Source organism: Eurosta solidaginis, chromosome 2, assembly GCF_040869045.1.
Source record: "Eurosta solidaginis isolate ZX-2024a chromosome 2, ASM4086904v1, whole genome shotgun sequence".
Lineage (NCBI taxonomy): Eukaryota > Metazoa > Arthropoda > Insecta > Diptera > Tephritidae > Eurosta > Eurosta solidaginis.
Genome location: NC_090320.1, coordinates 197,044,868 through 197,116,956, shown reverse-complemented (window position 1 = coordinate 197,116,956; position 72,089 = coordinate 197,044,868). Strand labels below are relative to the sequence as shown.

The 72,089-nt window shown below is 37.1% G+C and overlaps 2 protein-coding genes across 5 annotated transcripts in view; one reads left to right on the top strand and one right to left on the bottom strand.

Annotated features, from left to right (window-relative positions):
- Window positions 1-12,213, top strand: part of ppk17 (pickpocket 17) — an 18,433-nt gene extending 6,220 nt beyond the window's left edge. For all 3 annotated transcript variants that reach the window (XM_067766803.1, XM_067766802.1, XM_067766801.1), the window contains 7 exons: window positions 2,395-2,554; window positions 3,159-3,347; window positions 5,122-5,270; window positions 10,806-10,936; window positions 11,010-11,160; window positions 11,279-11,392; window positions 11,474-12,213. In XM_067766803.1, coding sequence (XP_067622904.1) covers window positions 2,395-2,554; window positions 3,159-3,347; window positions 5,122-5,270; window positions 10,806-10,936; window positions 11,010-11,160; window positions 11,279-11,392; window positions 11,474-11,626 — 1,047 coding nt within the window. In that variant the 3' untranslated portion in view covers window positions 11,627-12,213. The remainder of the gene's footprint in view (window positions 1-2,394; window positions 2,555-3,158; window positions 3,348-5,121; window positions 5,271-10,805; window positions 10,937-11,009; window positions 11,161-11,278; window positions 11,393-11,473) is intronic.
- Window positions 12,214-23,737: 11,524 nt separating this feature from the next.
- yellow-b (L-dopachrome tautomerase yellow-b) lies at window positions 23,738-70,876 on the bottom strand. 2 transcript variants are annotated; one of them, XM_067766799.1, is made up of 3 exons: window positions 70,673-70,876; window positions 53,452-53,986; window positions 23,738-25,005 (listed from the first exon to the last, which is right to left on the bottom strand). In XM_067766799.1, the coding sequence occupies exons 2-3, from the start codon at window positions 53,735-53,737 to the stop codon at window positions 23,894-23,896; spliced, it is 1,398 nt and encodes a 465-aa protein (XP_067622900.1). In that variant the 5' UTR covers window positions 53,738-53,986; window positions 70,673-70,876; the 3' UTR covers window positions 23,738-23,893. The 2 variants fall into 2 exon arrangements, with proteins under 2 accessions (XP_067622900.1, XP_067622901.1); XM_067766800.1 differs by lacking the exon at window positions 70,673-70,876 and adding an exon at window positions 69,929-69,952.
- Between the last annotated feature and the right edge of the window lie 1,213 nt (window positions 70,877-72,089).

Below are 72,089 nucleotides of genomic sequence, written 5' to 3'. Positions count from 1 at the left end.
CCGCCAATCCGTAGCAAGAAAATGCACTGGCGTAATGGATTATACAATAGTATGATAAAAAAATGGGGAAGAGAGTTCTCAAATACAAACCAGTGTCTGCTTAGATCAGGGATCGCCAATAGCTTCTTATGGAAGTGTGACCACACCTACTTTGAAATCCAAAAAGAAAAAAATGGCGACGGAGCTACTAAAAATTACACTGTAAAAACTTCCAAAATTCATAAAATACGAATTTTTTCAATATCTGCATCCTTGCGCCACCTAGTGTCGCTTTTTTCATAGGTCGCTTTCTATTTATGTATGTATTTATGTGTTGCCAATATGAATCAAATCGGACCACAAATACCATTTTTTGAAATATTTCGATCCATGCGCCGCCTTTTTTCTTATTATTGCATTCTCATCCAGTTCTGAACCATATTCCAAGTTTCGGGAAGTTACTTAAATTTCGATTACAAAATTCTTTTCGCTACACTGAGTCAAGCTAAATAAAACCGTTTAAAGAACACGACTATTATTTATTATATTCTATTAGATAAATGAGTGATGTTCTTAAATTATTTTCTTACTTCAAACTTTTCACTTATATGTATATTCCATATTCAATTATTAAGTTCAAGTGAGACGAAATAAATTTTTGTCAGTGTATGTCTATTCTTCATTTTGTTTTCTAAAAAAATAGCGACAACAAATCAGCGAGCAGAAATGGCGCTGGCACCAGTTAGGTTAGGTTAGGTTGAACTGGCCGGTCCATGAGGATCTCACATAGACTGAATGAGTCCTTAGTGTTACCAGAAGTTTGTTTTGACGATCAAACTTAAAACCCCTATCAAAAACCAGGACGTATGTTACAAAATAACTCTGCCCTCTTGGCAAACACTAGAAGCTTCCTAGGACTTAAGCCACTTGCTGCTTCTAGATCTGATAGCTGTATCACTCTTAATAGCTAGAGTCCTAGCCTGGCCTAAGCCTTAAATTGAGCAAAATTGGTCCTGCAATAGTCTCGAAATGATTCCAAAAATATTCCAGAAGTGATCCTAAATTGCCTCAAAATTGCAACGAAAGTACATATAGACGTACAATTTTATCTCTGTAGTTACTTAAAAATATACCAAGCAGTTATGTTGGTACGGAATCATAAATGAATGCAAAAAGAAGACAGTTGGATTAAAGTTGCATGTCGGCAAAGCGGGACGAGAGTGTTTGTAAAAAAATCGACAATGGCACGAATTCGGGTTCAAGACCCACTCCCGTGACAAAATGCCTTGAAGAAATTTCCAAGGTGTAATTGAAACAGCTGTCCCCTTTTCCGTTATGATGTAGTGTTCTTTTTTGACAAACGAAATTTTTCTTGAGCATTTCTCGAGCTTTTATTTTTATGTTGAGTTGTCGCTTTGTTTCGATGTAGATACAAGCTTTAGAAATTACACAAATAAAATAACAAGTTACATTCACTCTAAGTTTTTCTTGCTTCCAAGACTACGAAATGGCGTTGAGCAACATCCTCACGATTAACAAGGGCCTCGAAGCCAAGCTCCAGGCGACTCCTTACCGTGCGATTTCTTTAACCTGATGGTGGATATGTATCAACCATTGGGACATTTTCGGTAAAGAAAACTAACTGAACAGCAAAAATATAGATGCGTGGTAAATGAAGCAGTCCAAAATCGTGAAGTTAATTTACTTTGACAAACCGCCATATTCTCATAGAAAACCGGTTTTCTCAAAAATTTAGCTACGTGGTAAACGAATAAAGGGGACCAAATTTACAATATATTATAGGGAGTTTCAATTGCTGGCATATGCTGATTATTGAAATATGGAAACATGAACAATGTAAAGAGAAGATAGGGAACGCGAGAGAAAAGTGCTCCAGAAAACGTAAGATCCTTCCCGTGATGCCAACGACGTGTATCAAAGGAAGGTTATTGATGAGTCGTTTTGTTTTGTTGATTCTCCGACAGGGTGGATAATTGATGTATATTGGAACGATTTTCCGTCATCGCTTGTTAGATTTGTTCAAGAGATAAACCGGTCTTGCGCCATCATTAGTGTCAAATTTTTTTTCGGGACTGTTCCGCCATCATCAGTGCCAATGCCGAAACCGGTTTGTCTTCAAACCAAATTTTAAACGTGATTGCGGAAAATCGTTCCAATATACATCATTTAATGATGAGCCTCATGCAGATAAAACAAAATACAGCGACTAAAGGCTCCAAATCTTTCGCGGCTGAAGCTTAACTGCTACGTTTGGTTCGCAAAGTACCTTCATACGAAGTACCGAGTTTTGCAAAAGATATTATCTCCACATGAGTACTTTCACTTCAAATTCAATATTCATAATTATTAAAACCATTTTGATTAATTTCTACATTATTCTTATTTCATGTACAGAACCTCTCTAACGGTGCGTGTCCACATCCGAAGTATGTTACATGCTGGAACAAATATCCTTTTGGTGAATTGGAGCTAGAGGAGTTTTTTACGAACTCAACTTTCGAATTCAGTGAAACATTTCTTGGTGAACAATATGGGCTTAATGGATTAATGAAAAGTAAGTTTATTAACAAGAACTGAGTGGATGAAGGAAAACTGTCGCACAAAGAAAATTTCTATACTTACTTGACGGCCACCGTGGTGTGATGGTAGCGTGCTCCGCCTACCACACCGTATTCCCTGGGTTCACACCCCGGGCAAAGCAACATTAAAGATTTTAGAAATAAGGTTTTTAATTAGAAGAAAATTTTTCTAAGCGGGGACGCCCCTCAGCAGTGTTTGGCAAGCGCTCCGGGTGTATTTCTGCCATGAAAAGCTCTCAGTGAAAACTCGTCTGCCTTGCAGATGCCGTTCGGAGTCCGCATAAAACATGTAGCTCCCGTCCGGCCAATTTGTAGGGAAAATCAAGAGGATCACGACGCAAATTGGAAGAGAAGCTCGGCCTTAGTTCTCTTCGGAGGTTATGGCGCCTTACATTTATTTTATTTTTATTTTATACTTAAAGAAGGCTTATAATGGAAGGACAAATCAAATATTTATTCATGTAAAAAACATGGAACATCTGAAAATGTGACACAATTCCTTCATTCATGCCTATCTTCAAATGTTCCCCTGTATTTATATGAGAGCTACTGATCTTTTCACTACAAAAACAAATTAAGATTTAGAAGTGAAAAGCAGTTTACATTTCTACATGGGACGTTGTTATACACTAAGGCCTCTAATGGAGTTGAAACGCACCACACGTTCAACGGGTTATTCGATTATGCTAACGCATCACATTAAATCAAAACTGGAAAATAGTCCAGGATGGCTTATCTATATACACGATTTTCGGCACGATTTTACAGGTAAGCTAACATTTATATATTCGCGATAGCTGATGCCAATTGATAGAATGAAGGGAGATCAAGTCCTCCTCCCTTTCTTTCTTTTAACTCAGTAAAGGTCGCCCTTGTTCTATGCTGCCTAATTTGACTTGATAGGAATGCTTTCTTGGCCGAAGATTTTTGTTAATTAAACGTAACCTAGCCATCCCATCATAAAGGGCATATCCCAACCGCTCAATAGATACAGGCATATTGTATATATGTTGCTTATACTCAGCAGGTACATACAAATATGTATGTTCTACAAGAAAGTAGGAAACATTTTTTGTTGCGTTTGATTTGCCAGCGTTGCGTAATAACTTCTCAACATTTCATTCGTTCCTGTTGCCTAAACCTTTCCAAGCAAGGTATTGCTCTGTCATAAAAAGCGGCACTGATGTAATAACTGCAGCTCGAGCATACCTTCAACCTCCTTCAGTACACGCCGCTGTCATCGCAGGAAGGACCACAAATTTTCCGGAGAGCTTTCCTCTAGACTACCCTAAAGACCATCTCTTCTTCTTGACCCCCCCCCCCCCCCCTTCCTTGGGCGTGGTTTCTATACATCGAAAGGGACCTACACATTCCAATTGCGTACTCAGTCCAAAATAACACTTGGTGGCAAGTAGTATCGTGGTGCCAAGATGCGAATATGCCGATTATTCCTTTTTCCGATTAGTTCTTGTTCTTGCCCTCCTTCAATAAAACAACTGTTTTTCACCTCTTTATTTAGTAATAGTTGTGCGGCATGCCTTTCTTGTGGATTAAGCAGAACATACTTACATACATAAGAATCAGAGGAATTCGCCTTGGTCTTGAAATTTGTCTCATGGAGTTTTTGGGCAGACAGCATATGAGGCTCCTCGCACTCACGCCATTTTGCGTCACATTAATTTCTTCTAAGTAGGTGACTCAGCGGCACCTTTTAAGCAGCACGGCCCTGAACGCAGTGTACTTTTCTTGATCTTTCTTTGGTGTTTGCATATCTTGGCTGCTACAAGGTAATGGTCGGGGTCGATAATGCACCTCGTAGATTGTGCAGATCCACGGCGCATGTGGTAGATCTGTTCGTATTACGACGTAATCAATTTAGAGACATCCAAGCAGCTTGATTTACCTTTTTGTGATGAAACCTGGTTCTACAGCTAAGCAATCAACCTTAACCCATTAAGGATGTGAAATCGTGGATACAGGTTTTAAATTCGTAAAGCATGAAATAAACACCACGTCGATGGCACCATCTCGCCTTGATTGAAATCCAATTTGCATTGCCCTCCTTATGGCCAATGTTGTATACGTTGCCCATGGTCCTTCAGTCTTGTCTCGAAATCAATCAACCGGGCATAGCGACCTTCCTCTGAAAGAGTCCGGATCTCATCCAAGGCGTGCTTTACATTGTGTAATTGGTAGGGGTTTTTGCGTGACGAGAACAAGCTCAGCCTTGTTACGGTAGCCTCTTAGGCTAGTCATTACTTAACATCGTTATATTCTAAGCCTCTTGGTTATATTCTAAGCCTCTTAACCCATAAAAGTCAAGAACGGATGCAAATGTGAGAATACTCACTGTTTTTTCTAGATTGTAGAATGGCAAGCTTAGTTTAGCTCTTACTACTACTTCTTTTTCAGCGCATTTAGTTTTAATTACTAGTAGAGTTTTCGTAGATCCTTCTGTATGTAATAATTGCTATATACATACAAATTTCACATTTTACCCTCATTACTTTCATCATTATTTCTATCATACTTAATTCTTTAGAGCTCAGTGTTAAAGGCGCTGCCCGGATTGAGTATGTTTTCGCTGAAATTGAACAAGAAGTTGAAATAAAGCTACAGAGTCAACATTTTAAAACGGTTAAAACCAAGGACCATTCCTGCTCTTCAAAACCTGGTTACAGTGATACGAAGGTATGCCTATTTATTTAAATTCACCCATGCTCTTCCAATAAATAATAAAATAAATAAATGCAAGGCGCGATAACCTCCGAAGAGATTTTAGGCCGAGCTTCTCTTCCAATTTTTCCTACAAATTAGGTCCTATGTTTTATGGAGTGTTTCCCAAAATCCTATAAAAAACAAGTAAGGACGGGACTGTCTTCGGCTATTCCGAAAACTTCATACCTTTCATGAATGGGGCTGAACAATAATCTTATCCCGTTCGTAATCTCCGAATAATCGGATGTATAAGATAAGAAATATCTAGTGAACATATCTACATGCCTAAACGATTTTTAAGATAAATATAAAATAACAAATAGGTAGGTACTTTGTGTGAGGATGCAAAATTTCAGGTTTTTTGTGGTCTGCATGTAAAAACTATGACTACTAATCACGTATTTCAAAAATATATGAAGTAAACGTAACTATTTGATAAAATTTGATGAATTTTGAAGTTTCTATCCGTAAAAAGGGGCAAAAATTACAGTTTATATGAAGTATATAATATATATACCACCGATCTCTATGATTTTTTCAGACAACAATATCTGCTATATACGTAAGCATTCGTTGAAATTTGAAGCTTCTAGCTGTTAAAACGGGGCAGAAATTGCGCAAAGTTTCTTATCTGAACAATCGGTTGTATGAGATATATACTATGTATACCACCGATGTCAATGATTTTTTCAGACATCAATATATGCTATACACGTAAGCATTTGGTGAAGCGTCTAGCTGTTAAAATGGGGCCGAAATCGCAAAAAAAAAATATATATACTATATATACCATCATATATATATTATATATATTACCGATCTCTATGATTTTTTGACACAACAATATATACTATATACGAAAGCAATCGGTGAAATTTGAAACTTATAGCTGTTAAAATGGGGCTAAAATTGCGAAAATATATATATATACTATATATATATACTATGTATACCACCATATATATACTATATATACCACCGATCTGTATGATTTTTTCAGACAAAAATATATGCTATATACGTAAGCATTCGTAGAAATTTGAAGCCTCTAGCTCTTAAAATAGGGCAGTACCTACGAAAAGTTTCTTATCTGAACAATCGGTTGTGGGGCATATATACTATATATACGACCGATCTCATCAATTTTTTCAGACAACAATATGTGCAATATACGAAAGTATATGGTGAAGTTTGAAGCTTCAATCTGTTAAATTGAGTAAGATATTACAAAAATTCTCTTTTTCTGAAAAATCGGTTGTATGGATGATATATGCTATAGTGGTCCGATCCGGCCGGTTCCGACAAATGTCTAATCGGACACCCAAATACACCCGCTCACCAAATTTTATCAAGATATCTCAAAAATTGAGGGACTAGTTTGCATACAAACAGACAGACGGACAGACGGACATGGCTAAATCAACTCAGCTCTTCAACCTGATTATTTCGGTATACTTAATGGGGGTCTATCTATTTTCCTTTAAGGACTTACAATTTTGGGTTTCGTGACAAAATTAATATACCATTTCATTTTCATGAAGGGTATAAAAATAGGTAGGTACTTTGTGTGAGGATGCAAAGCTTCACGTGTTTTGTGGTCTGCATGTAAAAACTATGACTACGAATCACGTATTTCAAAAATATATGAAGTAAACGTAACTATTTGATGAAATTTGATGAATTTTGAAGCTTCTATCCGTAAAAAAGGGGCAAAAATTACAGTTTATATGAAGTATATAATATATATACCACCGATCTCTATGATTTTTTCAGACAACAATATGTGCTATATACGTAAGCATTCGTTGAAATTTGAAGCTTCTAGCTGTTAAAACGGGGCAGAAATTGCGCAAAGTTTCTTATCTGAACAATCGGTTGTATGAGATATATACTATGTATACCACCGATGTCAATGCTTTTTTCAGACATCAATATATGCTATACACGTAAGCAATCGCTGAAATTTGAAGCTTATAGCTGTTAAAATGGGGTAGAAATTGCGCAAAGTTTCTTATCTGAACAATCGGTTGTATGAGATATATACTATATATACAAACGATCTCTATGATTTTTTCAGACAACAATATATGCCAAATACGTAAGCGTTCGGTGAAATTTGAAGCTTCTAGCTGTTAAAATGGGGCTAAAATTGCGAAAATATATATATATATATACTATATATACCACCATATATATACTATATATACCACCGATCTGTATGATTTTTTCAGACAAAAATATATGCTATATACGTAAGCATTCGTTGAAATTTGAAGCCTCTAGCTCTTAAAATAGGGTAGTACCTACGAAAAGTTTCTTATCTGAACAATCGGTTGTGGGGGATATATACTATATATACGACCGATCTCATCAATTTTTCCAGGCAACAATATGTGCAATATACGAAAGTATATGGTGAAGTTTGAAGCTTCAATCTGTTAAATTGAGTAAGATATTACAAAAATCCTCTTTTTCTGAAAAATCGGTTGTATGGATGATATATGCTATAGTGGTCCGATCCGGCCGGTTCCGACAAATGTCTAATCGGACACCCAAATACACCTGCTCACCAAATTTTATCAAGATATCTCAAAAATTGAGGGACTAGTTTGCATACAAACAGACAGACGGACAGACGGACATGGCTAAATCAACTCAGCTCTTCAACCTGATTATTTCGGTATACTTAATGGGGGTCTATCTATTTTCCTTTAAGGACTTACAATTTTGGGTTTCGTGACAAAATTAATATACCATTTCATTTTCATGAAGGGTATAAAAATAGGTAGGTACTTTGTGTGAGGATGCAAAGCTTCACGTGTTTTGTGGTCTGCATGTAAAAACTATGACTACGAATCACGTATTTCAAAAATATATGAAGTAAACGTAACTATTTGATGAAATTTGATGAATTTTGAAGCTTCTACCCGTAAAAATGGGGCAAAAATTACAGTCTATATGAAGTATATAATATATATACCACCGATCTCTATGATTTTTTCAGACAACAATATATGCTATATACGTAAGCATTTGGTGAAATTTGAAGCTTCTAGCTGTTAAAACGGGGCAGAAATTGCGCAAAGTTTCTTATCTGAACAATCGGTTGTATGAGATATATACTATGTATACCACCGATCTCAATGATTTTTTCAGACATCAATATATGCTATACACGTAAGCATTTGGTGAAATTTGAAGCTTCTAGCTGTTAAAAAGGGACCGAAATCGCAAAAAAAAAATATATATACTATATATACCATCATATATATATTATATATATCACCGATCTCTATGCTTTTTTGACACAACAATATATGCTATATACGTAAGCAATCGGTGAAATTTGAAGCTTATAGCTGTTAAAATGGGGTAGAAATTGCGCAAAGTTTCTTATCTGAACAATCGGTTGAATGAGATATATACTATATATACAACCGATCTCTATGATTTTTTCAGACAACAATATATGCCATATACGTAAGCGTTCGGTGAAATTTGAAGCTTCTAGCTGTTAAAATGGGGCTAAAATTGCGAAAATATATATATATATATACTATATATATGTATATACTATATATACCACCATATATATACTATATATAACACCTACCTGTATGATTTTTTCAGACAACAATATATGCTATATACGTAAGCATTCGTTGAAATTTGAAGCCTCTAGCTCTTAAAGTAGGGCAGTAATTACGAAAAGTTTCTTATCTGAACAATCGGTTGTGGGGGATATATACTATATATACGACCGATCTCATCAATTTTTTCAGGCAACAATATGTGCAATATACGAAAGTATATGGTGAAGTTTGAAGCTTCAATCTGTTAAATTGAGTAAGATATTACAAAAATCCTCTTTTTCTGAAAAATCGGTTGTATGGAGGATATATGCCAGAGTGGTCCGATCCGGCCGGTTCCGACAAATGTCTAATCGGACACCCAAATACACCCGCTCACCAAATTTTATCAAGATATCTCAAAAATTGAGGGACTAGTTTGCATACAAACAGACAGACGGACAGACGGACAGACGGACATGGCTAAATCAACTCAGCTCTTCAACCTGATTATTTCGGTATACTTAATGGTGGGTCTATCTATTTTCCTTTAAGAACTTACAATTTTGGGTTTCGTGACGAAATTAATATACCATTTCATTTTCATGAAAGGTATAATAAATGTAAGAATTAAGCCATAGCCCTTCAAGCAAATTTTATTTTTCAAAACCAAACAATAACGTTCCAATCATTTTTAACCGCCTTAACAGTTTTAACATAAAATATGTGCCATGAAATACCATCATGAAAGAGCGATCTAATTCCAAGTGGTTTCTATGGAATTGGATTTGGGAAATCTTAACAAATTGTAGTAGTGAGCAACTTAATCCTAGATAGACGCCCTTTCTGCCTGCTCTTGGTGGCGGCTGAAAATTGCCTTTATTTTGAATATCGGGGCTTAAAAATTGTAGCCTCGTCAGCCTAGGTCCAGACATTAACGTAGAAATTGAAGTCAGAGGGAAGTTATTGGGCACCCTGTCCAGGAATGTCGGTGTATGGTGCCTAGATGGTTGAAGCTAGACTGACATAACTTCTCGGCCAGTGGTTTTGTCCTTCTCCTCTGTCTATACATTCAGGTAATGGCGACCCGTACATGGCGCCGAACATTCTCTTAGCATTTTAGACTCTCATGTATGATAAGAAATACTTATCGCCACTATGAGCATAAGGGCAAAATTCTTACGTATCTCATTTATATGCGGACAAAACGAAGTACCTGGTGTCGTCAACCAAAAACGCAGCATATGATGTCTAGGTTTTCCTAATTCATATATCGATATAAGAATTAGCTTCATCTTATGTTATAAAATGTACTCACTACAGCTCGGACTAATATGTTAATTGATTAAACGAATAAAAGATTATGACAGTAGTCGAGTTTTATTATTCGGTTAGCAATATTCGAGTAGTCGACAACTTTTGACTAATCAGTTAACTGTTCAAATTTCGGGTCGCTATTCCATACACTGCAACAGTAATTTGGGGCGCATAATTATTTCACCGATATTACATTGATTTTTGTGGTCATTCGAGCTTATCGTGGCCAACAGATTACTCAAAGAAATATTTGATTGGAAGGCTCTGATAAACCTGCTAAACTATTGTATAGAAAAAATAATAGGAGCCTAGAAATTCTACAAAGAGTTTCTGTAATGTGGCACAGGGATATTGCAAGATACAGGGAAACGAGATATCTGATTACCTACTTGGAATGCAATACCTCATATCGCAACCAAACCGAAGTGCGAAAGAAATGGTGTAGTACCTTCTTTCCAGTTTTCCATCATATTGCCAAAATAAAACGGAATTCCACGAGAATTCTCTCAGAACTCAAAGATGCAAGGCTGGGGGTATTCTCTATTTTTTAACTATGTATTTTTAACTATTTTTTTACTTATGTATTTTTTAAGTAAAAGCTACGTATTAAAATATTTTTTAGTGCGCTGAATTAAGTGTCTTTGAGGATTTAGCAGCAGAGGCCAATTGCACAGGCCCTTGGATGTATGGCATACCTCAAAAATCATGTAATAGCAGCAAAGCAATGCAAAAATTAGTAAAAAAATATGGAAGGTAGGTAAACTTACCAACGACGGGCTTCTATATCCGATTGTTTAATTCCTCGAATTTTTACTTACGCCATCAGTTACTACAACAGCGATGATGACATTGAATGCAATTGCCCACTTCCCTGCGAGTCTCGCATTTACTCCACTTATATACAAAGTAGAAGAAATCTGAACCCTCAACAGCAGTTTACACAAATATGGATTTATTATTCGACAAAATTGGTTACGGTAATTTAATTGTTTTAAGGAATAGGATGAACAAATTTTCAAAAACGAAATTTGCTAGTCACAATGTTATCGCTAACAGCTGCAATAAGCTCGTTAACGGAACTTTTTTTTCCTGTAGGTGATTGAGGAGAGTTATAGTTATGATTCTACACAGTTCATTGCTGATGTTGGTGGCTCCGTTGGTTTTCTATTGGGTTTGTCAGTGTTGGGTTTCATTGGCTTATTGGAGCATGTAAGCTTGTATAGTTATATACTTAACGTATTATTTAATTTGAATGCAAATAAAATTACTTTACTCTTTACTTTTTTCTAGCTGGCTTTATTTTTTTGCGGTGGTATTATCAAGAAACAACTACAACGTGAAAAATACTTACAGGAGAAAACCAAACGAGAGTCCCAAACTAGTAATGCTACAAATTCGACAGTTGATATATCAACTGTAGCTAAAATGAAAGAAATATATTAAGTTAAAATATAATGAGAACAAGCAAAATATCAAACACTTGAAAATGTTTAGTGACAAAAACAAGATGAGATAACGCGATAAATTAAGCTCTTTAATATTAGGGGGACTCATGAAAGCATAAAAACTTATAAGGTGTAAAATTATATCCATTTACACACGCTGTTATATGAACGCACCTAGTAATACTATTGATAAACTTGATTGTTTATCAGATGTATTATTGCCAAACAAAAATTTTTAAATTGTTATACAAATTAAAAAATGCCAAGATTAAGTGAAAAATCAAAACTAAAACGTCTTTACTAAGATATTCTTGTAAATGACTTGCTAATGTTGGAGATTTCTGATGAAAATGCCTGCTGTAATGTCTGCAAGGTTGCATTCCTTTGAGTTTACCGCGTTTACACAATGAAATGTGCGCGTAAATTTATACAAATTGTGTAAATGATTTTTCATACAAAATTTGACAGTTCGTTTACGCACTAGATAAATTTATACGTTTACACACTTTATAAGGCATTTATACGGTTACATGAGTCCCCCTATTATATTAAAAAATTTGTTCAAAATATAAAACGCTTTTGGCAACCAAGCTCAGGGTAAACAAGTATTCTCATTTTAAAGTTTACCCTCTCTATTACAGAGTTGTACGTGTAAAGTGAACGTTTGGGTACATGTGTATACTATATGTTTTTAATACATATCTCGTTAATTAAATACATATTGTGACCAATATTAGCAACACTAAGGGATACTATCATCTCTAAGCCGATACTAAGCAGTCACTTTTATCTACATAAATCAATCATTATGTCTACACATATGTACATACATCAGTGGAGAAATACGCCTAAAAGTATGGAATCATCAGCAAAGTAGTTCTCATACATACACATGCATATATCTGAGATGCTCACAAAAGTATCCAATCATCGATGGAGGTGTCACTCACATATACTCACATATGCATATGAGAAGCTATAGACGTGCATCTGTAGTTTAAAGCTAGTGAGTTTATAGCTGGTAAACAAGTAGTAAATTTTGGAAAAAGAAACGCCTAGAAGTATGCGAGCGACACAGCGGAGAGTATAAAAGGGGCAAAAGCTGAGTAAGCAGAATCAGTTTGATTTAAGCACGCTATTAGTTGTGAAGTTAAGCGTTATTGTGAAGTACTTTCAAGTAGTCTAATGAAGACCATTTTTGCATAATTGAATTGAAGTTATTTATTCAACAGTTTAGCGATTCGAACGTTAGGAGAAAATTTGGAATAAGCGGAATTTCCCTAAATTCGTTACAATATAAATACTATTGATTTAAAAACATAAATAACACTGATATAGTACTGAACAGCGGAATCATTTCTAATAACGCACTGCTAAAAATTCAATGCTATTAAGTTCTGTTGAAAAGTCCCGAAATTATTCCATACAAATTGGATTAAAAACATATGGTACACACATGTACCAAAACGTGTAAAGTAGATAGAGGCATCAGCCTTTACACTAGTATGGAGTATGAATTAATAATATGGTTTTAATAAGAGTTCCTGCCACATAGTCAAAACACACGGATCTAATTGCATGAACAGTGGCCCAACTATCAGATCTACGTTCCCTGACCTGAACACTTCGTAGCTTGTAATCGGGTGTACAATCACAAAGTCTTATCTTGGTTAGCTATGGAGTCTAAGATAAGATGTCACATTTATTATAGATTCGATGCCAATATGCCAACTATTTAGCATAGCCTAACGCAGTTTCAAAACATTTCAAAAGTACTAACCGCAGGTATCTGCTTATCTTCATTTACCCAGCAAAGTTTCATCAATTACACACGGCACAATTTAGGGTGTGCATCACAAGGTGAACTTTGACCTTGAGCAGAAAAATGTTGGAAATAATTATGCTCAGGTGAGAATAAGTAAGGAGGCAATTTACCATTTTGGGCGGACCATGGGAAAAGTTTATTGTCAAATTTCCAACGAAGAAAACCGCATTGTTGCGAAGATAATGCTTTTGCTAAATGCCAACTTCAGCGGAGAAGACAGAATGTTTATTGTCAACTTCCCCCAAAACGAACTCTTCGCATTAAGGAAAAAGCCAACATGCGATATGAAGCCACAGCTCCGCGATTTATCCGAATCTTCAAGGCAGGGGGACCTAAATACAAGCATCACTCGATACATTGTAGCAGGTCACAACTGCCTTGTCCTCCTCCCCGCGCTACAGTTTCCATTGACCGTCAATCGTCATATAACAAGAAATATTGAAGAGCATTTCTCAAATATTATAATCATAATTTTTTATAGAAAGTGACGATAATACAAACCAATAATTAGGTATTTAAGTAGGTAGGTAGTTACGCATGAGGCCCAGCTTTTCAGTGATAGTTAAAACTAAACTTAGCTTTACTCTACCAGTTGGGCTGTTTAACTAATTTAAACAGTTAAATTTTCTGAATGCAGACATGTTCGCAGAGTTAAACTCCTATTTCCGGGTGGAGTTAAGCGATTTTATTTTAATTCTGTTTATTTCATTAGCGTTCCACTGTAGTGTTTTGTAGGCTGGATTGGGGTGCATTTATTCGGGTTTTCTTATGTCAGAAATTCAGCGCATCTACTACAATTGCCGCAAAGCTCGAGCATTGGGCTCAGCGTTATATGAAATTGTCGATTTTTATCGAAAAGTTAATGATTTGTTATCAAAATGCAATAGTATATTTTCTAAAAGCTATCGATTATTAATAGAAAAGTTATAGAAATATTGTGAAAAAGTTATCGATTTATTACCGAAAATGTATTGATTTTTTATCGACTGTTTCTCGGCGTGTGAATAGTTAAACAGTTATCCATTTGGTAACAATTTCCTACCGCAGTATTAACGATTTGTTAACGGTCAAGACGATGGCACTTCTGTAACCTGTCAATAACAAGGGGATAAAATACCATTAAGAAACCGATGCTTAGTTATAAAAAGCCAATAGCTTGACGATAATAAATAGTTATCGATAATAAGTTGATAATAAAGCAATACTTTGTCGGTTTTTGCCAATAACAAGCCGACGTAGCTCTTCTCAAAAAGCCCAAGTGTGTAAAAAGGGCAGGATTTAATTATAATTTTTCAACTTGGTTGCAAACAAAGGAATAATTTGTCCAAATGAAATGCATTCCTTAAAAATGTACTTTACAAGAAACGGTTTTTTGAGGTTCTTGCAATTCTGACTTCTAATTTTATATAAAACCAAATTTTGGCTGGCATAAAACATATAAATAGAGAATATAAATTTTGCTCCTGCCTTGCGAAAGCGGTATTGGTATTAAGTATGAATACCGAGTATCTTTTCTTCGATGTCATTGGGCGCTCTCGACTGCACTATGCTCACATCTTCAATCTGTTGTTATTATCGGAATACCAGAAAATTCGGCGAGTGATGAAAGGTCTCAGACGGGGACAGATTTCTGCAGAAAATATAATAGCGATCTAGTAACCGATGTACAGAGTGTGCTTAAGTTAGGCAGGGAACATTACTAGATACCGACGGAGATGACGAACTCGATCCCTGTAGAGAAATTAACTAACTTATGACGATGCGAGTTGTCGATTGTACTATTCACTAACTTAGTTTTAACGACTCGAAATAGTTAACATTTAAATTTCGTTTTAATAGTAGAAAGGTGGCAGCAGAGCTTAACGAAACCTAAAATATGCGAAAAGCACAAAAGGAATGCCAAGAATAAATAAAGAAAAAAAGAAAAAATTTCTTTCGCAGCTTGCCTCTCTATTTGAGTCATTGGAACTTTTAGTTTGGCGAAAAACAAAGAGTTGTTGCTAACATTTGTTACGCGTTGTATACTACGGCTTTCAGGCGACTGGCACATTGATATGCCCCATTGCTCTCCAACGTGCTGTTGATAACAACCAGTTGCGAAGAAGCGTAAAACAGTTAGAACCTGAAATTTTTATAATAATGTTCAATTGAAAATTATATGAAATTCCATGATTTACCTGTTTCTCTGTTGATATTGCAGTTATTCTTGTACCCCTTAATTGATCATCAAGTTGGGAAATAATATCATGAGCCAAGTCTGGGGTTAGTCGGTACAGCTTTCGAAACTCCGTTGAATTCCAGTGGAATGGGTTATCTACTTCTCTAAGGATATGTCTGTCCACTGGCGATGGACTAAGTAATTCTTCATCTTGTGATAAAACGTACGACAAGTACTCAAATGTCATTTGATTTATAAATAAAGCAGCTTTTCCCGTTTGAAAGTATTTAATAAAAGTTCCGATTTTCTTTTTTAACTAAAATTGCCAGAAATATTAATTCCGTGATTTTTAACGCAGCCAATTTACTTGCCGTTTATTTAACGACACAGCTGATCGTCGATAAACAAATATCGATATAAAATAGTTACTGAATAACGAAATCGTTATAGTTCACGATTCGCAAATAAAGCGATGGCAAATGTGGTTAAAAAGTTAGTGAATTCCACTACTAGTGACAGAATATGCACCCCGTTACACGACTAAAACGACGTGAGAATGTTAGTACCCCTACTAAAAAATAGCAAAGCGCTGTGAAACTATATGAAACCTGCCCAAATGAGTTGGCACAGAATTGATTAAAAGCATACATCAGCTCCTATCCATAAAGGACAAGCCCATGCCTCCAGATTACAGTTAAAGTGAGCTCCGCACTCCACAAAAAGACGATCCCGCAAGCCTAGCAAATTAACGCCGAGAGAAGATGGAATGGCCTTGGAGTATTCGATAAAAAAATTATACGGAAGATTTGTGGTCTTGTCTGTTATGCCAACAGTGTGTATCGAAGGAGAAGATGAACTGTACGAGCTTGACGCAGGCGTGAACATATTAGTGCAACGAATAAAACCGCAAAGACGCTGGCTAGGTCATGTTATGCGAATAAATTATGTATTGTGGCGAATATTAGCAGTTTCGATAAGACATTATGCTGCTAATAAATAAATGCACAACAACATCATGGCTAGGAGCAAAGAAGAAAGAAAATACAGACATATACATACATATGCATAGAAGGCAACAGTGAGAGCGCATAAGAGCTGACTCTAGAAAGACCAGGTGGCTTAGCGAATAGTCAATATGGATTTCGCAAATCAAGATCCACCGTAGATGCAATACAAACAGTCGTCAATAGAGAAGCTATCTCTGGAGGCCAAAATAAAAGGAGGTTCTGTGCACTGATTATGTTGGACATCAAGAATGCTTTTAACACTGCGAATTGGATGCAGATAATGGCAGCGCTGCAAAGCTTCGGCACTCCAGCTTACCTACGCAGAATAATAGGTAGCTATCTTAAAGACAGAGTACTTCTTTTTGACATGGATCAAGGAGCAAAAGAGTACAAAATCACAGGAGGCGTCCCACAGGGATCTGTTCTCGGTCCAGCGCTTTGGAATGTAATGTATGACGGGGTGCTAAAGATTGATTTACCAGAAAACACGCAAATTGTGGGATATGCTGATGATATTGCAGTGGTAGTAGTGGCCAAGAAACTGGACCTGCTTCAAGCATTATGTAATGACGCCGTAGCAAGACTGGAGTTGGCTAGCCAAAAGACGGAAGTGGTATTAGTAAGCTCCAAACGGTCGGCGAACGAGTTAGTCTTAACTGTCGGGGATCACCAAATCACCTCAAAGGATTCCTTAAAATACTTAGGAGTGCACATTGACTCTAAGTTAACTTTCAAAGAGCACTTCAGAGCGGTGGGGGAGAAAATTACCAAAGTTAATGGATCACTTATGCGAATAATGCCTAACATTGGTGGTCCGAGCGAAGCTACACGTCAGCTATTGTCCACAGTAACCAGCTCAATAATACTATACGCAGCACCAGTGTGGTATGGATCTAAACAGACCCATCAAAAATATATATTAGCAGCGTACCGACTTGCTTCTTTAAGGATAGCAAGTGCTTATCGGACGGTGTCCGACGACGCGACCCTGGTTCTAACCCGGAAAATCCCAGTGGACTTACTGGCAAGCGAAATGGCCGATCTGTATAACACTAATATCGAGCGACCATCTGAAGAAGACAAGAAAAGAGCAAGGACACAAACAATAGCTAAGTGGCAAGAACGGTGGGAGGCCTCGAGTAAAGGGCGTTGGACTTTGACACTAGTTTGGAACGTAGCTCAATGGAATGAGCGGAAGCACGGCGAACTGAACTACCATCTCACGCAGATAATGAGTGGACATGGCGGTTTCAAAGAGTATTTATGGAAGCGTAGGATAGAGGAAGATCCGCATTGCCCAATGTGTACCACGGAGTTAGAAAACGCAGAACACGCCATGTTCCACTGCCCCCGTTTCCACGAAGAAAGACTCGCCTTGCATGGAGTATTTGGGGAGGAACCTACCACGAGAAATTTAGTATCACATATGTGCAACAGGAAAGAGTGCTGGACTGCAGTGAGCAAAATGGCATTTATAGTAATGACACGCCTGATGGATGCTGAGAGGGAGCGCAGAGAAATACGCATGCGAAGCAGTGGCGATTAAATGAACACTCAGAGCAAATATCGGGAACCTGGACGCAGGGACAACAGTAGGCTCTTAAAAAATGAGAAATATGGAACGCCACCCTGAAGTAATGCGAAAGTGGTGCCGGGGTGGGCGACGGTTCCAGAACGGGGCTGTTTTTTAGTCTACGGACACACGGTTGCAGCGACGGCAGCAATTATGGTGCATTAGGCATTTTTCAGCCTCCCCGCAAAAAAAAAAAAAAAAAAAAAAAAGAGCGCATAAGAGCTCAGACGTTATTACCAATATCCTTGCAAAACATGCGACTAGTCTAGGATGAATCCGGGAAGAGTCCCAAAAGAGTATGCGAATATAGCCAGTTCTGAGCTCTTTATATGGGTTAGAGTGGTCCCATGGAGAGACCAATTGTACCTGTTTATGCCTAAACGGGTAGTGTCGGACTGGTCATCTTTATACCCTTATGGGTACTGTCGGACAAATCCTTTTTGTAATGTTCGACATTTCCTCTTTGTACCCCTTTGGGTAATGTACTATTTTTTTTCAATTGGCTACATAAATTTCAAACTGACTGATGCCAAATATACCCAAAAGGACTAGGGAGGATCAATAATACCACAATGTGGAGAAAAGAGATCTTGCACGGACATGTAAATAACAGCTAAAAGCGCAGAAGTTATTACTCACACATATATATGAAGGAAACCGTGAATATGAGTGCAGAAATGAGAAGTATAAACGTAACTATTCGAGAAGTCTGTTCGTGAAACATCTAGACCCTAGAATTAATAGGAGAACGAGGCAACAGAGAGTATAAAAGCAGCGCAAGCTGAGAAAGAATCAATCAGTTTGGTTTTAACACGCTATAAGTGAAGTATTCTAATTGTGAAATACTACTGCCAAAGTGTTGTCAATAAAAAAAATTTTACTATACCGAAGTTATTTATTCGACAGTTCAGCGATTCGAACTATAACAGAAGCTGCAGAGTAATCCACAATCCTTAGAAATCGTTACAGTTTATTGGAACAGTTATTCGTCAAATTTGGTTTGGAGACAATCGGGCTTCGGCGTTGCGCCATCTGTAATGTAATTTTCTCGTTCGTTTTAATATACATCAACTATCCACCCTTTCGGAAAATCAACAAAATAATTAATATGGAAACAACTAAAAACGCTTGAAAGCGGACAGTGGGGGAGACTTCTCTGAATTGGAAGTGTTAAGTAGATGAAGTCTTGGTCTCCTTTGGTGCTCCCAAAGAGGGTTAACTGTGACTTATTACGTAACAGCCAATATCACCAAACAGTTAAATGCCAATTAATGATAATGATGTGCCTAGCTTATAATTTCAATATCTCATCTTCTCATGCATCATCTAATCCTTATTAAGGAATGGCACTCTACACGAAAATTACTTTTAATCATAGCTTTCTTCTTCTTCTTCTTGTAGCGATAAGAAGACTCCCCAAAAGTTGTGTGGAGTTTTAACGATGTGGAAAATAGCACCATACCTTTTTTTGGTGTTAATAACATGAAGGCAACTCCAAGACACATACCAACTCAATGATTTAGAGCAGTGATGCCAAGCGAATTTTCGATGCTACTCAGTTGTTGTTGTTGTTGTAGCAATGCTCGCCCCACCTAATAGCCGCGACCGATCACAAATTGTCATCAATATCCTCTAACGGGAGTCCAAGGAAACTTGCCGTTTCAACAGGGGTGGACCATAAGGAAAGGGGTGTTAGAGGCGTTGGTTCCACATTACAATTAAAGAGATGGTTGGTGTCATGTGGGGACACATTGCAAGCGGGGCATACATTTTGTATGTCGGGGTTGATTCTGGATAGGTAAGAGTTTAACCTGTTACAGTATCCAGAACGAAGTTGAGCAAGAGTGACACGCGTTTCCCTGGGGAGTATGCGTTCCTCTTCTGCGAGTTCTGGATATTTTTCTTCAAGTACTGGATTCACCGGGCAATTCCCGACATAAAGGTCCGACGCCTGTCTATGGAGTTCACCAAGGACCTGCTTGTGTTTTTTCGCTTCATACGGCTGGGTTCTCAGGTGCCGTATTTCCTCAAAATGCTTACGGAGATGACTCCTTAGGCCCCTAGGCGGTGCTGGTTCGTCAATCAGATGTCTGTTGGGATGCCCAGGTTTCTGGGTATTCAACAGAAACTGTTTGGTCAGCATCTCATTTCTCTCCCTGATGGGGAGTATTCTCGCCTCATTATGCAGATGGTGTTCTGGGGACATAAGAAGACAGCCCGTGGCGATTCTGAGAGCAGTATTTTGGCAGGCCTGTAGTTTCTTCCAGTGGGTGGTTTTTAGGCTTGGCGACCATATGGGTGACGCGTAGCACGTAATCGGCTGGCTAATTGCTTTGTATGTGGTCAAGAGCGTTTCTTTATCTTTTCCCCAGGTACTGCCAGCAAGGGATTTGAGGATTTTATTACGGCTCTGAATTCTTGGAACAATTGCGGTTGCGTGCGCACCAAAATGTAGATTCTGATCAAACGTCACACCCAAGATTTTGGGGTGTAGGACAATCGGTAGCGTAGTGCCATCGACGTGGATGTTCAATATGGTCGACATTTGGGGCGTCCATGTTGTAAATAAGGTCGCGGAAGATTTAGTCGGTGACAATGCCAGGTTTCGCGAGGCGAAACAACTGGAGAGATCAGGGAGATAGCCGTTTATTTTATTGCATATCTCATCGATCTCTGGGCCTGGGCCTGTGGCCATTATTGTGCAGTCATCGGCGTAGGAAACGATTGTGACTCCTTCCGGTGGTGAAGGTAGCTTAGATATGTAGAAATTAAACAAAAGCGGGGATAGGACACCACCCTGTGGCACCCCTTGTTTAATTCTCCTTTGTTTTGATGTTTCGTTTCTGAATTGCACCGATACCTGCCGACCACCTAGATAATTTGCGGTCCACCTTTTAAGACCTTCCAGGTCTTGCAGTAATGAGCCATGGTTGACCGTATCAAAAGCTTTTGATAGGTCTAGCGCTACGAGTACTGTTCTATGGTGGGGGTATTGATTCAAACCGCAATTTATCTGGGTGCTAATGACATTTAGCGCGGAGGTAGTGCTATGGAGTTTTCTGAAGCCATGCTGATGAGGGGCTAGCCGCAAATGTGCTTGGAAATAAGGGAGCAAAATGGCTTCAAGCGTCTTTGGCACTGGCGATAGGAGAGATATCGGACGATATGACTCACCTACGTTAGCTGGTTTCCCAGGCTTTAGTAGCGGGACCACCTTGGCCATTTTCCATTTCTCGGGTATGAGAAAGGTGGAAAGAGACAGGTTGAAGACATGCGCTAAATATTTGAAACCCTATTTCCCTAGGTTTTTAAGCATCGGCATGGCTATGCCGTCTGGGCCCACTGCTTTGGATGGTTTAGCGCGACCAATGGCGTCCTCAACCTCTCTAGCGGTGATGGTAATTGGTGACGCGCTGAATTTGTGTTTATGTGCGTGTCTATTGGCTCTCCGTCTATCTTTGTCGACCGTAGGATGCATTATATATTGTCGGCAGAAAGCGCTCGCGCATTTTTTCGCATCCGACAGCACCTTATCGCCAAAGGCGATGGAAACTTTGTCTTTGTGCTCGGTCGGATTCGATAGGGACTTTACGGTGGACCAAAGTTTACCTACACCGGTTGAGAGGTTACAACCTCTTAGGTGCTCTTCCCATTTCGCCCGCTTGTGTTCGTCCACAAGCAATCTGATGCGTTGGTTTATATCCCTTATTTGGGGGTCGCCTGGATCAAGCTGTCTTATAAGGTCGCGTTCCCTCGCTAAGCTCGCGGCCTCCGCCGGGAAGTGGGGTCGGATTTCGGAATTCTCCCGGCGGGAATGAAATGTGCCGAGGCGGATTCAATGACCTTACGGAAGGCACGCTCCCCTTGGCGGGCATCAGTCGGGATAGGGAGGGCAGCAAAGCTGCTGTCTGTTGCAGATTTATATTCTTCCCACTTTCCTTTTTTGAAGTTTATGAAAGTGCGTTTTTCAGTGACGATGAAGTCGGCGGTACGCTCGAACGAAATAAGTATGGGCAGGTGGTCGGATGCCAATGTTACCATCGGCTGCCAGTTGACGCAGTTTACGAGTTCTGCGCTCACGATTGAGATATCTGGCGAGCTATGACGGCTTCCTACCATACGTGTGGGGGCGTCTCCGATTATTGTGCAGAACGTCGTTTCGTCTATTTGATCCGCCAACATCTCACCCCTACTGTCCGCCCGCAAGTTTGAATGCCATAGGTCGTGATGGGCATTGAAATCGCCTAAGATAATGCGATTGTTGCCAGTGAGTAAGGCCTCGATATTAGGGCGGTATCCACTGGGGCAACAGGTGACAGGAGGGATGTAGATGTTGATGATTTCTAGATTTGCATCGCCTGACCGGACAGATAGGCCTTGACGTTCTAAGACATTGTCCCTGCGGTCGATGCCAGGATCAAATATATAATATTGCACAGAGTGGTGTATAATAAACGCGAGGCCGCCTCCATTTCCGCTCTCGCGGTCTTTCCTGTGGACATTATAATCAGAGCAGGTCTGCAATGCAGATCTTGCTGTGAGTTTAGTCTCTTGAATGGCAGCAATGCGGATGTTGTGCCGCTTCATGAAATCGACTATCTCCGTAATCTTCCCAGTTAGTCCATTACAGTTTAACTGCAGAATTCTGAAGTGCATGAGGGGTGACGAAGACGGGGGCAGGGGCTGATGCTCAGCATTGCTACCAGCTCTACTACGAAGGTAGTAGTTATGAGTGGTATCAGCTCTTTGAGTTGTTGGCGCCGTGGGGCGCGAGCAGCAGCGTGTACTTGTTGTGGCTTGCTGAGCAGCGAAGCTTCTGGAAGGTAGTGGGGATACGCTTAGGCGTAGACTACGGGACGCCCTTGGGCGTGAGCAGCAAGGAGCCACAAAAGATTTATAAAAGTTACGTGGACGTCGGGTTTTGGAATCAAGCCCAGAACAACCTGTCCGATGCAACCATCCCTTGCACGAGACACACTGAACAGAGTATGACCGTCCTAAAAAGATTCTTTTCTGGCAAATGCAGCAAAACCATTTCTCAGGACCGGGGTCAGGAGACGGACCCGGATTGGGTTCGATACCTTCCCGGAGTAAGAGAATATGTAGCAGTCCTGCTGCAAGGAGCTGCTGGGAGGATGACAATTTGTGGGAGGGACGAAACAAATTAAATGGGGTCACACTGAAATGACAGTCCTTGGTCGGGAAAAATCCCGAGTCGCTCCGGTACATAGAACCGACTGCCTTGGGAAGCGGTGCTACTCAGTAGAAAGTTGCAGTGTAAAGATGATGACGGTAGCGCTGGTAGTTCAACTAAACGATAGCACTTAAGCTGTTATGGCTTGTGACTTTGACTATTACGCATCTCCTTTTTTGATGTTGTCAATGCTTTCCGTAACCGCATGTATCTGTAACTAGATGTCGCTTGTCATTGGGTTGATGTGAGTTTGCATAAGTCTGGTGCTTCAGGCGCCAGTAACCCCACCCTCGATATGAACTCAATAGGACAACACTGCGTAGAGTACCTTGGCTTAAAAAAATACAAGTACTTTTTACCTAGATAGTACAGTGAAACCAATAATAATTAATAAAAAATTAATTTACATTCAAAGAGAAATCTTAAATATTTACATTAATAAGTACATTAAGGCCTATAGTTACATTAACACAAACACTACACTCTCTGCACCTCACAACAGCCTAAGTTAAAGTTCCAGCAAATTCAGCGCCACTGTTACAATAAATAGCAAACCACTTAAGCTTCTCGCACTTACACCGCCAATTGCAGCTTTTTGAGTTTTATTTATGACCTTGTCCAATATCGTGTCCAGCTCATTCTTCACGATTTCTGGCAATGGTTTCTCTTTGGTATCGCAGGGCGTATCCTCGATCGCATCCACAACATTAGCCATCAAGACGCGATAATTTACTGTGCCCGGGTAGAGTTCGTCATAAATGAATTCCTGCAATTTATTCGATAGTACCCACAGCCTGTCCTCTGCATCCACTTTCACTTCACTGGGAAATACCAGTTCCAATGCACTTGAGAAAATACGTCCCTGAGTGTTGTCGCCGTATTCTGCATTAGTTGTGCTCCAACAATTTAAAGCATTCATATTCGGCAAAGCATAGAACATTACTTCGGTACGCGGATCTATAAATGCAGCGCCTGCTTGCCCATTCGTACCGCGTTCTCCCACTATTTTGAATTCATGATATATATCATTGGATGTAGCTAGAGTTTTATTCCTCAGCAATTTTGTGCTAACCGCAAATTCTGTTGTTGAGCTCAATGGATGGAAGAAGAGTGTCGAAAAACCATCTAAGTTTGGCTTAGATAATGCCAAACCATATAAACCATCATCCCATTGAAATTCTATACCACCAATACTATAGTTTCCTGCTAACGGATCCGGATGGAAGAAATTATGTTGTATACGCCAAGAATCACTTTGATCCCATGAATAAACTACCAAACCAGGTGCACCCAAATCAGCTGCATAGGCGAAAGTGTTCTCACAATCTCCATCTTCAACAGCCAAGTTGGCAAAGAATGAACCTTGCTTCATATGATTGCTGGGAAATCTGTAGCGTCGTAATAAATTATCATTATGTACATCATATACCAATAGCTGGGCTGGTCCAAAAATTGTTGTATTTTCCAAAACACCTGCAATTCGGGAATCTAAAACCCAAAGGCGACCACAGCGATCGGCGCGTATACGGAAAGGTGATACAAGTTCCGGATCAGCTTCGGATAAACTATGTGCCTCCCAGTTAGGAAAAGGGGTAAGCAATGGTGATTTCGTCGTTTTATCTGAAAAAAAATGGGAAATTGATGAGTTAAAGTGAAATAAGTTAATGACTACCGGGAATTGCATAAAGCATTAATAAATTTTAAGCTTCGTCTTATTGTCCTTCACTCAATAGATCAGATATCAGGAATTTAGTAATCTTACTTCGTTTTCAACGAAAGGCCCCCAAAGTAGTTTTACTAATACCGGGGCTATCAAAGGTGATCAAGGGACTTGACTAAAGGACTCAAACAATAACAACGTCAATATAAAGTACAATCATTTCCTTCCAGGAATGACAACAAATAATTTCAAAAAAAATCATTTCATACTGAAATATGAATCAACAAAGCAAAACAGCATAATTCAAGGCTACACTGCAAAAGCAAGGAAGTACAATTAAACAGCTGAGGTCAAGACCGGCCAGCAGTAAAAGAATATTGATTTTTGTGCCGTGAGTACTTTCTGTGAAACCGCAATCGATTCGGTTGCTGTTGGAAGCCCACCGGAGCCAATGTAATATTACTGGGAGCCATACAGAGTCAAAAGACCAATTTCATGAGTATCCTTGCTCCAAATCAGATATCAGTGCGGCATAGCTCGCTGTGAGAATACTTATTTTTCACACCTACACGAGCTCGAAATGACATAGAGCAACTAAATAACAAACAAACCACCAAGCGAGAATGTACACCACGCGCAAACGAACTAAGTAATAAGCCAACCTAATATAAACGCACGCAAGTCATTTTCTGTCAAAAATGTCTCATGCACATACAATTTGCAACCCAAATTGAACTTGCAGCGTAAAAACCTAACTCGATTTCCAATTTTTGTTCTGCGTGACATTTAGATTTGACGTGTGCACACATGCTTCACATTGTCGCAACGCATGCTTATTTGGGTTAGGGCAAAAAACGCCGGTTGTTTCCGTGCGCTAAAAAAACGCAGGGCGGTTTTATTAGGTTGGCTTGTAAGACCACGCCCTCTTTTGCAGTTCGTACGAAACTGATCACAGCCCTGTCACATAAGGTTTTTGATGCAACATCGTGCGCTGACAGATAGTAGATTGAATGCATTTGCATGGGGAGCGGCAAATAGCGCATCATCAGCGCCATCTGACATGCTAAAGTAGCCAACTTTCAATGTTTGTTGCAAGCGAAGCATAAGAAAAAGAATTTGACATTTGCTTTTGCTATAAGTGCTTTCAGACTTTTCTAACGTTTTTCACAATTAAAAACTGCATTTTAACAAGTGGATAGGACACAAAATATGTAAGAACGAAGTTCTCTAGTTTAGTGGGAATGTTTAAAACAGTGCTTCGGGAAACTTTTTATGTAAACGGGCAAGCCGAAATAAGTTTCAACTACTAGTCTGAAGTTCTTTTATATTTACAAAAACAACATCTTGTGCCCCCACATCTGACAGAGGTACGCGGAACCCGCAGCCTTCATCGGACAGGTTGCTGAACTCGGTCACTAACAGGGAAAAAATAAGATTCGCTATTAATAGTTTCTCCCCTTCAAATCACCGAGCCCTGACGGCAACACTCCAATTAGACTACAGACCAATTAGCCTTACCTCATTCATGCTGAAGGTTCTGGAAAGGCTCAGTACTAAATGGACCCAAGCTTTCTATGGCACAACATACGTACATGAGCCTTTAACAATATAGAAATCAGCGCGATTACCAACGCCCTGAACAGGGCTGGTGTAAATAGCCAGAAATTGAGAATAGGGTAATATAAGCCAACATGGGTTGGAGGTATGCATTTACTCAGATAGCCAAGTAGCGCTCATGGCGCTTAACTCCCCCATCAATTCGTCTAACGCCGTCAGCAGTTGCAAGAGGACGCTTCAAGCCGCAGCTAACTTCGCAAACATAACAGTCATATGGGTACCTGATCACAGGAACATTTAGGGCAACGAGAAGGCAGATCAACTTGCAAGGTCAGGGGCACTGCTAGAGGCTGGGGCAGCAGTCAAGATGTATCGTCCACTTACATCAATTAAAAGTAACATACATAGCAGATTCAAGGAGTTAGCTGTCTCCAGCTTGTACTTCTCGGACACCTGCAGGAAATTGGAAATGGCCGAATTACGACAGTAAAAGAACAGAAGGCCTACTAAATAGGTCAAGGAAAGGAATCTTTATGATCACTGTCACAATTACATGACATTGGCCGCATGGCCTGCATGCTGAAAGAAAGGAAATCCTTGTTAACAGCATCTGCAGGAGCTGCGGCGAGGAAAGCAGCAAATAAACAGTCTCGCACTACTTGTGTGAATGCCCAGCTCTAGCACACACTAGGTTTCTAACTATGGGCAGTTATATATTGCCGAAACTTAAGGAAGTAGCTAAATGTTCTGTAAGGAGTTCATCGTCCACTCCAAATGGTTCGAACGGAGTACCGACTAGCCTTACGATATCAGCAGCAATTGGTTCGATGAGAAATGTGCATCAAAATAGCGCGCCGTGCGCTACTTGGCCTCGGATCTTTGGTATCCGGGCGGCACAGCAACCAAGCAACCAACACTTTGAAATGTCAAAGAACTGTCAGATAACCGAAAAATACCATTGAGCGGTGAAGCAAAAAAAAAATGTATGATCAGTAATTTGAAATTGCGTTCAGAAAATTATCACTCAACACTTGCTTTCGCAGAAAGCACTCAATGACTGACTACCAATCAGCAAGTCATACATATTTCAAACAAGCACGATCAACTGTTTTAATTAATAATGTTGAGGATAAGTAAACAAATATTCAGAAATAAGTGCAAAATCGGATTGTTAAAAATGTATTGTTTATAAACGCCTGACGTCAAGTGCGCTCATGCAGCACAATATATAAGAAAAAACAAACAATAACACTACAATTTTTTTATACTCAGCGTGCTTTGCACACAGAGTATATTAACTTTGATTGGATAACGGTTGGTTGTACAAGTATAAAGGAATCGAGATAGATATACACTTCCATATATCAAAATCATCAGTATCGAAAAAAAATTTGATTGAGCCATGTCCGTCCGTCCGTCTGTCCGTTAGCACGATAACTTGAGTAAGTATTGAGATATCTTCACTAAATTTGGTGCCCGAGATTATCTGGACCCATAATAGATTTGTATTGAAAATGAGCGAAATCGGATGATAACCACGCCCACTTTTATATATATAACATTTTGGAAAATACAAAAAACCTGATTATTTAGTAAATAATACACCTAGAAAGTTGAAATTTGACGTGTGGACTGATATTGAGACTTTTGATAAACATTTGGGAAACAATTTTAAAATCAATTTTACAAAATTATTAATCATAAATCAAAAATCGTTAAACCTATAGTAACAAAATTCGGCACACCTTTACTATAAGGAATGCTTTGAAGAAAAATTAACGAAATCGGTTAAGGACCACGCCCACTTTTATATAAAAGATTTTTAAAAGGGTCGCGGACGAATAAAATAAGATATATCTTAAAATTAAATTGGAAAACACTACAATTTTTGAAAATGGGTGTGGCACCGCCCCTTTTTTGACTAAGCAATTTTCTATGTTTCGGGAGCCATAACTCGAAGAAAAATTAACGGATCGTAACAAAATTCGGTACACAAATTTTCCCTATAGTAGAAAATATTTCTAGTAAAAATGGACGGGATCGGTTATAACCACGGCGATTTAGATATAAAACAAGTTTAAAAGGGTCATAGACTAAAATAATAAGCTATAACTTAACAAAAAATAGTTTTGAATTAATGATATTTCACTTATAAAGTTTTATTGTAAGAGGAAATGGGGAGACATTTTTTTTAAACGGGTGGTGCCACGTGTTATGTAGAAAAGTAATTTATCTGAAATCACATGTACAATTAAAGTTCACGATGAGTATATAATGTTCGGTTACACCCGAACTTAGACACCTTTAAAAAAAAAAATAAAAAATGGCAGTGACCGTAGATTTCGATTTGGCCCGTGCTGCAAATTTTCGCTCGCACGAAATCACGGTCAAGAGTTGAAGATTTGAATATCTCTTTTCACGACGTTAACTTGTAAAATATTTTCTCACCGTGATGTTCCAAATCCAAATGAGACTCCAAATCCTCTAATAGCATCTTATAATGATGGCTTGGAAGTAAAACAACATTAGCCGTGTTTTTTAACACGCGCGTATACGTTTCGTTTGCGCGTGTTAAAAAACGCCTATCTTCGCTTAGATAATGCTTAGGAGACCCATCTAGCGGCTGTGGTAAAACAACTAGCTACAGCAAAACAGGGTGTACCGAAAAGCGGAGACGCAACGCTCTGATGGCCATAGGGTATAACATATAGCTGAATCAGTTGCGATGAATTGTGGACACACATATAATACATAGAATTAGTGTACAGGGTGAAACAAAGACACATATTTTAGTTACATCTGAGTATAATGCGTATTGAAATTTAGTAGGACAAAATTTATGCGCAGCAATTTCAGAGGTGTATTTATAGTTTGTCTCTTAGCAGTCAATATAAAGTTTAAGCGTAAACGGATATACGCGTGTTAAAAAACACGGCTATTGATAAAATGTTTTTTTTTTTTTTTGGAAACGTGAAATCTATTACATTTGCCAAGGATATTTTTTTTAACATCTTTTATATAAAATTCGTCGTGTTGCTTAGCCGATTTTCCGTAAAATATTTTTCCATACCACTATGTTTTAATGGTAGTACAATATTTTCACACCAACACTAATTTTTTTAGTGACATTGGCAAACTTAGTACACTGTACCCAACTATGGATCGGATACAATAACCCAAGAACCTCCAACAATATATAAAGTTCTCAAGTTGATATCCGACATCATTATCTTACTATTCTCCAACCTTATAATTCTTAAGTTTATATCCCAAACAATTCTTCAATCATTACTATTATTTGGAAAATTTTGGGAAATTTTCGTTCCCAAGCCTACATTAAGCACATTTTTCCAGATCCAATTCCAAATTTTTTCCCAAGGTGGCACCACCAAAACTAACAGATGTGTAGTCTGCAGAAGTAAATTTGGGGCTGTTAGCGTTGCTAAAGCGTTATAAATTTAACTTAATTATACTCAGTTGAGCAGAGCTCACAGAGTATATTAAGTTTGATTGGATAACGGTTGGTTGTACAGGTATAAAGGAATCGAGATAGATATAGACTTCCATATATCAAAATCATCAGGATCGAAAAAAATTTTGATTGAGCCATGTCCGTCCGTCCGTCCGTCCGTCCATCCATCCGTTAACACGATAACTTGAGTAAATTTTGAGGTACGTAGGTTCCTGAGCACTCATCTCAGATCGCTATTTAAAATGAACGATATCGGACTATAACCACGCCCACTTATTCGATATCGAAAATTTCGAAAAACCGAAAAAGTGCGATAATTCATTACCAAAGACATATAAAGCGATGAAACTTGGTACGTGCGTTGAACCTATGACGCAGAATAGAAAATTAGTAAAATTTTGGACAACGGGCGTGGCACCGCCCACTTTTAAAAGAAGGTAATTTAAAAGTTTTGCAAGCTGTAATTTGGCAGTCGTTGAAGATATCATGATGAAATTTGGCAGGAACCTTACTCCTATCACTATATGTACGCTTAATAAAAATTAGCAAAATCGGAGAAGGACCACGCCCACTTTAAAAAAAAATTTGTTAAGTAAAATTTTAACAAAAAATTTAATATATTTACAATATATAAGTAAATTATGTCAACATTCAAGTCCAGTAATGATATGGTGCAACAAAATACAAAAATAAAAGAAAATTTTAAAATGGGCGTGGCTCCGCCCTATTTCATTTGAATTGTCTAGGATACTTTTAATGCCATAAGTCGAATAAAAATTTACCAATCCTTTTGAAATTTGGTAGGGGCATAGATTTTATGACGATAACTGTTTTCTGTGAAAATTGGCGAAATCGGTTGAAGCCACGCCCAGTTTTTATACACAGTCATCCGTCTGTCCCTCCGCATGGCCCTTAACACGATAACTTGAGCAAAAATCGACATATCTTTACTGAACTTAGTTCACGTACTTATCTGAACTCACTTTATCTTGGTATAAAAAATGAACGAAATCCGACTATGACCACGCCCACTTTTTCGATATCGAAAATTACGAAAAATGAAAAAAATGCTTTAATTCTATACCAAATACGAAAAAAGGGATGAAACATATTAATTGGATTGGTTTATTGACGCGAAATATAACTTTAGAAAAAACTTTGTAAAATGGTTGTGACGCCTACCATATTAAGTAGAAGAAAATGAAAAAGTTCTGCAGTGCGAAATAAAAAACCCTTGAAATCTTGGCAGGTATTACATATATAAATAAATTAGCGGTATCCAACAGATGATGTTCTGGGTCACCCTGGCCCACATTTTGGTCGATATCTGGAAAACGCCTTCACATATACAACTACCACCACTCCCTTTTAAAAATCTCATTAACACCTTTCTTTTGATACTCATATTGTACAAACGCATTCTAGAGTCACCCCTGGTCCACCTTATGGCGAAACGAAACGGCTTCCACCTATACAACTAAGGCCCACTCCCTTTTAAAATACTCATTGACACCTTTCGTTTGATACCCATATTGTACAAACGCATTCTTGTCACCCCTGGTCCACCTTTATGGCGATATCTCTGAAAAGGTGACCACCTATACAACTACCACCACTCCCTTTTAAAACCCTCATTAATACCTTTAATTTGATACCCATATCGTACAAACAAATTCTAGGGTCACCCCTGGTCCACCTTTATGGCGATATCTCAAAACGGCGTCCAGGTATGGAACTAAGGATTACTCCCTTTTAAAATACTCATTAACACCTTTCATTTGATACCCATATCGTGCAAACGCATTCTAGAGTCACCCCTGGTCCACCTTTATGGTGATATCTCTGAAAAGGCGACCGCCTATACAACTACCACCACTCCCTTTTAAAACCCTCATGAATACCTTTAATTTGATACCCAAATTCTAGAGTCAACCCTGATCCACCTTTATGGCGATATCCCTAAATGGCGTCCACCTATAGAACTATGGCCCACTCCCTTATAAAATACTCTTTGGTGTCTTTCATTTGATAGACATGTCATACAAACACATTCCAGGGTTTCCCTCGGTTCATTTTCCTACATGGTCATTTTCCCTTATGTTGTCACCATAGCTCTCAACTGAGTATGTAATGTTCGGTTACACCCGAACTTAACACTTGTTTTTACATTTTTTATTTTATTTTCTTGAGAATATTGCAACAGTGAAATCTTACATCTGAGTACAATTAGAGAATAGCACTTTAGTATAATAGCGTTTTCTTTTCTGGCTAAAGTGTTGTGATCAGCTGTTTTATCTGATTATGGCTTCATGGTTATAAGTCACCATTAATTCGCCCTTAAAATGGCGGTGTGGCAGTGCAACTCTGTGAAACTCTCAATTCGCTCTTAAGTTCCACATGAACCATCATCCGGTGGCAAAATCCTGAGCCAGATAAATAATTTTGCATGTAAATGCAACAACAACGATTTGAGCAAGATAAATCCAGATAGAAATCAGGTTCAATTTGTGAGCCAGATAATTTGTTAATTACTTCTTTTTAGTTTGGCAACGCTGCCTTTAATAAACCTACTTTTTCAAAACTAGATGTCGCTGGTTAGCATTTCGCCGTATGAGTTAAATGAAACACAGTGGCGACATCTGCCTATCACATTTCACGACTTCTGCTTCTCAAGTCTCTCAATGATCCAGAGCATTCCCGTGAGAATTGAGCGTGAGCCGGAGCTGTAAAACTCACTGGAAGACGGCAATATACTCTGTTAATATGAATGCAATATTGCGCATTCACGAGTTCAAAATTGCTTCGTTCTGCGCATCTGCGTCACAGTTGACTGTTTGAGCGAATGAAAGAAAGAGAGAAAAAAACAAGAGCTAAAGGAAAATGACGTAAGAATTGCCCATAGAAAAGAGCTGATCTAATGTTTACATGCGCAATGCGCAATCTTCTTGTGTAATTTGTGATATGAGTGAATATGGTGAGTTGAAATGTTCTTTGTATGCACTATAAATGTTGACAATTTTCTGGGGTAGGAGTAACTCTATTAAGGCTTTACCATTTACTTAGGCAAGAATTTATTTCAGAAAAGAAAAAGCTATAAGTTAAGAACTTTTATTTTTTAAACTTGAGAGAGCATTTTTTAACATACGAAAAATGCCCTATGACTCTGAAGCTGAGCCGCTGTTGAGAAACAGCGCTTGAATCTGCGAAGTATTTATTCATTTGAGCTCGAAATTTACTTCCCGAAAAAATCCGATTTTTTCGGTAGCAACTATCGACGTGATCGGTGGTAGCCCCTACCGATTATTTTTTGATATCCTACTTAAGTCAACCTAAAAAACCGGTAGTCTCAACCGTAAAAACAGTATATGTTAACATTGCTCGTCCATTCATCGGTCTACCCGTCAGCCAATTTTTATTTTTTTTTTTTTTTTGCAATACCTATCATTTAAATAAATGCGCATTGCAATGAAATTCAACACACTACTTCTTCTGAGCGCTGCTAATACTCCTGTAAAAAATAAATACTATTTCAAAACAAGTAAGGAAGGCTAAGTTCGGGTGTAACCGAACATTACATACTCAGTTGAGAGCTATGGAGACAAAATAAGGAAAATCACCATGTAGGAAAATGAACCTAGGGTAACCCTGGAATGTGGTTGTATGACATGTGTATCAAATGGAAGGCATTAAAGAGTATTTTAAGAGAGAGTAGGCCATAGTTCTATGGATGGACGCCTTTAGGGATATCGCCATAAAGGTGGACCAGGGCTGACTCTAGAATGTGTTTGTACGATATGGGTATCAAATGAAAGGTGATAATGAGTATTTTAAAAGGGAATGGGCTTTAGTTCTATAGGTGAACGCCTTTTCGAGAAATCCCCATAAAGGTGGACCAGGGGTGACTCTAGAATATGTTTGTACGATATGGGTATCAAATGAAAGCTGTTAATGAGTATTTTGAAAAGGAGTGATCCTTAGTTCCCTAGGTGGACGCCGTTTCGAGATATCGCCATAAAGGTGGACCAGGGGTATCTCTAGTTGTACAATATGGGAATCAAATGAAAGGTGTTACTGAGCGTTTTAAGAGGGAGTGGGCATTAGGTCTATAGGTGGACGCCTTTTCGAAATGTCGCCATTAGGGTGGGCCAGGGGTGACTCTAGAATGTGTTTGTACGATATGGGTATCAAACGAAAGGTGTTACTGAGCATTTTAAGAGGGAGTGGGCATTAGGTCCATAGGTGGACGCCTTTTCGAGATATCGGCATTAGGGTGGGCCAGGGGTGACTCTGGAATGTGTTTGTAAGATATGGGTATCAAATGAAAGGTGGTAATGAGTATTTTAAAAGGGAGTAATCCTTAGTTCTATAGGTGGACGCCTTTTCGAGATATCGCCATTAGGGTGGGCCAGGGGTGACTCTAGAATGTTTTTACGATATGGGTATCAAACGAAAGGTGTTACTGAGCATTTTAAGAGGGAGTGGGCATTAGGTCTATAGGTGCACGCCTTTTCGAGATATCGCCATTAGGGTGGGCCAGGGTTGACTCTCGAATTTGTTTGTACGATATGGATATCAAATTAAAGGTATTAATGAGGGTTTTAAAAGCGAGTGGTACTTAGATGTATATGTGAAGGCGTTCTCGCGATATCGACCAAATGTGGATCAGGTGATCCAGAAAATCATCTGTCGGGTACTGCTAATTTATTTATATATTCAATAACACTAACAGTATTCCTGCCAAGATTCCAAGGGCTGTTGATTTCGCCTTGTAGAACTTTTTCATTTTCTTCTACTTAATATGGTAGGTGTCACACCCATTTTACAAAGTTTTTTCCAAAGTTATATTTTGCGTCAATAAACCAATCCAGTTACCATGTTTCATCCCTTTTTTCGTATTTGGTATAGAATTATGGCATTTTTTTAATTTTTCGTAATTTTCGATATCGATAAAGTGGGCGTGGTTATGGTCGGATTTCGGCCATTTTTTATACCAAAATAAAGTGAGTTCAGATAAGTACGTGGGCTAAGTTTAGTAAAAATATATCGGTTTTTGCTCAAGTTATTGTGTTAACGGCCGAGCGGAAGGACAGACGGTGGACTGTGTATAAAAACTGGGCGTGGCTTCCACCGATTTCGCCCATTTTCACAGAGAACAGTTAACGTCATAGAATCTATGCTCCTACCAAATTCCAAAAGGATTGGTAAATTTTTGTTCGACTTATGGCATTAAAAGTATTCTAGACACACTAAATGAAAATGGGCGGAGCCACGCCCATTTTGAAATTTTCTTTTATTTTTGTATTTTGTTGCATCATATCATTACTGGAGTTGAATTTTGACTTAATTTATTTATATACAGTAAAGATATTAAATTTTTTGTTAAAATTTGAATTTAAAAAAATTTTTTTTTTAAAAAGTGGGCGTGTTCTTCATCCAATTTTGCTAATTTTTATTTAGCACATATATAGTAATAGTAGTAACGTTCCTGCCAAATTTCATCATGATATCTTCAACCACTGCCAAATTGCAGCTTGCAAAACTTTTAAATTACCTTCTTGTAAAAGTGGGCGGTGCCACGCCCATTGTCCAAAATCTTACTAATTTTCTATTCTGCGTCATAACGTCAACCCATCTACCAAGTTTGATCGCTTTAGCCGCCTTTGGCAATGAATTATCGCATTTTTTCGGTTTTTCGAAATTTTCGATATCGAAAAAGTGGGCGTGGTTATAGTCCGATATCGTTCATTTTAAATAGCGATCTGAGATGAGTGCTCAGGAACCTACATACCAAATTTCATCAAGATACCTCAAAATTTACTCAAGTTATCGTGTTAACGGACGGACGGACGGACGGACGGACATGGCTCAATCAAATTTTTTTTGGATCCTGATTATTTTGATATATGGAAGTCTATATCTATCTCGATTCCTTTATATATGTACAACCAACCGTTATCCAATCAAACTTAATATACTCTGTGAGCTCTGCTCAACTGAGTATAATGAAATATAATTCTATGATGATTCATAACTTCACGGAATACTTCCGTCATATATAAAGCTACAGCTAAAATTGTATATAATCATCTTCGTAAGGTTGACTTAAAAACTGTATTTAAATATCTTGAAAAAAAGAGCTTGACAAAGCCTACTAAGGCAGCTCGAATCTTTTGAAAATCTTTGGATCTACTTCAAAAACGGTTGAATATATTTTATTATAACCATCTTTCATTTTCCAAATAGAATTGCCCTAGACAAGAATCACAAAATCACACATATAGTACAAACATACAAATTTGAGATCTGCAGCATCTACCGCCTTTCCCCATGTATTTGGCGCTTAAAAAATGTACATTCATGAAAAATGTATATTCATGAAAATGCGTTTACACTCAAATTTAAGATATCTATTAATGGAGTGGGGACGATTGACATAGCTGTTTCCCGACCTGTTTTCATATCAAGCTCAAATTTTAAGCATTAAAAGAGCCATAAAGCTATGTGGTTGTCACCCGATCGAAAACCACGGCACAGAGTATAGGAAAAATTTAAAAGGGTACCTTCAAATATCTGTCAGAACGAAAAGGGCGACCTGGTAACCAATTTTCAGACGCAGAATTGAAGCACCCAGCGAAGGTGATAACGTTTCACCCGCTCTTCACAATAATTGCTATTTGAGCATTTCACGATTGGTACGAGACAAATCGTACATATTTTTTTTTTTTTTTTCATTTTTAGACCTTAACTAAAGAAAAACTACGGGATTCCAGTCAATCAGGCGAAATTTCAGCGAAAAAATTAAGATTAAAAAAACAAACTAAATTTGCTCTTAGTAGTATCAAGGTTTCTTAAAATTTAAATATGATAATATTATTCGAAAAAACAAATTGTGTTTAACAATAAATTTATTTTTTTCGGTACACGTGTGAAATTCAGTAATACTTTAGCTTGGGGAATAGTGGATCGGCCACTGAGATCAGGGCATTTTTTAAGTAATACGAACGTGGCCAAATGGCCACGTAGTAGTCCGCCGTGGCCACGTAGTAATCATAATCTGGCCACAACTAAATTTCGAAAATGCGTGAACAACACCTAACTGAAATAATGTCAGAAATTTTCTGAACATACAAGATTTCCCCAAAATGTCAAAAAATATGTAACTTGCTAATTCTAATGAAGTTTTTTGGTGCTAATCGAAGAAATTTATCAACGAATGAATGATAGTTCATCAAATATACTGTCAATGAGGATTTATATGGAAAAGAACATAGGTACTCACGACTTCCGTGACATATATAAATTCTGCACGTGCTCGAGGATTTTTGTCAGCATATAATAAAAAATTGTTGGGCAAGTATATAATAAATTGTGTATGAAAAATAACTATTCCTGGGATTACTTGTTTTATTGCAAATGTTTTGGTATGAGTGAGTCGCAACCACGGTTGCCACAGCATTACGATACAATACCCTGCTAGACACCTGCTAGTCAATTGATTAATCAACTGACTGGCATGGCTGCTATTTACATCATGATTTACCATCATTTTCTTAATGGCAATATTCAAAAGCTGACCGGTATGGTCGTCATGTCTAGCAGGGTACAGTAGTTGGCAGCACATGTCATATGTTGAAAAGGCGCATTGATTCAGATATCAAATAAAATACGCGTCTTTTCAAAATCGACGTTACGAAAAAAAAATTCTTTTGCATTAAATGCATAAAATTGCTACACTAACACTATATGTAGAATAAGAGCTTTAATTTGCTCCAAACCAATCTTCCTCGTTCACGTGTATAAATTTCATAAAATCTCCTATAAAAAAGACTCGGAAGACTTTCTCTTTTCGTCCTTCGTTTCAACTGGTTCCCGTTCTACGCGTTTCTCTTACACTACACTAGGTTCTGAGTCAACATATAATGTTTTCAGACTCGCGCATGTATGTCGTTAGAGTAGTGGGTGTTCGAGGAGATATTTTTCTTTTGGCCACCTAGTGAAAAATTCTTAAAAAATGCCCTGACTGAGATCAGCAGTCAGTTTTCGTCAGTGTGCTTCTATTTTATTTATTTATTATTTCTAGGCCTGGAAGCACTGCGACCTTTGTGCAGATCTATTGTGCATGACTCTTCAGCCTAATTTTATACCTGGAGGCTTTTGATGTATCTAAGTACCTCTTCAGGCTTTTTACTCCATATCACATAGGGAATAAGAGTCACACCACCTAGATGGAAGAGTCTCTGCCTAGCCAGAGCAACGCATTCGCAGAGAATGTGATTTGGCGTTTCATCATCCAGCTCACAGAAACGACAAATTTGGGTATCGGATAGATGTAACTTACTTAGGTGATATCGTACACCACAGTGTCCCGTATAGTACCCAGTGAGAGTTCTTAGGTCCTCACTGCTTAGATTAATGAGTTTGGCTAATACTTTCGTTGCCGGAAGTATAAACAGTTTGGCCTGTCTTTGCCGTAGGCAGTCAATCCAGTGACGTCCTAGTTGTTTAGTTTTCCAGTTACTTATAGTTTCCCTGGTTTGTGCTTTTGTAAGTCCACAAAAGGGCTCTGGACCATAGAATGCTGTAGTGTGCTTCTAAGAATCGAAAAAAATTTATGTTGAGATAAACGACACCCCATTTCATTTGGCTTATTTGAAAATAAAAAATAAATAAATAAATAACTGTAAGGCGCGATAACCTCCGAAGAGATCTAAGGCCGAGCTTCTCTTCCAATTTGCGTCGTGCTCCTCTTGATTTTCCCTACAAATTGGCCGGAGGGACCTACATGTTTTATGCCGACTCCGAACGGCATCTGCAAGGCAGATGAGTTTTCACTGAGAGCTTTTCATGGCAGAAATACACCCGGAGCGCTTGCAAACACTGCCGAGGGGCGAGCCCGCTTAGAAAAATTTTCTTCTAATTGAAAAACCTTATTTCTAAAATTTTGATGTTGGTTTGCCCGGGGTGTGAACCCAGGGCATACGGTGTGGTAGGCGGAACACGCTACCAACACACCACGGTGGCCGCCATATTTGAAAATAACTTGCGGTTAAATCGTAGTTAGCTTCTTTTTCTGCAGGGAACGAAGTGACAAAACATTTTCTTCCTTTTGAATAATTTTTTGTTTGAAACTTTTTTTTGCATCAGTTCATTCATTTGCCAATTGTACCCCTGGTCCACATTTTGCCCCATATCTCTCAATGTGAGATATCAAAAAAAAATTCACTATGCATTGAAGCTCTCATCATTGTATGAACACATTCAAAATTTGTCAGGGTTCATATTTTGGATGGCAGGACCTCAGTCACAAATCCGGTAAAAATGTGCGTATAGAACGGTAAAAGTTGGATTGAACGGTAAAAGTTGGACAGATAGTCAAACACTCTAAAATCTTTTGCCTTGGGTTTCTTTAATAACTTCAATTTCAGACATCGACAATTATTTCACAGCAAAAAATTTAACATATTTGCAAAGCTCCCCTGATTTTGTACGAGTTTTAGAATTTTTTGTTTGCAAATAAGTTTGACCTTTTAGTTTTTTTTTTTAAGTTACTAAACAGCGTTCTCTTGTTCATAGTTTTCTTATAAAAACCATTACTACATTTTGCCAATAAGACACAGATTTGCATGTATGGATATTGGATATTGCCTAACCTAAATTTGTATGTACCAAACCGGTATAAAACTAAAATTTACTAAGAAGATCTATTTTGCATTAATTGGAAATACACTAAAAAGTTAAACAAAAAGATTTAATGTATTTAATAAGCGAGCTTTGCTCAAAATGCTTTATACAACGGTTTTTATACTCAGTTGAGCAGAGCTCACAGAGTATATTAACTTTGATTGGATAACGGTTGGTTGTAAAGGTATAAAGGAATCGAGATAGATATAGACTTCCATATATCAAAATCATGAGGATCGAAAAAAAATTTGATTGATCCATGTCCGTCCGTCCGTCCGTCCGTTAACACGATAACTTGAGTAAATTTTGAGGTATCTTGATGAAATTTTGTATGTAGGTTCCTGAGCACTCATCTCAGATCGCTATTAAAATGAACAATATCGGACTATAACCACGCCCACTTTTTCGATATCGAAAATTTCGAAAAACAGAAAAAGTGCGATAATTCATTACCAAAGACGGATAAAGCGATGAAACTTGGTAGGTGAGTTGAACTTATGACGTAGAATAGAAAGTTAGTAAAATTTTGGACAATGGGCGTGGCACCGCCCACTTTTAAAAGAAGGTAATTTAAAATTTTACAAGCTGTAATTTGGCAGTCGTTGAAGATATCATGATGAAATTTGGCAGGAACGTTACTCCTAATAATATATGTATGCTTAATAAAAATTTGCAAAATCGGAGAACGACCACGCCCACTTTAAAAAAAATTTTTTTTTAAGTCAAATTTTAACAAAAAATTTAATATCTTTACAGTATATAAGTAAATTATGTCAACATTCAACTCCAGTAATGCTATGGTGCAACAAAATGCAAGAATAAAAGAAAATTTCAAAATGGGCGTGGCTCCGCCCTGTTTCATTTAATTTATCTATGATACATTTAATGTCATAAGTCGAACAAACATTTACCAATCCTTGTGAAATTTGGTAGGGGCTTAGATTCTGGGACGATAACTTATTTCTGTGGAAAAGGGCGAAATCGGTTTAAGCCACACCCAGTTTTTATACACAGTCGCCCGCCTGTCCTTCCGCTCGGCCCTTAACACGATAACTTGAGCAAAAATCGATATATCTTTACCAAACTCAGTTCACGTACTTATCTGAACTCACTTTGTATTGGTATACAAAATGGCCGAAATCCGACTATGACCACGCCCACTTTTTCGATATCGAAAATTAGGAAAAATTAAAAAAATGCCATAATTCTATACCAAATACGAAAAAAGGGATGAAACATGGTAATTGGATTGGTTTATTGACGCAAAATATAACTTTAGAAAAAACTTTGTAAAATGGGTGTGACACCTACCTATTAAGTAGAAGAAAATGAAAAAGTTCTGCAGTGCGAAATAAAAAAACCCTTGAAATCTTGGCAGGTATTACATATATAAATAAATTAGCGGTATCCAACAGATAATGTTCTGGGTCACCCTGGTCCACATTTTGGTCGATATCTGGAAAACGCCTTCACATATACAACTACCACCACTCCCTTTTAAAACTCTCATTAACACCTTTCATTTGATACCCATATCGTACAAACAAAGTCAAGAGTCACCCCTGGTCCACTTTTACGGCGATATCTCGAAAAGACGTCCAACTATAGAACTAAGGCCCACTCCCTTTTAAAATACTCATTAACACCTTTCGTTTGATACCCATATTGTACAAACGCATTCTGGAGTCACCCCTGGTCCACCTTTATGCCGATATCTCGAAATGGCGACCACCTATACAACTACAACCACTCCCTTTTAAAACCCTCATTAATACCTTTAATTTGATACCCGTATCGTACAAACACATTCTAGAGTCACCCCTGGTCCACCTTTATAGCGATATCTCGAAAAGGCGTCCACCTATAGAACTAAACCCCACGCCCTTTTGAAATACTCATTAACACCTTTCATTTGATACCCATATTGTACAACCGCATTCTAGAGTCACCCTGGTCCACCTTTATTGCGATATCTCGGAAAGGCGTCCACCTATAAAACTAAGGCCCACGCCCTTTTAAAATACTCGTTAACACCTTTCGTTTGATACCCATATTGTACAAACGCATTCTAGAGTCACCCCTGGTCCATTTTTATGGCGATATCTCGAAAAGGCGGCCACCTATCCAACTACCACAACTCCCTTTTAAAACCCTCATTAATACCTTTAATTTGATACCCATATAGTACAAACACATTCTAGAGTCACCCCTGGTTCACCTTTATCGTGATATCTCGAAAAGGCGTCCACCTATAGAACTAAACCCCACGCCATTTTGAAATACTCATTAACACCTTTCGGTTGATACCCATATTGTAAAAACGCATTCTAGAGTCACCCCTGGTCCACCTTTATGGCGATATCTCGAAAAGGCGTCTACCTATAGAACTAAACCCCACGCCCTTTTGAAATACGCATTAACACCTTTCGTTTGATACCCATATTGTACAAACGCATTCTAGAGTCACCCCTGGTCCACCTTTTAGGCGATATCTCGAAAAGGCGTCCACCTATAGATTTAAGGCCACGCCCTTTTAAAATACTCATTATCACCTTTCGTTTGATACCCATATTGTACAAACGCATTCTAGAGTCACCCCTGGTCCATTTTTATGGCGATATCTCGAAAAGGCGGCCACCTATACAACTACCACCACTCCCTTTTAAAACCCTCATTAATACCTTTAATATGATACCCATATCGTACAAACACATTCCAGAGTCACCCCTGGTCCATCTTTATGGCGATATCTCGAAAAGGCGTCCACCTATAGAACTAAGGCCCACGCCCTTTTGAAATACTCATTAACACCTTTCGTTTGATACCCATATTGTACAAACGCATTCTAGAGTCACCCTTGGTCCACCTTTATGGCGATATCTCGAAAAGGCGTCTACCTATAGAACTAAACCCCACGCCCTTTTGAAATACGCATTAACACCTTTCGTTTGATACCCATATTGTACAAACGCATTCTAGAGTCACCCCTGGTCCACCTTTATGGCGATATCTCGAAAAGGCGTCTACCTATAGAACTAAACCCCACGCCCTTTTGAAATACGCATTAACACCTTTCGTTTGATACCCATATTGTACAAACGCATTCTAGAGTCACCCCTGGTCCACCTTTTAGGCGATATCTCGAAAAGGCGTCCACCTATAGATTTAAGGCCACGCCCTTTTAAAATACTCATTATCACCTTTCGTTTGATACCCATATTGTACAAACGCATTCTAGAGTCACCCCTGGTCCATTTTTATGGCGATATCTCGAAAAGGCGGCCACCTATACAACTACCACCACTCCCTTTTAAAACCCTCATTAATACCTTTAATATGATACCCATATCGTACAAACACATTCCAGAGTCACCCCTGGTCCATCTTTATGGCGATATCTCGAAAAGGCGTCCACCTATAGAACTAAGGCCCACGCCCTTTTGAAATACGCATTAACACCTTTCGTTTGATACCCATATTGTACAAACGCATTCTAGAGTCACCCCTGGTCCACCTTTATGGCGATATCTCGAAAAGGCGTCTACCTATAGAACTAAACCCCACGCCCTTTTGAAATACGCATTAACACCTTTCGTTTGATACCCATATTGTACAAACGCATTCTAGAGTCACCCCTGGTCCACCTTTTAGGCGATATCTCGAAAAGGCGTCCACCTATAGATTTAAGGCCACGCCCTTTTAAAATACTCATTATCACCTTTCGTTTGATACCCATATTGTACAAACGCATTCTAGAGTCACCCCTGGTCCATTTTTATGGCGATATCTCGAAAAGGCGGCCACCTATACAACTACCACCACTCCCTTTTAAAACCCTCATTAATACCTTTAATATGATACCCATATCGTACAAACACATTCCAGAGTCACCCCTGGTCCATCTTTATGGCGATATCTCGAAAAGGCGTCCACCTATAGAACTAAGGCCCACGCCCTTTTGAAATACTCATTAACACCTTTCGTTTGATACCCATATTGTACAAACGCATTCTAGAGTCACCCCTGGTCCACCTTTTAGGCGATATCTCGAAAAGGCGTCCACCTATAGATTTAAGGCCACGCCCTTTTAAAATACTCATTATCACCTTTCGTTTGATACCCATATTGTACAAACGCATTCTAGAGTCACCCCTGGTCCATTTTTATGCCGATATCTCGAAAAGGCGGCCACCTGTACAACTACCACCACTCCCTTTTAAAACCCTCATGAATACCTTTAATTTGATACACATATCGTACAAACACATTCGAATGTCACCCCTGGTCCACCTTTATGGCGATATCTCGAAAAGGCGTCCACCTATACAACTACCACCACTCCCTTTTAAAACCCTCATTAATACCTTTAATATTATAGATTAGAGAAAAATTGCAAAGATTACAAAAGGCGATGGTTAGAATTTTTCTCTAATATCAATAACAAAAACCATTGTATAAAGCAATATGAGCAAAGCTCGCTAATTTAATACATATGATATGATAGTAACAGCGGAAGTATTAAAAAAAACAAATACTGTAAAAATCCGAACAAATTTTACTAAGCTTTCATAAGCGCGCCTAAAATCATAAAAAAACAACATACAGAGTGTATGTGCCTAAATGGTGAATAAAAGGAATAGAAACTAAAAGGCAATTCTTAGAGACCAATTGTACAGCTAGCAACGGGACATTCATATAGCTGAGTAGCTAAAGGCATCTCCCTTTGCACTGATATGAATGTTGGAGGTTCGAGTTCAATGCTCACCTCCCGAAAAGCTAGCTGATGAAGAAGTAAAATTCAGAAACATGTCCTAGTAACCATCGCCGCTTGTAATCTTTACAATTTTTCTCTAATATCAATAACAAAAAGATTTTACTTACGAAATTATTATTACATTATTATTTGTTGTTTTTCGGCTTTCAATATTTAAATTATTCAATTTTTCGAGCTCAAGGCCACGCATAAATAAAAACCAAATATTTTATACGTTTCAATAAATATATTTGTTTAATAATTGATCGATATTTCGACTTCAATCTGAGATCATCCTCAGGACTAAAAAGATTAAAAACAAGAAAAACATCAAAAAGTGCATTTTACATACATCACTATAACACAACTTACACTCTTGGCTGTGCCTGATCGACTAATTATAAAAGATTACATATGAAACGAATATAAACAACATAATGTAAACAAATAAATACCGTAAATGTAAACAAATTTTGACAAAAACAACCATGTACAAATTTTTCCAACTGTACGTCGCGCTCAGCATACATATATATGTACATATATCAGCTACAGGTAAACTGTTGTTGTCTAACATTATAATAAAAATATTGGTGGGACATTAGACTAACAAATTACTCTCAAAGGGCTTTTTTGTTTCTGCTTATTAGCTGCCTATAGGCCGATGCACAATTTTCCGTGTCCGTTTTAAATTTATCCTTTTGTCGCTCTCTATATTGATAATATGAAGCTTTTCAAGTATGTATCTCTTATTATATTGCTTCTCTTGTAGCAAAATTTTCACACTTTCAAAATCTGGACAATGTCCCGTTACGCTACAATGGTGTGTTAAGGCTGTTTTGTTATCGTTCAAATTATTTCTGTTTTTTATATTCGACTTGTGTCCGGAAATCCTTGTCTTAAGCATAGATTTAGTTGTCCCACATATACTTTGTTGCATAAGTGGGACCCGTCACCATTGCGATTAATTTACAGTTGGAGAAACTTGTACATGGTTGTTTTTGTCAAAATTTGTTTACATTTACGGTATTTATTTTTTTACATGATGTTTATATTCGTTTCATATGTAATCTTTTAAAATTAGTCGATCAGGCACAGCCAAGAGTGTAAGTTTTGTTATAGTGATGTATGTAAAATGCACTTTTTGATGTTTTTATTGTTTTTAATCTTTTTAGTCCTGATGATGATCTCAGATTGAGGTAGAAATATCGATCAATTATTAAACAAATATATTTATTGAAACATATAAAATATTTGGTTTTTATTTATGCGTGGCCTTGAGCTCGAAAAATTGAATAATTATTATATTATGTTTTTAGTCGTTACGTAAATTTTGACATTTTCCATTTCATGTTGAACATCCTATATAAATTTATAATTGGACTGAAAAACGGAGGTTTTTTCCAGACAGGCCCCGGAAATTTTTTTGCTCCACCCTTCAAAATTTAGGTCTGACCGCGCTCATGTGTGTTTGCATGTTTCACTAACCTTCAGTGGGTTAGGGGGCTTAGAATATACCCGCGCAGGCATGCCTGTCGTAAGAGGCGCCTAAAATACCCAAATGATTCAAAAGAGTGTGTAGCGCAACCCTTTTACAGGGATGCCATTCAACGCTTCTCCAACCCGATTATTAATATAACCTACCCGTGGCGAAACCTGTTTCTTTAGAGTCTCTGGCGACCCCAAGTCCCTTATGGGACTAGGCGATGGGAGCGGAATGGCAGATAAAGTTCAATGTGGTACCTTAATGGTGCTTTTATTGTAACGTATCCGGCAAATGACATTGATAGTGGGGAGTGTCTTTGTAGCTACAATAACAACAACAACAGTACATTTCACTAAGCTCAAAAGCTATCACGCGCGTGCGTAGGGGCGAGAAAACTTTGTGCAAAAAAACCAATTTCGGTATCTTAAGTCGCTCTTAATATTTTAAAACTCTGACCATAATCTCAGCTGCCAGGTATAGTGATTCTTCTGCACGTCTTCATGTTTATTAAAAGATCTCATAAAATCAAAACTTAGAGCTGCATCTGTAAGTGACAAAACGTACGATATATAGAATTGCAATTTCCAGGAAGTAACACCATTTTGCCATTGAATTTTTGTCCCACCCAAAATTTTAAGTGTATATTTACCACAAATTGGTATGCTATAGTTCATTCACGCACCATAAATACATATGTACATATGTATTGATAACTTTTGGGAATATAACAAAAGCAACAAAATTAGTTTTGTAACCATTTGAGAATATGTAAATGTAGAATTACGCACATATATTTCCCCTATGACTAATAAAACCACAAAACTACAAAAAAAAGTATCTTTTATGTGGGTGCAGTTGAGTATGCAGTGGTCTAACCGGTATTTATGGCTTAAGATTGTTCAATTAATTATTGCATTTTACTACACTCAAACATATTATTTGATAGATTACAAGTACGCTTTTGTCTTCGACTTATTTCCCATAACGGTCTAAAGATACTTTTGTATTTATGCAAGTAGGTACATTAGAGTGACCCTCCGCGGTAAACAAAAGTTATATAAACATTTATTCCGAACGTTATCGGTAAATTTGTTATCGGAGTATTATGTAACCGAAAATCGTTGCCAGCTCATGTAACCGCGATTCTGGCCTACACGATTGTACTGCCAAAAAGCAAAGAAGAGTAATTTAGAATAAAATTAAAATTTTACCTAAATTTTGTGTTAAAACTTAGTAATATTGTTTAGAAATACTCGAACATTAACATGGATTCATTTCGTTGTTTTGTTTTTTTTTTTGTTCAAACAAATATTTAGCAAATACATACGTGCAATTTCGCATGGCCACAAGACGTAACCACCTTTTTCATTGGCATCCAGAATACGAAAAGTTGTTTTCATTTTCGAAACCGGTAACCGTAACACCCACTCACTATACGAAAAGCTTATATTTCCTAGATCTAACCGTTTAAAAAATCTGATTGTTCCAAATTTCAACTTTGTACCATCAACTCGACTATTTTTTATCAACACTATACCACTTGGAACTCCATTCCAGCTACTGTAAGCAAGTATATACATCGAAGACACTATGGATAAATTGTTTATAATTTTTTTTCATCATAATGGACCTGAATTAACCACCTACTGTAATATTTATATATCTTGTTATTTATTTCAAGTAAGTGGTTTATTTTGCTATATTTGCTAATTTTTCTTTTTTTTAGTTCTTTCCTTGTTTTATAGATAAAGTTATATCATGTGCTTCTTCTTCTTTGAAGACTGTTAATATTAAGATTTAAATTCTATTGTTCCTGTTTTCTTAAATATTTATAAAAAATTTCATGCAATAATGACTTGTACTATAAAAGGCCACAAGATGGTTTTATTGTATTAATAATTCCCAAATAAATGAAATGAAATAACTCTTGCCAATATGTGTAAATTTGGACTGAACAGGCATTCGAAAAGTAAAGTCCTCTATGGGCGAACACAAACACGCTCTACAGGTCGCTCATCATACTGATGTATGGCTCAAAATCATGGACGGCATCGAAAGAAAACTACATGGCCCTTGGAGTGTTCGAGAGAAAAGTCCGAAATTCCGACGCCTGTTTTCCTCTATCGTTCAACACTATTGAAATCTTACTTTTCTTGAACTTTCTTTAGATGATTTAGGTGACAGTATTTAAATGATCGTGACTATTAAGCCGCGCGACCCATGCTACAACAACATTAGCTAGAGCTCACGATATCCGGAAATTGTTTCAGAATCATGCCGAAAATAATGCATTTTATAATCTGACATTTTCGATATATCTAGGGCCTCAAACCATTTGACCCATATATATTAAATGTAAATGGCCTAGGCCAAATATACTGACATTAGAGAGAAAATAGCATAACATGTCTTGATGAGTCATCACTTTAAGAAAATGAATAATTCAAAAGCAAAAACTACTGAAAACTGAAATACGAACGAGCGAATAACCCAAAAGTTCTTTCAATGTGAATCAATACGAATTCAGTTACAGGTGTAGTTATACCATCAGCTGATTGCTTCTTTTTGATATTTCCCATACAACGCCTTGATACAACAATACATATCGTCGCCAGCTTGCCAGAAGCATGAATGTGCCAAAATGAAAATCTTGGGAAATCGAGTTTCAAAGTTTATTGCTCTCTCAAAATTAGAAGAATTGGTTTCTAGTGTAAAAATGTACTTATATATTATACTCACACTATGCTCTTTTAACTGAGATAATTGTTTTGGCGGCCACCGTGGTGTGATGGTAGCGTGCTCCGCCTATCACACCGTATGCCCTGGGTTCAACTCCCGGGCAAAGCAACATCAAAATTTTAGAAATAAGATTTTTCAATTAGAAGAAAATTTTTCTAAGCGGGGTCGCCCCTTGGCAGTGTCTGGCAAGCGCTCCGATTGTATTTCTGCCATGAAAAGCTCTCAGTGAAAACTCATCTGCCTTGCAGATGCCGTTCGGAGTCGGCATAAAACATGTAGGTCCCGTCCGGCCAATTTGTAGGGAAAAATCAAGAGGAGCACGACGCAAATTGGAAGAGAAGCTCGGCCTTAGATCTCTTCGGAGGTTATCGCGCCTTACATTTATTTTTTTATAATTGTTTTGCTCGCATCCCTTCTATTCTTCGAGATTTAGCATATTCATTTTTCTGCCACAACAAAAATTTAAAAAACTGATATATTGTTTGTTAACATATCTATACAAAAAACTTAAAAGTAGTCGGATCAGGTTAATCTGCTCATGCTTTCTATGCATTTTTATGCGCTGAATGTGAATGAGCTATAAGATTTGGCCCAACTGGTCATGGTATGGCCTTAACCTCAAAAGACGTAAAAAATCATTACAGATTGATTTTTAAATAACGTTAGGGCCAAGCCAAGACTTGTTAGGCCAATTCCGTTGGCGGATTCGGATTCGGAGCATCACAGTACTTGGGAAAACATCCGCGGCTTTGACTTATCGAAAATATGTATGTAAATGAAAAAAGTAACACATTCAATTAAATTTCATATACACTAATGTGTTTTTATTTAAGATATTATTGCAAATAAGAACTAGTTCTTATGCTCAATTGAATCAGAATCTTCTGAAATGTCGGGCTCGGGAAAAGCGTTGCCCTCAAGATTTTTATAAAAAGAATGATATTATTTTGGTATAACCAGTTTTTCACACAATTTTTCCAAGTATTTTAGTTTTGATCCGGGAAGAGGCAACGGCTTCGAATAAACCGGTTTGCCTTCTATTAAACAACTATTTTTTTTAGGATATTAAGCTATTAAAAATTCTTCATCGGTATAATTTTTTTGAAGAATACCAGGCACGTATACCCGAACGATTGAACATACGAATATGTGCTGTTCTTATTTTTTTCAAAAATTGTAAAAATTGTTTAGCCATATCAACGAATGTGTCACACAATGTGCCACATTCATTTTTCTGGCTCAACTTTGTGTGATTGAATTACACATTCGTGAAAATGGCATTGCAAATTATTGGGGTTTCCATGTACGTAGGAAGCTCTAGATTTAAGTAGAACCTAGAGAATCTAAAGGGTAATCCAAAGAGGCCTCTAACACAAACTCGGAAAAATTGCACATGCACATGCTTCTGGCTAGCGGCCTTGATATAAATATGTTTTTGGGAAATATTTCAATGATAGAAAGGCATTAATTATTTGCGACTCATAACTGATGAAATAGAAACAAATGTATCATGAGTTTTGCTGAACTCAATAAAAAAAAGATATATTCTATATACGATATATACTTAAGGGCCGCTGAATAAACAAAAACTGTAGATATTGAGCCTTGGGTACGAAATGCTATAGAAATAAACCAACATTTTTTTAGGTATTCATAAACCGCACACCTCAGTATTTTCTTAATAATCTTGAGTAATACTGTTTATATAATTCCGGTAGAAAAATTAAATTCAATTTTTAGTGATTTTTTAGTGAGACGTCCTAATGCAGACCGGACGAGAGGGGGAATGAGGGGGGAATTTACACCGGGCCCAGGCTTTGGAGGGGCCCGGGAATCTCAAAATGCCATCCAAGCTTTTTGCTTACAGAAAATAAACAAACCACACTTTTAATCACCTTTCGTAGATAGCAATCATTTTAAATTTCAAAAAATTTTATAAATCTCTTAACGTGCCTGCACCCCGCATAAGGTGTTGTTGGTTTTCGGCGTCGACTTTGTAGCATACAGGCCTGTTCTGAATTCCGATTCCGATCAATTTTTTCGGAATCGAAATGGATTGGTGTTCTCAATTTCGATTCCGACCAAAAATTATCGGTTTGAAAAGTATTGCCTCTGAGCAGTCGGAATGAAAATTAATTGGCAGATTATACACAAATGTTGCGATATTTGTCTTTCAAATAATTTTTTTTAAATTCTTCATTTTATTTGGAAGAGTTGTGTGTATTTTTTTGTTTAAATTTGAGTTAAATTGGCATAATAAATCTTCCTTTAAAAACTTCTATCAAGAAATCTATTAGGCAAACTAATCGATGCTGATCGAAATGAAGTCGACCTGTTCTGAATTCCGATCCAGAGCATTTTTTCAAAAACCATATCTGCAGGCATTTTTTAATTAAAATAAAATTTTATGATACTTAAACCAAAACACATAAACAAAAACAGCTGATTAAACTGGTTACCGAATCGGAATGAAAACGATTCGAAATCGACTTCGAATCGATTTTTTACAATCGGAATTGAGAACACCAAATAGAAATCGAGTCGAAATCAATGTCGTTTTACTTTTCATTCCGAGTCGGAATTCAGAACAGGCCTGATAAAGTTCAATTCGTTTTCTGCTGCAGCAGAAAAATTCGGAAGGATGCAAATTCTTATACAGCGTGATATGTACATGTATGTAAACAGCGATACGCCGAAAACAAACGAAACTTGCGAAGCTAAAATTTTGCTTTGTTGCTTCGTAAAGTTGAATTCGATTGCTGTTGCACTTAGGAAGAGTATACTACGATCGATATCGAAGTTATAAACTTAGGAAGTTTGATCTCTGATTTAAATCTGATCAGAAATCAATGGGAAAACATTTTATGCGAATGCAAAACAGTCGCCACTGGATTGGGAATCTCACCAAAGTTTCCTGACGTTCGAAAAATGAATCGTAAAAGACGTTTTTATGAATGTGAAGAGAGCGAGACGATCAACGACGATCACGGAACTAATTTCAAAAACAATACCTTTAGTGATGATAGTTGATTCTGTTATTGCAGGTATTACCGAACGATTTGCTATCATGAAAAATTTGAAGAACACCTTTTCTTTTTTGTGGCAATTTGGATACATCGATGAGGTTTCAATATGATAAAATGCTGTTCAATTTGTCAGCAAATACAATTCAGACGTTTCCGAGAGTTTAGGAGATGAATTGATCCACTTGAAGCACATTTACTCAGCAAATTTTAACGAAAATCTGTGACCATTTGAATTGTTGAATGATATCTGTGTTCTAAATCTAGCTACAATTTTTCCTAACATTTGTGTTGCTCTACGTATTTTTTCCACCATACCTGTTACAGTAGCTAGTGCTTAACGTTCCTTCAGCTGTATTGAACCACCAACAGCGAGACAGTTGGATTTTGACCCTATCATAGATAATTTCGCAGCTGTTAAGGCCAGGAAAGCCCAGTTGTGTTAATTAAACTCTTTTAATATACCAAATTACTACCAAAAATATTTGTATTGCAATTTAAAGAAATTTATTTCATACAATTAATGCAATATTTAAATAAAACTCTGTAAGTAATAAACTGTACTTATTTTTTCATTTTCCACACCTCTATTCACCGATTTTTTAAGTGTAATATTTCTCGCAATCAATACAATGATTTATTTTCTATCCATCGATTTTTCGATAGGATTTGGGCTGAGGAAAAAAAGTTCCACTACGCATACCTAAAAAAAAAAAATTTCGAGCCTGCGAAATATCATTTTTTTTTTTTCTTTTTTCGACTTTGATTTTTAAGGTTTTCTCATGATCTATTAAAAAATTTTCATATGATTGTAAAATTTTCATGTATACCCTGTCCGACCCAAAAGTGTCCGCTGAAAACGTTGGCGATAACAGTTTTTAAAAAAAAAAATAAATAAACCAGTTATCGCCAACGTTTTTAGCAGATATTTTTGGGTCGGACAGGGTATACATATGACAATTTTTTTAGTAGCTCATGAAAAAAACCTTAAAAATCAAAGTCGAAAAAAGTAAAAATCTTGAAATTTCGCAGGCTCGAGAATTATTTTTTTTGGTATGCGTAGTGGAACTTTTTTTCCTGAGCCCAAATCCTATCGAAAAATCGATGGCGCTATATCGGTTAACTTTCGTCCATATAAATCGACCCACCCTAATGTATATACAAATGCATATAAATATGTAAAAGATGGTAATTTTGATTTTGAGAATTTGTTCATTTTAGTATGGGGGCCCGGGTTTTCTCTCGGCGGCCCTGTCCTAATGTACATACTTTTGCTAATACAAATGTATAAATGTATTAATAACTTTAAATTGAATATGTTATGACTTTGAAATTGAATCAACAACTGGAAAGTTTGATTTATTAGTATTGTATTTAAATTAAGATTTTAATGCACTTTGTTTAGCACTTTTGTATGCCGTGCTCAATGTCGAATTTGTAACCCTCACAAATGTTTTCAGTCAATGGATTTAAACATTGGCTGATGTACCGAAAAAGGAAGCAGCAAGAATAAGCTGTTGTTTTAGGGCCGAAAATTCACCTTTTGGAAATCTCCTTGCTCAAATTTCAAATAAACATTTTAATGATTAAAAAAAATATGCTGTGCTAAGGATGATGATATTTAGTTAATATCCTATCAATTGCTGGTAATAGCCTTTGCCAAATTGGCTTATAATATTTAGTTTTACAACTTACCATTGAGATCGAAGTAGGCCAGTGATGCTGGTACGCCATCTCTCCAACGTGGTAACGCTATGTACATTCGCGATCGATATACCTCCAGACCGAAGGGTATTACATTATCTGGGCGAAAGTCGTGATTTTCAATTGCATTCCAACGTGCCTCAGCATTGTCGTATTTGAAGTCCATCTCTTTCCATTCGTAGACAACATGTAAGTTATCTTTACAATGAACTGAGGTAGCAAATACTAAAATTGCATATGCCCACAAAACCCCGAGCTTTAAAAACATTACAAGCATTTCTGTTGCTCTTTTTTACTGCATCAACCAGTTTTGTTAAGTTTTTTTTTGTGTTTTGTTCTCAGAAACGAGCTGGGAGTTGGATAAAAAAATGTGAATTTATACGTTTATTAACTTGGGTGTGAACTTGCAAAACCTAGCACTAATATTTTAGGTGCATTGTTTTTTGTTGGTGATGATATTATTGTTGCAGTTGTTCCTCTCCTTCTCCGTAAACTTTTTCTAATTATTAATTTCGTGTGATATTATCTGTAAAAAAATAAAATCTGATCTGGAACTTATAAAAATTATAAAAGTTTGTTTTAATTACATATAAAATTTTAAAATTTTTAGATTTTATGTATGTATAATCTATAAGATCGTCCTAATCGCCCCCTCTCAAGATCTGCAATTTATAATACTTCAGCTGAAATATTTTATGAAATGAATAGTTTAGCTATATATTCATTTCTAAGTTCCATTTGTTTCGCTGTGGGTAAAATCAGCAGAAAAAATGTACCATTCTGGTATTTGAAGAGAGAATTGCGTAATTTTCACTGAAAGTTGGCAGCCTTGGTCACTATTTCATGTTAAACATACTGAATTCATATTACAACTCTGCAACCCACATATTTACTTAATGAGCAACTTTGATTTATTATAAATTTATGTCATTATAATTTATCCTTCATCAATTACTCTTTCACTTTGAATTAAACTGTATTACTGAATAAACGTGTGTCGTTTTACTCTGCTTCTACGGACTTTAAGTAAATACTTATACAACATTTTATGATCACGGTTGCCACACCACATCTTTTTTCTGGACAAAAATTCCTTTTGAAAAAACAAAAGGACCAATATTTTGAAAATGTCACAAAAAATTATTTATATAGGCCTTCGCGAATTTCAGTCCCTATATCGCGTTAGTGAGTTACTATTTGGCAGCAGTAATACCTTCACGCCAGGAAATCTCCATTAGTTTGGGAATTATGACACGCTCTGGCTTAAACTGTACATAATTCTACATAAAGGTAAAAAAATATGTAAAATTAAGTCAACCTATAGTTCTTTGGGCGGCTCTTAGTAGTTGATGGAACCTATCTTCCTCCGGTCCTAAATTCGGTTAATGCAGCAGAAATTCTTTGAAAATCGAGAACTCGTACTTTATGAACAATGTGGAGAGTTGCTTAAATGTGGATAAACTTTTAGTATTTTTCAGCTAAGATAACTAATAAAAATAGTCGTGAATTAGCCTAATTGACACATTTATAATGTTTCAAAACACGGCCCGTAAACACGGAATAATAAGATCCCCTTTCCAACAAGTTATTTAAGGTTCACAATAAGCGTAAATCTTTCATGAAACATAAACTTTCTCATCAAGATCAATAAAAAATGAGGGTTCCCTAAACAAAGTGAACACTTGTTATATTCATCTTATAATTATTTAACCGGAATGTAAGCTTAACTTATTGCTTTTGCTAGTTGAAGACCCTGGCGGCGTCGTGGTGTAGTGGTAGCGTACTCCCCCTACCACACCGAGGGTGCTGGGTTCAAGACCCGCACAAAAGCAACATCAAAATTTAAGAAAAAAGCTCATTCAATTACCTAAAAGCATTTCTAAGCGGGGTCGCCCCCTGACAGTGGTTTGCCGCCTGAATATGCATTGTAATGTGATATCTTGGAGAAAAATCTATAATTTTGTTAATCGGTCTTGGTTTAAGTATATATTTTAGTGGCGCAAACAAATCTATTTTTTTATCACTTTTGCTCTCGCTTCCGCACAAAGAACCAGACTGGAGGAAAAGTGGCCATCAAACCAAACCTAAACAAAAAGCACCAGTTTTGTATAAATGGATCGAAGTGGTAACCGTAGCCGCTATGTCAAAAGTACCGTTCTTCGAATCTGCTGTGAACAGTGTTGTCATTGAGAATTTTCAAAAAGCGGTCAATAGGGATTTTACTTTTATGCTACACTTCCACACAGAAGCGTGCCACAAACTTTGTGTAGCAAGACCGCACCAAAATTATACATTGAACTGATCCGTTAAAGTCAAGCTCTTAGCAATGCACCTTTTAATTGAATATAAGCTGTAAATCAATTTAAAAGGACTAATAAAAATTGAATTGAATAATTGAAACATTAAAAATTATAGAAAGAGTTGACATTTTTATTACAATTATCAGTCAATGCAAGCCAGAATATTGGTGCTAGCTTACATAGCCAACAATAATTTATAATGCCTTGTTATTAAAATATATACAGTCGTTAAATTTGGCTCGACCTAAATTATTGTCGCTATTTTTATAAAAATATATTTTGTTATATAACACCAAAAATCTAAATAGAAACTTAAAACGTTTTAGAAAATTCAGGAAAAGTCGGCGAATTTTCATGCAAATTTACAGCATTTCGGTAAGAATTTTTAAAATTTTTTTGAGAGATAACTTCTAAAAATTCTTACTGAAAGCTAAAAATTTGCATGAAAATTCGCGCAATTTCCCCGAATTTTCTAAAAAGTCTTAAGTGTTTATTTGGATTGTTGGTGTTATATAATAATACATATTTTTATAAAAATATCGAAAATAATGAAGGTCGAAGCAAAACTTAGTAAAAACTGAAAAAATCTAAGTGATGATGACTTTTGTAGATGAGTGTAGATATGGATGTGTGTTTGTATGAAAAATTTTAAGGTCACTTTATCTTACTTAAAAATGTGATTTAATTCGCCCCTTCCCAAATCGTGCTGGATCCGCCCCTGATTTGTATTATTATAATTTATATTTTTTTATAACTAAATGATTACTTAACACTCAAAACCATTCTTAGCTTTTAAGTTCATTAGAAAATCAAACTGGTTTAAGAAACAACAAATGCAAATACCTACATGAACACGTGCAGCTGCATTCACCCGTAAGTTTATAATTTGAAAGCTTTGACAGTGTCATAAAAACATCTTGAATATCTATGAACATATCTATACGTACATACGACTCATTAGTACATAAATAAATATGTTTGTATATGAAATCAAATATAATTCTATGAGTGACCAGCACAATTATCTAACAGCACGAAAAGAAACGCTCGCTTTTAAAAAAGCTTACAGAAACTATAATACATATACATACATAATAGGTGTTTGCTCTTTTAACCCACATATTTAATTTAGTCTTTTAGTTTTAGCAGTAAGTTCATCTAGTTTTAAAATAACAAATCTGATCTATTCAAACAGATGACCTTAATATGATTTAATATAACCAAGGAAGTATTGAAGATTTTCAGCACCGCCGATGGCACTGACCAGTCTGCATAAAAAGGTGGCCTACACGAGTTTGAAGTTGAAGCAGCACACTCGAAAACGAGGAAAGCATCAAAATTTACAGCAACATGCAAGATACTATGTTCGATCAAACCACTCCCCGAGGGTTTTTGGGAGTGTTATCAATGTTGTAGGTCCTTCGCCGGATATAGATTCGGATCTGCCGGTAGCAACCACCATTAAGATACAAGCCATCTCGGGAACGATTTAAAGTGATCACATTGAGGAACTTGGGGTCGGCAGAGCCTCGGCTGCTAAACAAACAGGATACGCCACGGGTATGTGAGGTTGACAATTGGATTGGAGAAGCTATAAACTGTGCAGGACACCCACTGAAAGGCTTGCGCTACACAAATTAGTCATATGGCTATTTTAGATGCCCCTTAAAACAGGCATACCTCGCGCGGGTATATTCTAAGCCTCTTAACGCGAAGGCGAAAATCATTGAATGAAATATAGCACTGTAAATGGCACAAATCCGAGATCGGCTTGTCTTCAAACCAAACTTGATAACCGTTATCGGAAAATCATTCAAATACATATCATTTATCTATCCTATTAGTAAACCATCCCAACATATAAATCAATATTATATAGCTTAACACACGATAACTGTAATAGAAGAAACAAATTTGAAACGAAATTAAGCCGCTTGGCCCACGGTTGGAGCGAATAAATTAGCCGAATAGAATAATTTGACAATTAAATAAATAATTCTTATTGTGACTTATGAAACGGCTCACGTACTAAAATTCTAAAAAAAACCAGGGACCCATTTATCCTTAATTGTTATTCTTCAAACGGAATACTAGAAAGCAACTGGTTCCATAAAAGAAGCCACCGCACCCAGTCCCACAAATGAAACCTGTTACAAAAACAGTTTTCAGAACAGTAACGGGTTACAAACAAGTAACAGGTTACAAAATGTAGCTGTTTCCGAAAAAGGAACCAGTTGCAGTTAACCATTTTTGCTGCAAAAGGAGTATCCGCAAACTATGAAAAAATTCGTGCAGCTTTAACTATCTTGATGAATTTTAAAGTTTTAGGTATTAAAAGCAAGCAACTGGTGTCAAATTTATATATTTATATATATAATAACACAGGCCGACAAGAAATTTGACCATAAACCAGACCATACTTTCCTAAAGGTTTCGATGCGCTGAATTCAAATCTGGATGCAGAATTGCTCTATCACGTCAGGATTTTGAGATACCCTAACCTAAATGTGCAAAAAACACCGTTTTTGCCTATTTTTGAGGTTATATATAAACGACAGATTTTTTTTTTTAAAGCACACATAGCATCTTAAAGAAGAAGTCTTTCTCTTGCGAATGGCGTTGAGTTTGTTGAAATGTCTTTTTTTTCGCTAAGATAGAGCAATTTAAAGTTTATAAATTTGCTAATTTTCCTATAGGTGAAAAACCACTGAATTAACGTATGTATGATGCAGTAGAACACATACCTCTTACGATAAGTCTACAAATTTCAAGCTTGAAGCCAATAGTTCAGATCGATCTTTTAGAAGATCAAGATCACGAATAAGGTCATCCAAAACTTTTTGGTCGAAAAGTTTTGGATTGTTCTCGCTTGATGAACCTTCAGAAAAACTCGTTGTTTCTTTCTCAGCCTCATCTATACTTTCAATTGAAACTACATTATTTTCTTCAAATCTTTCTATTTTTCCTTTCTTAGCAGGCGTTACACTCTCTACATTAGGATATTTCATTATTCTATTATTGGTCTTTTTTATTGCCACAGGGAGTTCTGTCGATTTGCATTTTACTTAACATTTTTATTAAAAATTTATTTAGTTTAAGATAAAATTATATATTAACTATAAGGTGACGTATGTATAGTGATGAGAAATAAATTTAAAATGATGTAAAATATATTTCAAGTTATGTAAAATTATAAGTTTTGCTTGAGCTTGTATTGTAACGAAACAAAATATAGAAATAACAATAAAACTCAACAAATCTATGTCCACTAACCCTTAAACTCACAAACCCTAAGTAAATCCAAAAAAATAAGTATCAGTAATGTTTCTAGATAGCGTTAGAAACAAAATTTATTATGTATAAGCTTGAAATTTGTAGACTTATCGTAAGAGGTGTGTGTTCTACTGCATCATACCTACGTTAATTCAGTGGTATTTCACCTATAGGAAAATTAGCAAATTTATAAACTTTAAATTGCTCTATCTTAGCGAAAAAAAAGATATTTGAGCAAACTCAACGCCATTCGTAAGAGAAAACCTTCTTCTTTAAGATGCTATGTGTGATTTTTAAAAAAAAATCTGTCGTTTATATATAACATCAAAAAATAGGCAAAAACGGTGTTTTTTGCACATTTAGGCTAGGATATCTCAAAATACTGACGTGATAGAGCAATTCTGCGCCCAGATTTGAATTCAGCGCATCGAAAACCTTTAGGAAGGTATGGTCTGGTTTATGGTCAAAAAAATCGGTCTCATTTTGTCGGCCTGTGTAATCGAACAACTTATTTTTGACAAAATGATATTTGGTTTCACCCAACTGATATTATCTGACGAAATAAATCAAAGTCAATGGAACCCTATAGTTCTGCAATAAATTTGTTTAAGTAGAAACCCCCTTTATTTTGAGACTTTTATTACAAGAGTCATATTTTCTTAGGTATGTAGCTTCAAATAAGCTCATCCTCAGCATTATTTGTTTGCCGCTGGAAGCCATTTTCCATATTATTTTCCCCTCCCCCACTTTCAAGCAAGTTCATAAAATAATTTTTTTTATTAAAATTTTCTTTACTTAATTTTAATTTTTGTGTCTTTTACTTTTCAAATAAGTTTATTTTTGCACATTAATTCGCCGGCATTTGAATCCGGCTTTTAGACATTTTGCTGTATGTCATTCTTTTAAATTTTATCGCTTTTTGTCTTTTCGACATTTAACGTATGCACATAATTTATGGAAGCCCACACCAAACAATACACCGAATGTTAATGAAGTGAGCAAAAATTCAAACAGACATACGCTTTACTAAACGAAACCACACAGCCATACACATCTACAATAACAATACAGTGGCGTGTGCATTATTCTTTTTATATTTTCAACTTGAAACTTTTTTGGCATAAATGTCAAATGAAGCACAAACAAACTGTTAGACATATTGGCAGGTAGGTGTTTGAATGTGACGCTAAGCACGCTAATATGCTAACCAATCACATACAGAACCATGTGCTTACTTAAGCGGCGGGCAAATCAGGTTTGTGTCTTAAGTCTTTTGTTATATGAGTTTTAACGGAAATCGTTATACAATTTTAGTTTTTCTTTATTATACTCAGCGTGCTTTGCACACAGAGTATATTAACTTTGATTGGATAACGGTTGGTTGTACAGGTATAAAGGAATCGAGATAGATATAGACTTCTATATATCAAAATCATCAGTATCGAAAAAAATTTGATTGAGCCATGTCCGTCCGTCCGCCCGTTAACACGATAACTTGAGTAACTATTGAGATATTTTCACCAAATTTGGTACGCGAGCTTATCTGGACCCAGAATATATTGGTATTGAAGATGAGCGAAATCGGATGATAACCATGCCCACTTTTAATATATATAAAACGTTTTGGAAAACTCGAAAAACCTGGTTATTTAGTAAATAATACACCTAGGATGTTGAAATTTGACGCGTGGACTGATATTGAGACTCTTGATAAAAATTTGAAAAATTTTTTTAAAATGGGCGTGGCACTGCCAACTTGTGGTAAAATCAATTTTACAAATATTATTAATCATAAATCAAAAATCGTTAAACCTATCGTAACAAAATTCGGCAGAGAGGTTGCCCTTACTATAAGGAAAGCTTTGAAGATAGATTAACGAAATCGGTTAAGGACCACGCCCACTTTTATATAAAAGAATTTTAAAAGGGTCGTGGACGAATAAAATAAGCTATATCTTAGCGAAAAAGAGCTTTGTATTAATAGAATTTTACTTTCTATATTGAATTATAACATTCAATTGGAAAACACTAAAGTTTTTGAAAATGGGTGTGGCAATGCCCTTTTTATGACTAAGCAATTTTCTATGTTTCGGGAGCCATAACTCGAAGAAAAACTAACATATCGTAATGAAATTGTGTACACATATTTTCCTTATAGCAGAAAACATTTCTAGTAAAAATGGACGGGATCGGTTAAAGACCACGGCAACTTAGATATAAAACAAGTTTAAAAGGGTCGTAGACTAGAATAATAAGCTATAACTTAGCAAGAAATAGTTTTGAATCAATAATATTTCACTTATCAAGTTTTATTGTAAGAGGAAATGGGGAGACGGGCGGTACCACATGTTATGTAGAAAAGTAATTTATCTGAAATGAAATGTACAATTGAAGCTTACGCTGAGTATATAAGTTTCGGTTACACCCGAACATAGACACCTTTACTTGTTTACTTTTATAATTGTTTTTTTTTTTTTGTTTGTTTAAAGTAAAAATTTAAGAATTGAATCACTCGGAATTTTTGTGAGTAACATTTTGGGAAAATATAAAAAATGTTTACATTCTTTTAGCTGTGCATCTTATTTATTCTCTATTCTTTTATGGCGGTGTGTAGCAATAAAGCTAACTGCAGCTAGTGCATGTGAATAGAAATATTATTCTCAGCAAATTTTTTGTCACACCGCAATTACATCATTGCTTGCCGGTATCGCGCCTAAGTCGTAATGCGCTATTTTCAAATTACTTGCACTGCATTTTACTATCGTTATTTGTGTCGTCTGTTTGTAATTAATGCGCAATTATTATTATTTACCATATAATTAAAACGTAACTCATTTAATGTGGATTCGTGAATGTAAGCGAACATAATGTAAGAATAAAAGTAAACGTATTAGGCTGCCTCAAATTATTTTTTTACACTGTTTCCATTTTCCAGCAGCCGTCGTGGTGTGATGGTAGCGTGCTCCGCCTACCACTCCAAAGGTCTTGGGTTTAAGTCCCGGGCAAAGCAACAATACAAACTTAGAAACAAAACTTCTCGATTAGAATAGAGCTTTTCTAAGCGGGGTCGCCCCTCTGTAGAGGTCTGCCAAACACTCCGAGTGTTTGTTTGCGATGAAAAACTTCTCAGTGTAAATTCATCTGCCTTGTAGATGCATGTGCGAATAAATATGTTTCTAGCTCAAAAATATGAATTTTACACACTTTATCACGCATATAGCATACGCGTTTTGTGTATGCATGCAACTGAGATCAACTGGTTAATTATACGAATTTTCATAAAAACTTGGTATTTTAAGAGCTTAATATATATGATACAGGGCGAATCTAGTACCAGGTGATGCTATTCCATTAGCTGGTTGCCTCTTCTTAATAATTTCCAAGCAGAGCCTTGGTTCATCAATGTGGCAGTTAATCGAGATCAATGCAAGTTTTCTTTTGACACCTTGTATAGATTAGCATTGATATAACATGTAAGAATAATAACAGTAATTTGGCACGATATAACTCTAGTCTGCTTTGTGTCACTTTGAATCCTTAAAAGTGCTGGGACCCATTGTTTCTGTAAAGGCATTTTTGTCCTTTATTCTATAGAAACTTGCAAACGATGTTTACGTAATTTCACATCAAGCTTAAAATTTGACAGTTGGCATATAGTAAAGTGCAACGCAAGAAAAAAAGCGGAAGATGGCGCACGAATTGAGATATTTTGGAAATTGCTGTAAATTAACGAATCTTGCGAAATGTTTCAAACAGAGAATAAATCAACATGTCTATATTTAGAAAACTTCAACTAAATTTCTGATACTGCATTGGAGCTTGAAGTAATTTTCCTGTGGAGCTAGAGACTTGAAAGTTCAAAAAAAGTTTAAAATTAATTGAATGTATTGAATTTATGTTGAGAAATGGCATTTTTGGAGTAGGAAGTTCTTCAACTGAGTTCTGAAATCAGGCTTTTTATATCAAATCTACAATATTGGCCATTCTGCGAAGAAAATCTGATTTAGTTTTCAAAAAATTTGCTGAGATAGGGTGTGTCTTTTCATAGCGACATCCGAAATAGGCTGATATTTCACACAACAATTGATGTACACGAGTCCTATCCCAAACTCATTAAAGGCTCACCGACTTAAATCATTTTCCCATCTAGAATAGAAAACCCTCACAAGGAAATTAGTTTAGCTAATAGAAATGTAGCTGACATACACATACATATTCAAATTATTCTTAAAGTTATATAGATTGCTCAGTTTATCGCTTTTTTAAATTCATATGCCGGACGGGGAGCGATTTTGCAGTTCTTCGTTGCCACACACGTCACCAAGTACTGTAACATCTGCCTTAGTTGACGGACAGGCTTAAGTACCTTATGATTATTTCTGACAGCAAGCTGTCATGGAAGCTTAATATGGAGGACAGCGTTACAAAAACTTCGGTTGCCTTGTATTGCTGTCGAGGGGCGATTGGCTAGCGCTGGGGGCTTTCTTCAAGGGTGGTATATTGTCTTTATCATTCCCGTCTATGACGTTCTGGTCTGGTGGAGGGCATTAGACACTTTTTCCACGGTCAAAAGGTTCGAATATGTGCAGTGATTAGCGATGGTTGGAGTAAGCGGGGATCTTTGTACAACACCTACACTGGCACTGAACACAATGTTAAACCTGTATCATGTGCAAAATGTCCGCAGCCCAGGCGGCTTTCAAATCTCCCAGCTCCGCCACCACGAGGTCGAGGGCCGCGAGGATTTTTTAACTCACTCGCGGTGACATCTTACTACTATTTGATAAAAAATGCCAGATCATTGATAATTGTCAGGCTGATCTCTTGAATAGAGAATTCCGCTGGTTACCTACTCTCTGCTTCTGGATAAGTTGGCCTCAAATCGACTAAGCACTTGGCAGAGCTAAGAGGGTTTACAAAAGCTCCTGTAATCTTAGTTATTAGATTGTTAACAGAGCACTGCCTTGTGCGAGTTCATGCGGTTCGCCTTCATATACTGGACAGAGCCCGCTGTGTAAGATGTATGGAGGACGACGAGGTCAAGCTTTTGCAAGGCTGAAACTTATATATCTCGGTCGGATCGTATTTGAATCTACGAAGGAAATTTCCATGATCGATGTGTGTCTCGTAGCTTTATAATTGCCACTCAGCGATTCGCTAAAAAAAGTCGACGCCAGTTTCATGGAGAGAGTACATTGTAATACAAAGAAGCAAGATACAGTTGTACAAGTGAGCTCTTCCTTAGATGGGCTGGGCACCTGCCACCCAACCTAACCTAACCTTACTTGAACATGGAGCATTTGTGTTATAATTACAATTTCTGGTAAGCAATGTTACCGTGATTATTAAGGCAGTTTACTAAGCTATACAGTGAGTAAAAACTATAAAGACGTGTCATATTTAGCTGAAAATACCCTAAGAAATTGAGAAGTAACTAATTTCGCTCGCGTATTTGTCACATCTGGCACAGCGCTCAAGATTCATATAACTGGAGTAAATAATTATATAATATTTAAAATGGTACGTTTAATAATGGCTGCCTGCGTGGTAGCGTTTTTTATACTCAGTTGAGCAGAGCTCACATATGTACATATATCAGAATAATCAGGATCGAAAAAAAATTTGATTGAGCCATGTCCGTCCGTCCGTCCGTTAACACGATAACTTGAGTAAATTTTGAGGTATCTTGATGAAATTTGGTATGTAGGTTCCTGAGCACTCATCTCAGATCGCTATTTAAAATGAACGATATCGGACTATAATCACGCCCACTTTTTCGATATCGAAAATTTCGAAAAACCCAAAAAGTGCGATAATTCATTACAAAAGACCGATAAAGCGACGAAACTTGGTAGATGAGTTGAACTTATGACGCAAAATAGAAAATTAGTAAAATTTTGGACAATGGGCGTGGCACCGCCCACTTTTAAAAGAAGGTAATTTAAAACCTTTGCAAGCTGTAATTTGGCAGTCGTTGAAGATATCATGATGAAATTTGGCAGGAACGTTACCCTTATTACTATATGTACGCTTAATAAAAATTAGCAAAATCGGAGAAGGACCACGCCCACTTTTAAAAAAAAATTTTTTTAAAGTAAAATTTTAACAAAAAATTTAATATCTTTACAGTATATAAGTAAATTATGTCAAGATTCAACTCCAGTAATGATATGGTGCAACAAAATACAAAAATAAAAGAAAATTTCAAAATGGGCGTGGCTCCGCCCTTTTTCATTTAATTTGTCTAGGATACTTTTAACGCCATAAGTCGAACAAAAATTAACCAATCCTTTTGAAATTTAGTAGGGGCATAGATTTTATGGCGTTAACTGTTTTCTGTGAAAATGGGCGAAATCGGTTGATGTGACGCCCAGTTTTTATACCCAGTCGTCCGTCTGTCCTTCCGCATGGCCGTTAACACGATAACTTGAGCAAAAATCGATATATCTTTACTAAACTCAGTTCACGTACTTATCTGAACTCACTTTATCTTGGTATGAAAAATGAACGAAATCCGACTATGACCACGCCCACTTTTTCGATATCGAAAATTACGAAAAATGAAAAAAATGCCATAATTCTATATCAAATACGAAAAAAGGGATGCAATATGGTAAGGTAATTGGATTGTTTTATTGACGCGAAATATAACTTTAGAAAAAACTTTATAAAATGGTTGTGACACCTACCATAATAACTAGAAGAAAATGAAAAAGTTCTGCAGGGCGAAATAAAAAACCCTTAAAATCTTGGCAGGTATTACATATATAAATAAATTAGCGGTATCCAACAGATGATGTTCTGGGTCACCCTGGTCCACATTTTGGTCGATATCTGGAAAACGCCTTCACATATACAACTACCACCACTCCCTTTTAAAACTCTCATTAATACCTTTAATTTGATACACATATCGTACAAACTCATTATAGAGTCACCCCTGATCCACCTTTATGGCGATATTTCGAAACGGCGTCCACCTATAGAACTAAGGCCCACTCCCTTTTAAAATACTCATTAACACCTTTCGTTTGATACCCATATTGTACAAACGCATTCTAGAGTCACCCCTGGTCCACCTTTATGGCGATATCTCGAAACGGCGTCCACCTATGGAACTAAGGATTACTCCCTTTTAAAATACTCATTAAAACCTTTCATTTGATACCCATATCGTACAAACAAATTCGAGAGTCAACCTTGATCCACCTTTATGGCGATATCCCTAAATGGCGTCCACCTATAGAACTATGGCCCACTCCCTCATAAAATACTCTTTAATGCCTTTCATTTGATACATATGTCATACAAACACATTCCAGGGTTTCCCTCGGTTCATTTTCCTACATTGTTATTTTCCCTTATGTTGTCACCATAGCTCTCAACTGAGTATGTAATGTTCGGTTACACCCGAACTTAACCTTCCTTACTTGTTTTTTTTTCAGTTAAGCGCCAAATACACGACACGAACATTTCCGCGAACATTCCCGTTATGTCATGTTTCTGTGACCTTTTCTGTCGTGTATGTATTTTGATTTTTGGCGAACATTTGCGCGAACTGTTCGTGCGTGTATGGCGAAATAGCTCACAATCGTAGTAATTTCTGAACGGAACAGACGTGCGCGGAAAAGTAAAATGGACAATAACAAGTAAGGAAGGTTAAGTTCGGGTGTAACCGAACATTACATACTCAGTTGAGAGCTATGGTGACAACACAAGGGAAAATAACCATGTAGGAAAATGAACCGAGGGAAACCCTGGAATGTGTTTATATGACATGTGTATCAAATGAAAGGCATTAAAGAGTATTTTATGAGGGAGTGGGCCATAGTTCTATAGGTGGACGCCATTTACGGATATAGCCATAAAGGTGGATCAGGGTTGACTCTAGAATGCGTTTGTACGATATGGGTATCAAATGAAAGGTATTAATGAGTATTTTAAAAGGGAGTAATCCTTAGTTCCATAGGTAGACGCCGTTTCGAGATATTGCCACAAAAGTTGGACCAGGGGTGACCCTAGAATTTGTTTGTACAATATGGGCATCAAACGAATGGTGTTAATGAGTATTTTAAAACGGAGTGGGCCTTAGTTCTATAGGTGGATGCCGTTTTGAAATATCGCCATAAAGGTGGACCAGGGGTGACTCTAGAATGTGTTTGTAAGATATGGGTATCAAATGAAAGGTGTTAATGAGCATTTTAAAAGGGAGTAATCCTTAGTTCCATAGGTGGACGCCGTTTCGAGATATCGCCATAGAGGTGGGCCAGGGGTGACTCTAGAATTCGTTTGTGCAATATGGGTATCAAGCGAAAGGAGTTAATGAGTATTTTAAGAGGGAGTGGGCCTTAGTTCTATAGGTGGACGCATTTTCGAGGTATCGCAATAAAGGTGGACCAGGGGTGACTCTAGACTTTGTTTGTACGATATGGGTATCAAACGAAAGGTGTTAATGAGTATTTTTAAAAGGGAGTGGGCCTTCGTTTTATAGGTGTTCGCCTCTTCGAGATATCGCCATAAAGGTGGACCAGGGGTGACTTTAGAATTTGTTTGTATGATATGGGTATCAAATGAAAGGTGTTAATGATTATTTTAAAAGGGCGTGGGGCTTAGTTCTATAGGTGGACCCCTTTTCGAGTTATCGCCATAAAGGTGGACCAAGGGTGACTCGAGAATTCGTATGTGCAATATGGGTATCAAACGAAAGGAGTTAATGAGTATTTGAAGAGGGAGTGGGCCTTAGTTCTATAGGTGGACGCCTTTTCGAGATATCGCCATAAAGGTGGACCAGGGGTGACTCTAGAATGCGTTTGTACGATATGGGTATCAAATGAAAGGTGTTAATGAGTATTTTAAGAGGGAGTGGGCCTTAGTTCCATAGGTGGACGCCGTTTCGAGATATCGCCATAAAGGTGGGCCAGGGGTGACTCTAGAATTTGTTTGTGCAATATGGGTATCAAACGAAAGGAGTTAATGAGTATTTTAAGAGGGAGTGGGCTTTTCTGGACCAGGGGTGACTCTTGACTTTGTTTGTACGATATGGGTATCAAATGAAAGGTGTTAATGAGTATTTTAAAAGGGAGTAATCCTTAGTTCCATAGGTGGACGCCGTTTCGAGATATCGCCATAAAGGTGGGCCAGGGGTGACTCTAGAATTCGTTTGTGCAATATGGGTATCAAACGAAAGGATTTAATGAGTATTTTAAGAGGGAGTGGGCCTTTCTGGACCAGGGGTGACCCTAGAATTTGTTTGCAAAATATGGGCATCAAACGAAAGGTGTTAATGAGTATTTTAAAAGGGAGTGGGCCTTCGTTCTATAGGTGTTCGCCTTTTCGAGGTATCGCCATAAAGGTGGATCAGGGGTGACTCTAGAATGAGTTTGTACGATATGGGTATCAAATTAAAGGTATTAATGAGAGTTTTAAAAGGGAGTGGTGCTAGTTGTATATGTGAAGGCGTTTTCCAGATATCGACCAAAATGTGGACCAGGGTGACCCAGAACATCATCTGTTGGATACCGCTAATTTATTTATATATGTAATACCTGCCAAGATTTTAAGGGTTTTTCATTTCGCCCTGCAGAACTTTTTCATTTTCTTCTAGTTAATATGGTAGGTGTCACAACCATTTTATAAAGTTTTTTCTAAAGTTATATTTCGCGTCAATAAAACAATCCAATTACCTTACCATATTTCATCCCTTTTTTCGTATTTGGTATAGAATTATTGCATTTTTTTCATTTTTCGTAATTTTCGATATCGAAAAAGTGGGCGTGGTCATAGTCGGATTTCGTTCATTTTTCATACCAAGATAAAGTGAGTTCAGATAAGTACGTGAACTGAGTTTAGTAAAGATATATCGATTTTTGCTCAAGTTATCGTGTTAACGGCCATGCGGAAGGACAGACGGACGACTGTGTATAAAAACTGGGCGTCACATCAACCGATTTCGCCCATTTTCACAGAAAACAGTTAACGCCATAAAACCTATGCCCCTACCAAATTTCAAAAGGATTGGTTAATTTTTGTTCGACTTATGGCGTTAAAAGTATCCTAGACAAATTAAATGAAAAAGGGCGGAGCCACGCCCATTTTTAAATTTTCTTTTATTTTTGTATTTTGTTGCACCATATCATTACTGGAGTTGAATCTTGACATAATTTACTTATATACTGTAAAGATATTAAATTTTTTGTTAAAATTTTACTTTAAAAAAATTTTTTTTTAAAAGTGGGCGTGGTCCTTCTCCGATTTTGCTAATTTTTATTAAGCGTACATATAGTAATAAGAGTAACGTTCCTGCCAAATTTCATCATGATATCTTCAACGACTGCCAAATTACAGCTTGCAAAGGTTTTAAATTACCTTCTTTTAAAAGTGGGCGGTGCCACGCCCATTGTCCAAAATTTTACTAATTTTCTATTTTGCGTCATAAGTTCAACTCATCTACCAAGTTTCGTCGCTTTATCGGTCTTTTGTAATGAATTATCGCACTTTTTCGGTTTTTCGAAATTTTCGATATCGAAAAAGTGCGCGTAGTTATAGTCCGATATCGCTCATTTTAAATAGCGATCTGAGATGAGTGCTCAGGAACCTACATACCAAAAAAGATACCTCAAAATTTACTCAAGTTATCGTGTTAACGGACGGACGGACGGACGGACGGACATGGCTCAATCAAATTTTTTTCGATCCTGATTATTTTGATATATGGAAGTCTATATCTATCTCGATTCCTTTATATATGTACAACCAACCGTTATCCAATCAAACTTAATATACTCTGTGAGCTCTGCTCAACTGAGTATAAAAATTTCTGAGTGAATTTATTGAAACCATTCTTTGCACCAAATTCTTTTTTTGCGATCTTCTCTCTTTTTTTTACGCTTAATTGCCACATCGAGCAATATTGCTGCAGCACAATTGTTGTCCGTATTCATGACTGTCTGAAAGAGAACTAATGTTCGGCCAAAAGTTCGTATGGTGTATGGCCAAAGCTGCGAACCAGATTGCGGAATGTTCGCGGAAATGTTCGTGTCGTGTATTTGGCGCTTTAGAAAAACGTTTTTTTAAGCAGGGTCGCCCCTCGATTGTGGATGGTAAAGAATCCGAGTGTATTTCTGCCATGAAAAGCTTCTCAGTGAAAATCATCTGCTTTGCAGTTGCGTTCAGAGTCGGCATAAAAAATGTAGGTCCTACCCCACCAAGTTTTAGGAAAAATTAAAAGGAGCACGATACAAATTTGGAGAGAAGCTCGGCCTAAAATCTCTTTGGTGGTTATCGCAACTTGTATTTATTCCTCACTTTTGCTTTTAACTTCGATATTGTTTTCACTTAAATTTATTTTTGTTTATTTTTAACTCAGTTTTATTTAATCTAAACTTTATTTGTTAAATCATCTTTGATTTAATATTTCTACATTACAGTCCAGTCAAATTACTTCAGTTTTAGTTTTTGTACACGCACATTGCCGCTCTAATATGTTTTACTCCATTATCATTACAATTATTTTCGGCACACTTCATTAACCACATTATTTTAAGTGAATATCACTAAATTTGGGGCTTCGTTTAATTGATCAATTACCCCTTCACATCCCTCACACATACTCTATATATATGTACATTAGCTTCACTTACTTTTCCTTGTCATATCTAATTTTTCAAAAACTTGATTTGTTATTCTATTCTCTTTCCTCACAATTATCTAACACAGAACAGTCTGCTTGTGTATCAACCGCCAACTTGTTTTCGTCTAAATCCAAAAATCCGATCTACAACTAAACCAAAAATATATCTATGCCGCTTTGACTTTTTTATCGCCTGTTGCTCAAATCGAAACTAAAAGTTGTTGCCGCCAACTGAAAAGCTTAAAGCACCGCAAAGCTAAATGAATTGTAAATTCAATGGAATGAGTCATTGAGTTGATTTTGGTTCGTGTATTTCAAGTAATTGAGTAACACGTTTTTGAATGAAAATGACTCAAAAAATGCTAATATGTTTTATGTTTAAAAAATATTTGCTCGCCATATGCAACAAAGGTTTATAACATAAATCGGTGTTCACATTCTATTGAATTGACTACATGCATTGATGAAAATATTGACTTCGTGTGATGGGGTGCGGTTGTACCGCTTGGTAGCTACACGGTTATAAATTACAGCCTAAAACTAAAAATTTGTTTTACTACATATATCACCAAACCAAATTTGGTATACAATTTGTATACTAGGTTTCTTGTAAATTAATGCGCAAAACTTGGGTTCCGTTTAAAATCACAGAAGTCTAAGGTTGTATTCAAAACAAGTAAGGAAGGCTAAGTTCGGGTGTAACCGAACATTACATACTCAGTTGAGAGCTATGGAGACAAAATAAGGAAAATCACCATGTAGGAAAATGAACCTAGGGTAACCCTGGAATGTGGTTGTATGACATGTGTATCAAATGGAAGGTATTAAAGAGTATTTTAAGAGAGAGTAGGCCATAGTTCTATGGATGGACGCCATTTAGGGATATCGCCATAAAGGTGGACCAGGGCTGACTCTAGAATTTGCTTGTACGATATGGGTATCAAATGAAAGGTGTTACTGAGCATTTTAAGAGGGAGCGGGCCTTAGGTCTATCGGTGGACGCCTTTTCGAGATATCGCCATTAAGGTGGGCCAGGGGTGACTCTAGAATGTGTTTGTACGATATGGGTATCAAATGAAAGGTGGTAATGAGTATTTTCAAAGGGAGTGATCCTTAGTTCCATAGGTGGACGCCGTTTCGAGATATCGCCATAAAGGTGGACCAGGGGTGACTCCAGAATGTGTTTGTACGATATGGGAACCAATAGAATGTGTTTTTACTGAGCATTTTAAAAGGGAGTGGGCATTAGGTCTATAGGTGGACGCCTTTTCGAAATAACGCCATTAGGGTGGGCCAGGGGTGACTCTAGAATGTGTTTTTACGATATGCGTATCAAATGAAAGGTGGTAATGAGTATTTTAAAAGGGAGTAATGCTTAGTTCTATAGGTGGAAGCCTTTTCGAGTTATCGCCATAAAGGTGGACCAG

Coding starts and splice junctions, on each gene's coding strand:
- yellow-b (XM_067766799.1), bottom strand. CDS start 53,737: ATGCTTGTAATGTTTTTAAAGCTCGGGGTTTTGTGGGCATATGCAATT. Junction 25,006..53,451: donor GGCCTACTTCGATCTCAATG/GTAAGTTGTAAA, acceptor ATTTTTTTTCAG/ATAAAACGACGAAATCACCA.